Source organism: Telmatherina bonti (genome assembly GCF_933228915.1).
Source record: "Telmatherina bonti genome assembly, chromosome: 10".
Taxonomy (NCBI): domain Eukaryota; kingdom Metazoa; phylum Chordata; class Actinopteri; order Atheriniformes; family Telmatherinidae; genus Telmatherina; species Telmatherina bonti.
This window is the reverse complement of record NC_136628.1, coordinates 25,370,692-25,442,780: the sequence shown is the minus strand read 5'-3', so window position 1 is coordinate 25,442,780 and position 72,089 is coordinate 25,370,692. Positions and strand designations below refer to the sequence as shown.

General features: G+C 38.0%; 3 protein-coding genes across 6 annotated transcripts; 2 read left to right on the top strand and 1 right to left on the bottom strand.

Annotated features, from left to right (window-relative positions):
• Window positions 1-25,481: 25,481 nt before the first annotated feature.
• cchcr1 (coiled-coil alpha-helical rod protein 1) lies at window positions 25,482-35,346 on the bottom strand (the record flags this gene model as incomplete). Its single annotated transcript, XM_079247428.1, has 19 exons — window positions 35,184-35,346; window positions 34,646-34,895; window positions 34,384-34,551; window positions 34,137-34,254; window positions 33,701-33,895; window positions 33,286-33,449; window positions 33,062-33,176; window positions 32,766-32,876; window positions 30,801-30,944; window positions 30,597-30,707; window positions 30,261-30,367; window positions 30,075-30,187; window positions 29,900-29,972; window positions 28,838-28,956; window positions 28,567-28,755; window positions 26,178-26,279; window positions 25,928-26,052; window positions 25,707-25,836; window positions 25,482-25,609 (listed from the first exon to the last, which is right to left on the bottom strand). The coding sequence occupies exons 1-19, from the start codon at window positions 35,251-35,253 to the stop codon at window positions 25,482-25,484; spliced, it is 2,532 nt and encodes an 843-aa protein (XP_079103554.1). The 5' UTR covers window positions 35,254-35,346.
• A 9,455-nt stretch (window positions 35,347-44,801) lies between these two features.
• Window positions 44,802-54,090, top strand: LOC306761916 (neuroligin-3-like; the record flags this gene model as incomplete). Of its 4 annotated transcripts, XM_079248245.1 has the most annotated exons (6): window positions 44,802-45,282; window positions 46,874-46,933; window positions 47,786-47,935; window positions 48,774-48,959; window positions 50,741-51,530; window positions 53,298-54,090. In XM_079248245.1, 6 exons carry the CDS (start codon window positions 44,802-44,804, stop codon window positions 54,088-54,090), a joined length of 2,460 nt encoding a protein of 819 aa, XP_079104371.1. The 4 variants fall into 4 exon arrangements, with proteins under 4 accessions (XP_079104371.1, XP_079104374.1, XP_079104373.1 ...); XM_079248248.1 differs by lacking the exon at window positions 46,874-46,933; XM_079248247.1 differs by lacking the exon at window positions 46,874-46,933 and having other exon boundaries at window positions 44,802-45,295; window positions 47,760-47,935.
• A 6,116-nt stretch (window positions 54,091-60,206) lies between these two features.
• On the top strand, window positions 60,207-62,800 carry plp1b (proteolipid protein 1b; the record flags this gene model as incomplete). The annotated part of the gene is made up of 7 exons (XM_079248076.1): window positions 60,207-60,282; window positions 60,668-60,854; window positions 60,963-61,119; window positions 61,383-61,560; window positions 61,834-61,907; window positions 62,100-62,165; window positions 62,729-62,800. The coding sequence occupies exons 1-7, from the start codon at window positions 60,243-60,245 to the stop codon at window positions 62,798-62,800; spliced, it is 774 nt and encodes a 257-aa protein (XP_079104202.1). The 5' UTR covers window positions 60,207-60,242.
• Window positions 62,801-72,089: the final 9,289 nt, after the last annotated feature.

Genomic DNA, 72,089 nt, shown 5'->3' with positions numbered 1-72,089 from the left:
AGAAGTTTAAACCATATTGGGAATGTTTAATCACAAGTGAATAAAGTGAATGAGCCTAGATTGTTGACGAGGACACATAAGGTATATTGGGAATGCAGAATTATGTGCCACTGAGGCGTGGTAGCAGGAACACAGTCTGGACTTTATACAGAGCAGCAAGAGGAGGACCCGCAGTGCGTAGTAACAACAGATGGTGTAATCCTGGATATTGTTGCTGCACCATGGATATTAATGCTGGAAATATATTTCCACACTTTTTTCATTAAAAATCATTTGCATGACATAGATGTCACCAGATCAGTCGTCAGGGTACAAATACAAAACCTCAATGCATTGATGATAAACTCATAAAACTCAAATCTGCTACAAAATTTTGGACAGTGTCTCAACTCATTTATATTTATGTTTATTTACTTTTGTTATTCATTTACTTGGTTATTTTTACCTTAATATTTTATATTGCAATATTCTGATTTCTCTTCGGGGATTAATAAAATGTTCATTTAATTCATCCAACATTACTTTACTAGTTGTATTTGCAAAGTGGCAGCTGTAACTTTTGTTTATCGGACTGTTCTCTCAGAAGAACTAATGAAATCATTTATTTGGGCTCATGAAGCCATAAACACTCGCGAGCCACAGTAAATTCCCCCAATCGTGGTCAGTAATAAAGACATGCATCATTTACTTTATCACAGAGGGGAAGTGGGATTTTTCTGCTCTGTGCGTTTCTGTTCAGAATACTAACACAGGCTACCTCTGCACAATAAATATCCAGCTGGAAGATTTTTGCCTCTTCTGACCTTTCATGACTTCCATCTTATTCATCACAGTGCAAACACCCACATCTACCTATCATTGTTGTTTGTATCTTGCTTTCTCCTTTGTCCCTCACCCGTTGTTTGACTTCAGCTCTCACCAGCAGCCCCAGAAGCATCAACAGTCATGTGTGAGATGAGTTGCTGTCTTAGCCTGCAAGCCAACACCAGATGCAGTGAAGAAATCGAACTTAATGCAGATCAAAATGTGAGAGCGAGAAACTGGATATGGACACAGGATATAGAGGAACTACAGTTGCCATTGGGTTTGATAGACTGGAAGCTGAATCACATTTTACTTTTTGTACCTATACTGCTGCAAAGTAGGAAGTTATTTTTCCATCATGTAAGAGCTTTGCCTGAGAGAAGCGCAAAGCAGCGAGGTGTTAGTTTGCTCTGCAAAGAGAGAGGGAGAGGGGCCATAGTGGTCTTTGCCTTATGGGGATACCTGTCATGCCTACCCAAGGATCATATGTTAAGTGAGGAGGGCAGAAGTGAAAACATGCAGCTGCAACTTTTTTTTTTATCAGTTCATAGATAGAAGATAAAAGTGGAAATTAAATTATTATCCTTAGTGATCCACTTACAACCATAAATGTACAGAATCACAAAGTCAAAGGATTAACAGAGTCATTAAGTTTAAAAAACTAAAAAACAACAACAAAAACCAAAGGTTTCATATTCAACCTGATCCTGATCCTAATCCCTGATCCTGATTTCAGAGAGGTGCTACATGCAACCAAGGTCATAAAAACATCTATCAATTTTCTACCCTCCTTCGTCCTATTCAGGGTCACAGGGTCAGAGACAAGCTTTCCTTTAATAAGGCAAGAGGCAAGGTTCACCCAGCGTTTGTCACCAGTCCATCACAGAAATATACAGTGATCCAGACTAACACCTATGGTCAATTTGAAATCCCCAGTTTACCCAGCATGGATGTTTTTGAACTGTGGAAGGATGTCAAAGTAAGATGAGTTTAACATTAGACAAACATCACCCTACATAACCAGAACCAACCAGTTCCAGTTGTATTTCTAAGGTTTTAAAGTGCTTTTTGATTAGAGCCATGATTTCAGATTGATGTTGCTGACCTGCAGTTTGAAAAATAGAAAAATACTCCACTGTGGGCTGAACTGCTTACTTTCCCAATAAAGCCTTGTATCTGCTATCATATGACAGTATGAACATGTTAACATGGTTAAAAGATGCCTGCAACTGGTTCATAATATAAAACCTTGAACTTTGTATGAATCTCTAATCTTAATGTATGTGCCCATACATTAAGATTAACTAATAAAGCTGCTGACACAGATAACTCAGACCCCTTGTTTATTTAGCTTATACATCAGTCACCCAACTTATTAACCCTTCAAGCTACATGCATACATGATGACAGAATGAAAACTCTTCCAGCAACCATTAAAGGACCAGAAAGGAGATCATCAAATCAGACAGGATTACTTAGCTGGATGGAGGAAACCAACAAATCTTAAGAATGTGCTGACTGAGACTGAGACAAACTGTGCAAATTCAGTGTTTCCACATGGAAGCAAACTGGACACTAAGCTGGAAAGGAAGCAGGCTACCATTTCTGGACATTCAGGCTGTGTAGTTTATGTCAGTTTGACAGAATATAAAGAGATGCTATAAGAATATATTTATTTAAACATATTTATATCTTTTTAAACAATTATTGCTATAAATGTATACTTCAAATACACAGTTGTATGTATGAGCAAAATGATGCACTTTACTGATACAACTGAAAGATATGGAAAGGCTGTAATCCAGCGTTCCTTAAAACTGGAGGTTTAAATAAAATGTTAGCATAAGAGGACACATGTTGGCAGAACGGCAGAACTAAAGGCTAACAGCATGCCTCACAATCCTAACAATGCCTGTCAACTTTCAAAGCTCATTATAACAGATTACATTTCCAGCACCAGATGTGTACATTTCTAATGAAGTTGCTTTAGAGGCTGACCTTTCAGGATGCTGCAAATTAACTGATTTAGTTCCTTTCAGACTTCAACATCTTATTCATTCAAGCTTTACAGCTAATCAGATGCTACCATCAAGTTCAAAATGTCCTATTTTCCAATAAAAAGGTCAAACTTCTCAGTTTCAACATCTGATATGTTCATAAAATATGGATTTATGACATGTGAAAATTCTTGCATTTTGTTTTTATTTATATTTTACATAGCATCCCAACCTTTTTTTTTAAATTATGACAGTACAAAGCATTAGATGAGGACCACTGTACCTTAACTGCATTTTTGTTCATCTGAAATGTTTCATAAGCAGATTTTCATAACTTTTAGCAAACTTATTGATTTTTGAACTTTAGAAACAAAAAGTACATTGATAATATGTTGGTTACATAACAAAATTAGTATTGGTGAGTCTGAGCAAACAATTTTAATAAGCAGACTGACCCTTTTTTCACAGCAGACTAACTTGTCAATGCTGGAAAATTTGAAGAGGCTGCGTTTGATTTAGGCTACGTCCTGCAACTTATGTGTGTTGGTTCATTTTTCAAACTGTCATGATTTACTGGGGAATTTCATGAAGCTGAGAGTTAGCCGGCTATTTTCCTTTGGGTTCAAGTCATGGGGTATGCTGTAAAAAATATTCTCCAGCTAAGAAATGTTTAGCAAACATTGATGTCCGTCAGGTGAGCTGAATATGAGGCTATACTCTCAAAAGGATATGCGTGTTAGGTAATTGAAAAAGCTGTCTATCATCCTCCACTCCAAGCTAACCCAACCAATCAGCAGAACCAGTCTGCAAATGATACGTTCGGCAAAGTAAGGATGTAAAACAGCTTTTTCTAAGCAAAAGAGCTTCGGGATGTTTCTTCGGTGTTAACCTTTAATTGAACCTGTTCTAATAGAACTGATGTTTTATGCATGTGTGGAGACCTCCTTAGGACCTGTCATTGTGGACAATCACTTCTACAACCTGGTGGCTGTCAGTGCTGAAATGTTATTAACCAAAACAACTGAGGACTAAACATAACCTCACATCCTGAAGTAAAGCTAAATTAGACTTCTTTGTACTTTAGGATCAAATATAAAAGTGGAAAATATTAGCATGTGGACATAATACACTGTAATATGATTATAGGAAATTCTTCACCTGTCTCCAAACAAAATCTTCATTGCCTATCATGCTAGCTTGCAGCTGTTCCGAACCCAAACGCAGATGCACAGTCATTTAATTGGCCTTAAAGATGCATTACATAATTTACTGATCTTAAAGTTTGTTTGATGACACAGTGACATCTATCATTTCTAGAGCCACTGCTACCCAACAGAGGGTCTGACGGGACGTGACGTTTTGTCATGTTGCTGATTCAGCAAAGAAATGCAAGAAGATCAAAAGAGAAAATGGTCAAAACAAGGGTTGTAAGATTGTCTTTTGCTGACTGGAGGGCGCTAACAAGTCAGATATGATGCAAGATGGATGCTGAATTAGCTGTCAATGGGGGGCGCGGAATGGGGAAAATGGCAAGAGTTCTGTCATGTGTCTTTAATAAAGAAAATCAATCAAACCTCAATTTTAATTTCCATTCAGGTCCAGCAGGTCAACTTGACTGCATGCTCATGATAATGAGTACTGATTGAATTCTGATAATGAGTTTTAAAATCACTTCATCTGGTCTCAGCTTAACTGAGGATTCTGTCTTCTAAAGCTTGTGAGGACAGGAGACACTAGTATAATATGGCCATAAAATCATGTTAAATGTTTGTTTTGTGGCAAAGAAGTCCAGCTAAAAGGAAAGGTCACACAGTTTAAATGATTTCTGTGTAATGACATTTAAGCGTTTCATATTTTTATCCACATTATGGTCTGCATTGTTGCACAATTTGTCTCAGTTGGCCAACCACAGAGAAAGCACAGGGCATATAGGATGTGAAGGCTGAGTAGGTGTTTCTCCTCAGGCATTGTTGTTGCACATTGGCTGGAGTTCCCTCTTCCCTCTTCTTGACTGAATACAGCTTTGTAAAAGCAGACATCTTTTTCCCATTGGGTTACTCCTTTAGATTTTCATTATACACACTAAGAGAAGAGCAACACTCGTTAGATTAGCTCTAATCTAAGAAAAACAACGAGATGCGACATGACAGAAAGAAATCTACAGAAACAAAATATATACTGAAGACGTGGCTCCAGGCTACAGGAGTATTATGAAGCAGAAAAAAACTCCAACATTTCACTGCATGAAGATAAAAGTGCTGCAAACATTCCACCTACACATTCTTTACATACTAAGAAACATTATTCAAGAGGAACAACAAGGGAAGCAGAGATACACTTGAGCAGCGAAGGAGACATTAAAGCTTTGTGAGAGCTGGACAATGTAATCACCTTCTAACTATTTAAATCCTACAGTCAAAATATGACCTTCTTTATTTCACAATACTGTTTAGAAGCTTTTTGAAACATTGCACCCTTCTGAAACTTTCCATTCAAGTTTAAAACCTTTTCAGAAACCCATTTTAGAGGTTTATCAGCTTTTATTTGGTCTTCTGCATTGTGAAACATTATTACAAAGAAATCATAGTAGAGACTAAATACACTCAATTAGCCAAATTAATAAAGGATGACCTATTTCTTGTTTAAAAATGCTAAATGAATAGAGCGCCGATGTAAATTTTCTCTTTTACATCCAAGTGCAAAGGCTCCAAACAACATATCTTTGTATTTCTGAAAGCAACCCCTCTAAATTATTCACCTTGCCTGGTGGCGTCTTTGGTTTTCTTCCCCATCTTTCTGCATAGCTCACGGGCTTGCAGTCCTTGAATAATCTCAGGTAGCATTTAGTGAATAACAGCAGAGATTTTAGAGGCGGTCAGGATAGAGGGCGTGTAAGGCTGCAACAAACTGCTGCAGCATCACTGTAGCTTGTCAGTAGTGATCACTGTCGCTCTGTCATAGCGCTGACATGCAAGCACATTCTGATGCACAGGATGAAACACTAACTGCACATCTCCAGTGGTTTGTCCCTAAAGCTATTCAAGACTCTTCTGCCATTTCACAGCATTATGACCAGCCTGGCTTCAACCGCTCAGACACACGAACATAAGAAATAAGATTCTTTATTAAAATACAGTCGCTCTAAGTTTGTTTCGCTAGACATATGTAGCTTTTTGAGCTTAACTGATAGGTATATATCCAGTTTACTGATATTTAAATGCCCCAGCTGAAGTTAATGACATTCATTTAGGATCACTACTCCAATGTTTAAAGAAACTTAATATATTTGTGCTGCGTGATGGTTCGTGAGTCATGTCTTTTCCTACAGCAATAGACCTTCAAAGTTCTTATTAAACTAAGGGTCAAATCATCTATTCATGTCAGTGAAAATACTGCTTGGAAAACAGCAGCGCATGCATGTTTCAGCTTTTTCAAACAGTCATAATAAATCTGAGGATGAGCCCTTGTCGGCTCGGTGCAGGTCATCAAGCTGACAGCACTCTGGATGCAGTTACAGTAATCAGATATTTTCAAAAGTACAAATCGTGACTAAAAAAGAAATTAAAAAAAGCATGCTTTTGCGGAAGTGTCTTTCTTTTTAAGTCTTCCTGATTGAGTTACTAAACTCTTCAAGTGCAAAAACAATGTGTCTGACAAATGATAAAGCAATGGTGGTAATTACCAGTGGTCTCATTCTAATACTGACAAGTAGTCTTAGTTTTTTTTTTCTTACATAAAGCATATTTATTTCTTTCACCAGCATGTGGATTAAGATAGAAACTATCTGGAGGAAAACTCTCCCTCATGCCAAACTATTTGACAACCTTGTCTCTGATGCTCATGCAGTATTCATGACTTGTCGGTTCATATGAGTTCTCCGAGCTATGATGAACTCAAGGTTCTCCCTGCTTGGTTACATTTAACCATGTTTGTTTTGCTATAGTCACACTGGAAAAAGAAATATTGGAAGTATTGATATTTGGCATTTTTCTTTAAAAACTGAAATATGTTTACAAGCTCTAAGAGATCTAACCAGAGAAAAGAACCTTAAATTCCCCCCCCCCCCCCCCCCCCAAAGGAACCTCAAAGCTTCATAGACAGAGCCTGTGTGAGTGTTAATACAATTGTTGCAAATGTTAAGACTGTTTGCTTGTTTGGTTTGTTACAAAGAACTTCAAGTTTTCTACTGTACAAACAGAAACATTTGCACAATAAGTCTGGAGCTGGTGTGTGCAACAACGTAGCTTAACATTAAGAGTACAAAGAATTACCTAACTCAAAGCAGCCAACTGTCATGGTTTGTGAGTTTTTGCTTCACATGCTTTATTTTTATTCTAGTCTGTTCCTTAGCTTCTGTTCTTCGGAGTTTCTTATATTATTTTGTAAATCCAAACCTTGCATATTCTGTTCTTTTTACTTCCTGTTCCATACACACATGAGCTCAATCCCAAACTACCTGTTCTGCACAATGTTTGTACATTTTCATGGAGGCTAAATTAAGGGCCGACCCAACCCAGGTAGTGTGGAGGATGAAAGGGCCGTTCAGCCATCCAATAGCAAGTCTGCAATGATCCACACTCATAACGAATTCTGCAGCTGCTGCAACAACAAAAAGAAGAAGTAAACAGTCTTCAAATCTGAGTTCCACAAGTGCCCTCCCTGTTTGTCACAGAAAATCACAAAAGTTTCAGGAAGATAAAACAAAACTAGAAAATCTAACTATGCTGAGGTTTGATTTGATGTAAGCGCAATTAGCAGCATTTATTATTCTGTGTGATTGGAAATTGTAATGGAAGCATTCGTGGAATCACTTAAAAGTATATTAAGTATAATGTGGCTTTCGTTATTATAATGCTTGAGGAATGTATGATGTTTAGGGGAGGTGCAGATAAAAGAGGCAGCTAGTGTTGCGCCTAAAGTTTTATGATATCATTTCACTAATTCAGTTTCAATTCCATCTTTATTACAGACTCCGGGTCCAAGACAAAACAAAAAGTTAAAACCATAGTTCAGACACCTTAGAAAAAAATTGTGCAAAACAGGACAAGCGTGAGACTGGGCACCTGCAAGTTCATGTGTGGCATTATTAATCCTGTACATAAAAATGAACAAAGTTAGCAGGTCATGTGATCCTTTCACTTTCCACACCTGGCAGCAATCCATGCACCTCACAACCCGAGCTACAACGCTACCACTAAACACATCTGAGTTGCCATGGCGATGAGTGCTTTCCTTTTCTGGTGTAGGGAAGAAGACGTCCCATTCCTGCCCATGTTTTGTTGATACATTCCTTGAGCTCTTCTATCTGGTAACTTTAACTTTTATCTCTTCTCAAACACACCTGAGTATAATGACTGTTCCTTCATCCACATGTCACTCAGGTCTGCAGAGGCCTGCTAACAAGCCATTCATTTAATTCAGGTATGTTTGAAAATGGATGCATGTAAAAGTTGAAGGATAGCAGGTCTCAAGAACTGGACTTCGGCACCGTTGATGTGGGGTTTAAACAGGTTGTTTGTTCACCAATGATCTTTTCTCAACTAAAGCTGTTTTGTTGCCGAAGCCTCATCAAACAGTGGGTGGGAGAAAGAAACGGGAGTACTATTACTTTGCATTGGGTTGCCAAGAGACTGCAACCTTGGTGTTAGAGGAAATTAAAAAGAAAAGATTTTGGGTATAATGTCAATATGTAAACATAAAAAAGGTTTTTCTTTCAAACTGTTTTTTTTCCAAACCTAAGTACACCCCCATCATTTCCCATTGCCAGTAGTCACATATTCATCCTCAGCACTCTGGGGCTGCATAATTTCACAACTTGTCAAAAAACTACCACTAATTCCCAGGGTGAAAGTGGAACAACAATATAAGAAAGTGATGGCATTTCAGCTGTATCCTACAGGCTGTGTTGGACAGCAGTTGATGACAGTATGACTTTCTAAGTCTATTATTTGGCTAATTTATCTTTTTTTTTTTTTACTGAATTATGGACATCAGCCCCATACAACGGGATACAAAATAGTTGTCAGATGTCTGATCTGACTGGTAAAATCAGGAAGTGTAGCCTGTTTTTCTGTGTTTTACACTGTCAGTAAAACTGTTTTTAAAAATAATAGGCTAATGTAAACTGCGCCCGCTCTTGCTTCCCTCACTGCAGCACACGCAGGACATGCACTAGCATGAATAACATGTAATGCCTATTAGATCTACAGCAAAGAAAATCCTAATAACTGAAGGTAGATTTCATGCTAGACTGAATGCTGATTAAATACTTCTAAATACACTCTAAGGCTACATGCCAGCATATGTTAAGAGTTTTTTTTTTTTGTTTGTTTTTTACCACTGTAATAATTAATTTAGTCTGTAAAACACATGCACAAATATGTTATCATTTGCAAATACTTTGTTTCCTGGAAGTGCAGAGTTTTACTGTCCTGTGCTTTGCAAAGAACAAAAAAAAAAACCAAAAACAAATTTTGGATGAATTAATAAGGAGGCAGTTGTGGCCTTTTTGCCAAGAGCAGCAGCTGTAGTACAAGCAGCAGCTGGCTGCAGCTTTATTTTTACTGTGCAGAAATGACAAGAGAATCAATCTTTTGATCTAACTTTAGGGAAGGAACTGAGCAAGCATTTTTCCCACAATGATGACCTACTCCTTTAAATAAATCATATTAAAACATTAAATCCAGACATCCAACTATGAACAGCATGTTTTCATGCATATTCCTTACAATGACTCACTAGCTCTAAAATCTGCTGTTTAGTTATAAAACAAAGAATTAGAAAAGGGACATTGCACTGTTTATGCACATTAGAGGCAAATGAATAAATACATATTATGTTGATAATAAGACAGGTTTGATCACATAAGCATCATGTTAGCTCAAGGCATTAAAGTTGCATGCATAATTTTCCATGTGTTAATTTGCACACAAGCTCTGCAAAGATTAAAATGCCCTAATTTGGATGCTGCTGATGAGTCAAATATTCACCACGGTGTTAACAATGCAGAAGAAGAGCAGAAGGAGGAGGAGGTGGAGGAGATCTGGCTGCATGAACTGGTCTGTGCTGCATTAGTGGGACTGTCCATTGCCTACACACTGAAGTGCTCTAACATTAGCTTCTGTCTGAACAACATCACACTGACTGAGTCACAGCAGGGGGAGGATGGAAAGCTAGAATAAACATTTTAATAAGAAACTGTGCTGCATGATATGCATTTTCTGAAATTAAAGTTTGTTTTTAAATGTTTTTTTCCTTTATCTGTAATTTGCTTTTTCAAGTGTTTGTTTTTATTATATAACAGCACAACTGGTGTATGGCAAAACTGAGATTACATATCTTTCAGGATTTCATCATTTATGCTTGCATGTCACTACTACAGTGCATCCCAAATGTCTCTTCCAAGCCTGACCTCAGTCTTAATGGATATGACCTTCCCATTTCTGCATTTATGCACGCTATCAGTTCTGGCCTGCAGCAAGGTGTTACATCAATACGTCCTACAGCGTCACTCTGGACACAAATTGGTGAGAAGATGAACACAACAACAAAGTTCTGTGTCAGAATCAATTCAATCACATCTGGAAATTGTTTGCTGCACGGCATCATCGGCTGTTTATGAGGTTGTTTGTTGCCTGTCACACGCTGTCTGTGACACAAGTGTCCAAAGTGTGAAAACACAGGGTCACCGGCTAGAGAAAGTTGGATAATAAGCCATAAAAAAGTAGAGAGGGACTGTGATTGAGAAAATGAAAGTTTGGTGAGAATTGATTTTTCCATAGGGAACAAACCGGAGCCACACACAAACACACTGCTGATGGACTACAGCCTTCCACATATTGATCCTCAATGCCGATAACAGTCAGTTCGCCATCAGGGATTTGTAACAATCATTACACACTGACCCAGCTGGAGGACAGGCAGTTGCTGTCCTGCTTTATTCCAGCGAGAATCCAAACAACAAACACACCAAACGAGCTCTGATGCTTTCTTTTCAATTTTGTAACATGTTCATTTCATTGTTAGAGGAATTTATACACCAAGAATCACCAACACCAAGCAAATAAAAAAAAAAAGTCATCTTAACACTTACTAATATTAACAAAAATGGGAGTTGTGGGAAAGCTCAGTGAGTAATCTGTAATTCTTGCCAGAATAGAAATGTGTCAAATTCTAATCATCACACTCATTTGCTTTATCAACACCTGCCAAGCAAGCTGGGCATTACGCAATCCAGACTGCTAAAATAAGAATTGTGTACTTTAGCACATCTTCACACAATTCCTTAGTTAAAGACTGACCTGGCAAGTCCGCTTTAATGAGCTACTCTCTTTTCTTTGAGCTTTAGTTTTCACCAGCTTATCACGCTGAAATTAATCCCCTCCCGATTATCATAGTTTTCCTCTTATCCTGTAAGAAAACCCCGTAAGCTTCTTTCAAAAACAATGGATTTAAGTTCATCCCGTGTCAATTCAAGCCGTGGACAGCTCAGTTAAGCTACACTCCTGATCTGGGTAATTCAAGCACGTAATAATGGAGGTTTTCCTCTCAACCCCAGCTGCTGAAGTGCCCTTGAGCTGAGCACTGACCCAACAGCTGCTTCACTGTAATTACTCAGCTGCCAACAGTGCAAGGTTGTAGTCAAACAGGGCAGTGTCATGGTGTGAGCGTGTGAATCTGTGTAAACCTGCGCCCGCCTGCAACTTCTCCCCGAGGCTGCCGCACGCTGCTACACTCACCAATAATACATTACCACAACACTCTGAGGTATAGCCAAGGGCTATAAACGTATGAGCCACGGTTCCGCTCAAATCCCCTTTCTTTTAGTAGCCTTGTTCCCACTTCATTAGGCCACACAGCCACGTATATGGCAGCTGACAGGGTTCAGAAAGCTGCAGCTGATCCTCAAATGTAAAGTGTGAAGTGCAGTTGGTGAGAAGAAAGAGAACAAATTAATTCCCCAGAGAGAACTTTGTGTCCTACACTGCAAAAGAAAGAATGGCAGGCCAATTACCAAGCTATAGCACGCACACACACCACTGCTCTTCATGTCAAATTTAACAGGTTTGCAGCGATGACTTCATGGATTGAAACTTGTCATGGTTGATGAAGTGGGTGATTCATAATCAAATGTGTAAACAGAAGATGCTGGTAACAATCTACTGGGAAACGTCTTATAAAAGAAACCTGACATCAGAATGCCTGCTTCTGATTCACACGTAGAGCCATGCATGCATACAAGCAGTAAAAAATAACTTCAACTTCTAATACTTTCATCATTGTTCTATCCTTATTTTAAAGCCTTTATGCACTTTCAGTCACAGTCATCTAATTCATCAGCTTCTCTTAATTTCTCTGATTATAAAAAAAAAAAAAAAAAAAAACTATCTGGACAATCACAGGCCTCCAAGCTCAATCATGCAGCCAGATCATTTTGGAAGCCATGACTAAGGAGTTGGAGTATCAGACCAGACACTTGGCACAAATCCATCTTCTTTCTTTTTAGGGCCATCCCTTTTATTCAAAACATTTTACATAATCTCTGAGTTGGTGGGTGTTGGACTGGTCAAAACTTGCATCACTCAAAAAACACTGCTGTTCCCTTTTACAGCTATGAAAATCAGCTCGAAAGAGCAGTTACTCACAGGCATGTGTGACAGAGAAACTGTTGGAGGACTCCAAGTTGTCAACATTGTAATTGAGGTGGAAGGGTTTCTCTGTCACATTCTGGTTGGTGTTGTACAGTTGGACAGCAAACCTGAAGGCGCTGTGCTCCTGCACGGTGGAGCGCATGAACAGCCCACCTACAGGAAGAGAAATGTCACACACAACAGTGCTCTAATTAGTCCAAACCCAGCTGTAGCTTGGACTTCAATTCCTTACTTCCTTACAGTTGAACTGGAATTACATGTGGCACAATTGCGCGTGAAATACAGTCCAAAAAATAATAATAATATTAAAGATTTGGAGAAAGAAAAAAAAAAACTGTGAAACAGTTCCACAAAACAAAGCATTGCAGATTCTGAAACGTCATGACAAGAGGTTCAACTCTTTTTTTTTTTTTTTTTTTTTTTTTTTTTTTATTACCAAATCGCCCTTAAAGACACGTAAACCTTGTGCGTTTATGAGAAGTAACGGGAAGTTTGCGACGATTAGGGCAAAAAACAAACCTTCTCACTGACTGGTTGCTACTTGCAAATATGCGTCCTACTTAAGTGCGTGTGAACAAAGAGGTGTATCATCAAGTCAGAGCATCCTTTGAACTTACCAATGTTGATTTGGTTTGGAAACCCTGCCAGCGACTCCCCCAGAAAATTCAGTAAAATAAAGATTGTCGCAAATGCGCGATTCCACATTTTTCTCCGTGAAGTGAAATCAACTCCTGCTCTGTGTGTGGTTGAGGAAAAGCAAGGAGAACCATGTACACGGACTTGAAAGCAAAGAAATCCACAAGATGCGGCGTCTCTCTCTCTCTCCCTCCCTCCCTCTCTCACTGTGTGCACCCACGTTGAATTTGTGCCAGCGCAACTGCAGCACCAGCTCTCTGCTGCTGCTGGAAACCTAAAGCCAGTGTTTTATCTCAAAGATGGTGGAGGAGGAGGAGGGGGGAGGTAAGCGCGTCTCCTTACTGTGGGTGAGGAGCACTGAAATGGGCCAGAGCGTGGAGGAGAGGAAGGAAGGAGGGAGGGAGAGTGAAATGTGGAGGGAGGGAGGTAGGGAGAGAGGGCGTTTATCAAACTTGCTCTGACGTTGAATTATAATAAGTGCAGTCTCCCGTCTTCCTCGTCACGTCACTGCAGAGTTGGTGTGTGTGAGGGGGTGCAGTCAGTGCTGGGTTTGGTGCTCGCGTGGTGCAGAGGCAGGGCAGTGCACACCAGCATGGAGTCAGGAGGGATAAATAATATTCTGCTGACTTGTGAGAGCGTGTATATAGGCCGTGTAAGTAAGCTCTCTGTCCATCCGTCCATTCCTTCCTGTTGTATTAACATGTGTGGGTGCGCTCATGCAGCAGCGGTCCTAAACGCGGACAGCACAATCCTGCGCTGTCCCCTGCAGGTGTTGAAGTGCACAAACTGGATCTGTGGAAGCAAATTCACTGATTTATCCCTGTTTAATTACTGGCTGTCAAGTGGCCTAACTAAATGCAATCTATTAAGCTCTTAATAGACTTTATTTATATGAGTCATTTTGATTTACCTTAAATCTTGCAGAGAGTAACAACTCGGACTGCAGAAGCATCAAATCAGCAAACAAAGTCAAATATTCTTTTGAGAGAAAAATGCTTGTCTCAAATTTGACATATGCAGTTTTGTTTTGTTTTGTTTTGTTTACTTTAAGATGAACATCTCTTGATTTTCCAGAGGCTGAAATGAGAATTAAAATGTCTTCCAGAAAGTTATCAGGCATAAAGATGGGGTGGAGGTAAATAGTTTAATATATAAGAATAATGTTTCTTAACAAAATTTGCAGACTTTTTGGTTCACGTAAAATAAATAATTAAAAATAAATAAATAAACAATTCGATAAGATTGTGAAAATGCAAAGGTTAAGAGAAGGTTACAGTTGCTGTGATTATCTTGCATTAAACTGGTGCAGATTCGGACCAGATTCACACCAAGAGGAACAGAAGATAGGTGGACTTTCTGGTTCTGCCATGTTGCCTTCCATTAAGCATTTAAGTCTAAGCCTGAGATGACACAGCTCTGAAAACACAGCATGGGCTTGTGTATACTTAGATTGTTGCTGCATTCAGGAGAGCCAGTTCACTTTCAGATGTGCAACGGAAAAAAAACAACAACTTCAAATTCCAGAAATATTACCTTTTTCATAGGGTCTGTGTACATTGAAGATGGACTTGAATGAATCATCTTCAGGGCTAAAGACAAGAGGACCATCTGTCATGTGCATCTATGATAATATAGAGGGTCTGTCAGTACACATGGTGTGGATCCTTTGCATAGCTGTAGTGTTTCCATTAATATAAAACTTACAGGTCATGGAGCAATGCTGCCATCCAGATGATGTTTTTCTCACCCCAAAGCCTTTTTCTTATTTCAACAAGAAGATGCCAAACCACATTTTGCACCTGATGCAACAGCATGATTGTAGGATGAGAGTCCAGGTGCAAAACTGCCCTGGCTTTATTCCACACCTGTCACCCACTGCAAACATATGGCACATTATGGAAACTCGAGGTGTTGAGTAGCTAATATCCCACATCAAGCAAGATTAGGAAAATATTTTACATATAAAACTAGAATTAAAATTATTATCATAAACAATTATGGCATTCCTTAGAATAGAGGATCCAATACAGTAGTAATACATATGATGCTAAAAAAAAAAAAAAAAAAACCTTTATAAAACATTTGGCAACACATTTAAAAAAAAAAAAAAAAAAAGACATTTAAAAAACAATGACTACTATCAGTTCAAACATGTAAAATGTTTTTGCCTTTGCACTTTTGAAATACGCATAGATTTATAATGATTATCGGCTTGTTTTAATCTGTAAATACAATTTACACAATGTGTCAGTTTTTTGAGGGGGATGGAGGTTATACAGTTGGCATTTACTTTTATATGATTAACATGATTTTATATGATACATAAGATTGCTGACTCCCAGATGCATATTATTATAGAAATGCATTAGGTTTATCATCAACAAAAAAAGTTCTCCTTTTCATTCTTCTTTTAGGGTCAGACTGTTGAATGTAGAGGCCCAGCTTGCAACATTGCTGATCCAATAAATTAACTATAAATGTGACAAAACAGCTATTCCCTGCCACAGGTTAAGTCTTGTATGACAAGAACTGAAATAAACAACGAAACATCACAGCATCAACAGCACAATGTGCTGTAATCTCAAACAAGATGTTGACATGCAGATGAGAAGCTGGCCTGGTAACTTCATTATGTTAAAAGAGCTGCTCAATGAAACTTCTCAACTGCTTCGTATTCAGAACTGATTAATGCAATACGTTTACTGAAAATAAGGCTTTAAGACTTAATCTAGATAGCTAGCTACCTTTGAGGTTTAGAAGTGATTTTTCACTGCCGGTGGTTCGCTTGCTTCCTTTCGTGTTTCTGTTTTATTGCCTCTAGATTGTAATATAAAACACATTTTGCGGTACATCTTGCAGGAGCCGGGAAACGGGATTTACATTGAAATCGAGTTACTGAATTCCACTGTCTGAGCTTCATTCTGTGTCATCATTTATCTATTTAATGACATGGAAGTTAAATTGCTTTATTCACTCCAATATTGATGACTCCCTGTGCAAGTCTGTAATAATCCAATCAATGAGTTCCAGAATACAATGTATAATGGGAATGTATGTGTTTGAGGATATTGAGACCCATGCATAATCAGTGCAGCCAAACAGGCAGTGCAATTTGTGCTTATTGATCTGGATATTAGTTGATGCTTTTATCTTTTCATTGGAAGGAGCCAGGACAACTGCACTATAATTACCTTCACAAATAAAAATATTGTCAGGGCAGCATGACCTTTTTCACATACATGCACCACTGTCAGTATGTCATTTACAGAAATGCTTTTCCTGCCACTTGAAAGCTCATGCTGTTTGTCTCAGTGCACTTAAGCTCAAGATCAGAGTGTTCCAAAAATCATTTCAAAGAGCAAAATATAGAAAATCTTTTAGTTTAATATTTATTTAACCGTTTACAGTTATTTATTGGATGGAAAGTATATAAACTCTTCCCTGGTGTGTCCCGTTTCCTCCTCACCAGGACTGTGGTTTCTGGTGTTCATAAGACACACTACACAGAATGATGTTGTCCAATCACAGCTAAAGATCATGTTGGATCTTGCCCTCATCGCCACCACAAGGTTTGGTTCTGTTGGGTTTAGTTGTTGTTTGTGTTCTGTTTGTCGTCTTTTTGTTTAATTGTTTGTTAGTTTCTCTTTTATATTTTTTTTGTTCTTTTGAATTAGTCTTTAGTTTATTCAGTGACTATTTTGTGCTCTGGTTTTGGTTAGTTTTGCTTCCTGTTTATTTAGTAGAGTTTGAATCTTTCAGTGCGTAACAAATTGACAGAAAGTGTTGCTGAACAAAAAAAATCCTAGAATTAAAAACCGTGTCTCCATTCATATCTAGTCATTTTTCTTAAATAACTACTGTTTTTATTCACTTTGAATGAGCCATTTAGAACTACCTGCCTAATACCATTTGTGTTAAAACATTATTTGTGGGGTTTAAATTAATTTATGTAGAAATAGCCACTAATATTTATTTTGTATATCAGCAAATCAGCAAGCCAGAAACAAAAGATGTCCAAAATATACCGTTCTGAAGGATCTTTTTATACTTTATATCTAGTTGCCTACGTGTGTTTTTCCCCAGTAGGAGTAAGTTTAAATAAAACTCCAATTATGTACCAATGTTGTAACCCATGTGCTGCATAGTTAATAAAGTTAAATACTGAGTGTGAACCAGAGATCTACCACTTTGCAGTTTTGATACATTCTGCTTTTCTCCCCTTCGCAGCAACGATGTTCCATGTTTTTTACAAAAAACTTTTTGTATTGCTTGTGTGTTTAAATAAGAACTTATGGCTTTAATTAGGTCAAATAACTGGCAGCTTTTTGTTGGCAGTTGCCATGGTGAAATCAGGTATCGGTGCTCCATTGATGATGGCTTTCTATTGTGGTTGCTAACTGACCTGTCTTTGTTTTCTCTAATTTGTTAGTTGCACAGTAAGTTAGTCACTCCGTTATGAGGTTTGTTGATTACTTTTAAGTTGAATACTCTGTTTTTCCTACTATTGCAGTGTCTTTCGTTGTTTTAAATAATCTTGTTTTTTTTCTGATGATTTTTGCATTTTTATCTCCCTTCAATCATACCATGTGACAAACGAGGGCAAAACACCCCAAGCAGCTTCAACTCCTTGCTTCCATCATTTCTCTACTTGTGTAGATTGCACTGGTTCTTCTTTTCATCGCTTCCTCACAGCAGATAGCTTTACATCCCCACCCAGCAGGGAGCCAGGATTGGTTCCTTCAGTCTTCTGCATGGAGCTTTCGTGCTGTCTGACCTTATTTTTCTAAGACCAGGGGGTACACAGCAGATGTAAAGCAGACATCTCTAGTCACAGTGTTGATATTTGGTTGCAGTCATTCATGCTTCTGTGGTGCACATTTTATAAAGCCTAATGCAAAGGGCCATTTGTGGGTCCTGCTCCAAGTCAAGTGAGCATTTGGATATAACTGCATGCTGTATTAAACAACTGGTATATGATTATAGAAAACTAAAATAGACACTTGTGTTCCTCAAAAATAGTAAGAATACTTCGCAACATTAATAAACTTAATTAAAAGGCACTTTGTATGCTTTTTAACGTCTCTTTTGTGCAGGTTTGATGTAATGATTCATGCCACTGTGACTTTACAGCAGCTACTGCTGCGTACTGAATCTCCAGCTTTAAACAGTAACTGCTAACACTCTCCCTCTGTTCAGCAGGAGTTCCAAGGCAAATATCTGACAGCGTTTCAATAAGGATAAATACTGAGGTGGGCTTTCCAGTTATCACTGTACTGCTTCTACAGCACACCGTGGGTATGCTTCCCACTTTCCACCACAGCAAATTAGATCTGCACAGGGAGTCTCTTACTCTGCCTGATAACACCTCCTCTTCAGCAACGTTCAATGGCATGCAGACGTCAGCAGACTGTTTTACTACTTCCTTTGGAGTTTAAGTAAAAATGACATTTATGAGGTGCTGACCATATGGTGCCAGCAATTATCTGCAGTGTTGCTATAGCTTAAACGGGCTAATAGAGGTTCATGTGATGATAAACTGTTATCTTTCAGTTGGCTGGATACAGTGCAAACAAGCATCAGTGTGATGCTCCATCATTGTAGTTCTATTGTGTTTATATTGACTGATAGTGCAGAACATGCATGCTCACCTGTCAATACCTATCTGTCCATATCTGAAATGGTAACCTTGTTTTATAAATAGTAACGGCTCGTTATAACCCACAGAATTATGCAGACAAGTTGTAAGCCTGGGGGAAGGAAGTGGCCTAAATACAAGCATATCCGGTGCTGGGATAAGCCCTGGTATCAGAGATCACACAGTTGCAATCACACACATCAGTGTTGATTAGGTCTTCAAAAAGGTCAGATGCATAATTGTAACTAGTTGTTTGTTTGTTTGTTTGTTATCAGTCCAAAATTGTAGAGGAATTCACTCCCACCAGACACTCATAACACTGACTCTTTAAATCCAGATTTAAAACTCACTTGTTTAAGATACCACATGCTCTGTGATAACATTGTCCCATGTTTTTATGCCGTTGTCCTTTTTTTTTTTTTTTTTTTTTGCTGCTGTTGGTTAAGAATGAGGACGTGACCTGGTTTAAAAATCTGATTACACTTTTAAAACTTTTAGTTAATCAATTTGTGATCCATCTAATGACAATCATCATCAATTATTTATAGCAAGTGTTTATATTAACTTTAATTATTCTTTAACTCCTTAAAAACTGGTCAGTTTGCTGTGGATTAAAAAGAGAATGTTATTGTATTAACAAAAATCTCATATTCAATATTCAACACTTGAATTTAAATCATCTATTAATTCAGTTGGTCAATAAATGATTGCATAATTTATCAGCTTAAAAGACAATTTTCTATATTTATTCAGAAAGGGATAATTTGTAGTTCTGCTATGTTAACTGCTGATACAGTGAAATAACAATAAAGTTAGTTTTACTGTCACCATAGTGTCATTAAATGTCAGACATATTCAGTAAAACTACTGAAGATATCCTGGATAATATCAGTTAAATGCAGATGCCTCTAGCGGATCAACTGGAAGGCAAAATTATGCCATATATTGGCTGCGTAAATACCAGTTAGGAAAAAATGATCCATTTTAAATTTTAAAGCAGCAGAACCAGACAGTACTGGAGTTTCAAGGCAGTGTTTTGTTTTTTCCCATTTTGTTAATGTTGTTATTCAAATGCCATTGCATGTTTATCATAAACATTTTTCTGCTTTTAACTACAGTACTTTTTACACCTTAATCAGCGTCAGAAATTATCCTTCCATACAGCTTAAAAATGTGAAGACCTCACTGCAGACATTCCTAAAATGTATTCCCATTTTTAACTTAAAAGCTACAGTAGCTGCTTTTGTAGACTGGAAACTTCAAAATAACAAAGACAGTTTTTAAATAATCATCCAGCATAATGTTGTCTGTCAGGTATGTGCCAGTTTGATTGAGTCTAAATTCTTTCCAACATGACTGCACTAAGGCAGCGTCTTTATGTAGAGGACTGAGTCACAGCACTCTGCAATAACAAAGGTGTGGAAAATTGTTTTGGTGAGCCATTTAGTGTTTTTCCTTGACATGGTGAAATTGTTTGATGATGTATAACTGGAAAAATGTTCATTTCACTCAGACAAAAATGTTCACACTTCGATTGCTGCATTAAACGTTTAATTAAACTATCAAATGTTGATTTCTATCAAGCAACAAGTGGCCTTGGAAGACAAAGCAGCAACTGAATTAAAATTGATATTTTATGGAACAGATTGCTCCCAAATTAGAAAAAAATGACAAAACAAGAGTCTGGAAATCTTGTAATTAGTAAGTATTATTTGAAAAGGGTGTTAGGAACCAGAGGGAGCTAAGGTGTGCCAGCACAGATGAATATTAATGTAAATTTGATTAGGCTTTTCCACACCTAAAACTGAATACACGGGAGGCAAAGTACTACAAACAAAACAAATTACAAAGGCAATTTTAATTATGGATGTTCATTTTTTTCCCCTCAGATGTTCTTTGTTCCCTTGTTTCTGCTTGATTATATCTCAACAACAGCTGTTTTAGAGGACAGAACTACCATCAGGTTTAGTGCATTGATTCACATCATCTTTAAACATTGTCATCACTAATATATATCTAAATTTTTAAGATTACATTTTCAGAAAGCACAGGTCAAATATCATTAGGAAGAATATTATTATTCAACCAGAGAGATTCCAATAATATTGAATAATAATACCATAATGGGGGGAAAAAAGTGATGGGGACATGATTGATAAAATCAATCAAATCAAAGATACTTTATTCATCCCCGAGGGGAAATTCAAGGTACAAACCAGCTCGTCCAAGGTTTGGCATACAGACATTTAACATTTATGACAAGTTTACAGAACCGAACTGAAGCTTAGGCCCCGCAGTCAGTTTTACTGGCGCCGATGATATGAGGAAGGATGGGTGGGTGTTGGAAAAAATAAAAGTATCTCGACACTTCCCCTAAAGGGGGAAGGATAAAGATGCAACCAAAAAAAAAAAAAAAAAAAAAAAAAAAAAAAAAAAAAAAAAAACCACCTCAAAATGGGGAAAATTAAGTTGCAGCTACACTGGTAGTACACAAACTAGCATTGTTTATTTTTCAGTCCAGTCCTGCTTATTTAAAAAGCATTAATTGATCAATGGCTATTTGCAGCAAGGTTGTACTAAGAAATGCTTAACATACTAGTACATTTGCTTTATAGTAATATATCTTACAACAAGAGCAAGCTGCAGATTGTGACAGCGTGACACCGCCAACTTCAGTTTAATTCAACTTAATTTCTGCAAATATTTCACAAAGAAAGCCAATTAAAAACAAGTGCATTCATTTATCAAAATGCCTGCAAAGTGACTCAGCCTTTACCATCAACTTTTTGTTTTTCAGCCTCATTTATAAAAAAGAAAAAAAAGTAATTCAGGTTAACTTACTCATTTGTCTCCTGAACAGAAGGGGTAACAAAGGGTGTCACTGTTAATTTATTTGTGCTTCAAAGTAAACATGATCAACATCATACTGCTGTGGACTAAATTACTGAAATGACTTCTCTAAACAAGGTGGCTGATTGGCACAGGTGGAGCCTTAATCCCACATGGATGAAAGCCTGTTTGCAGACATTTGCAAAAAGTATGCTGAACATCCCTGTAATGTGGTCGCTGAAATGTTGTACACTCTTCATTTGTCTGTTCTCAATATGTATTAAAGGACATGACGACAATGGGTGATAAATATGTTGTTGATTGTTTAAGGTTTACAGCTCTGTAATGATAAGTATCGATGCATTCTGTTTTGCGTGTTTATTATATATTCTGACTTAAAGATGCAGAAGACACTGTAGCAAATTGACATCACAGCACAAAATAGATCATATCTGTTGCCACTGGAAACAGCATGCATACATTCATTGTTTCTGTCATTTGAAAACTGCTCAGTTCGGTCCACTGTAACTGCCCTGAACAATGCCCCACATTGCTTGCTGCATCTATAAATAGTTATTTGGCTGCTTTTCCTTACACAGCCACTGAAGCTGCTGTTCTACCCTGCAGCATGGCCCTCCATAGCACTGGACAGCAATTACCAAGGCTCTTATGCAGCATGCAGTTCTGGTGGTCAACACCCCTGACCTACTCGATAACTTCAGCCTTGACATGGACTTTGGTTTGCTCTGACATCCGGCCCGCAGGAACTTTACAAAGATAAGGACAAGCCAAGTAGATTAATCAAAGTGCTGTGTTATTTCTTTCCAATCATCTATCTGTCTTTTACACCCACTCATTCCAACTCAGCGTCCCTGGGGGCTAAAGCTAATCCCAGTTGCTATCAGCTCAGAAGCGGGCTATAACCTGGACAGGCCTCTTATCCAACACCAGGCCTGCGTTATCCTTTTGTTACAACCAAAGATTTGTTCCAAAATGGGCACTTTGTCTGAAAACTTATTTGGTGGCCTGCAGTGCTCTAGTTTGAAAGCAGAGCAGACGATTAAGAGTCCAAATTTTAAGATTAATCGCATGTTAGTCGTAGAAAATGGAAACTAAAAAAAGCAGGACATTCTCTATTAGTTGTTCATAGTAGGATTTCAATGACCCAGAGAGAGACTAGGCAGTGGTAAAAATTCCAGTTTTTTCCAGGAGTTGGCTGTAATAAACTTGATTGAGGACTGTCCCCAAGAGAAGTCTACTTTGGGGACATATGACAAAGTGTGACAGAGTATATTGCAGGCTGTGCAACTGCTAACTTTCACAACACTTAGAAAACTGTATGACATTTGGGAAAGTTAGCCAGCAATGAACAGTGCCCTGTTTTTTGTGCCCTAAATATCACTTCTACAAAAATGTGCACTTGGGCATCTGGTCCTAACATTTGCTTTAATTTCTCAGTGTGAACAGTAACACCAGACTTGTATAGTCCCAAGATAACTATTAGATTCTTTGTATTTCATCATAAATATTTCATCCAACATTTAGCAGTAATAAAGCCATTAATCATTCAGCAAAAGGATAGAAAGCTTTCTCCAATGTACAGGCAGTGGAAAGAACATTTAATGACGAGCTGGGTCAGTGACAGCAGATCTTCTGATCTGACACGGTGAATTGTGACAACACAATATCACCCTCTGAACCAGAAGGCAGAAGTCTGCACAAAAACACACAGTCCGGCACACAACAGTGATTTGCAATCTTTTGATAGCAGCGTATGAGTCAGTGGAGCCAGATCAACGTGCTGGTTTAAGATCGGAGGTGATATTACTGCAAATTTTACTCGTTTGCTCTGGTCTATTGCAATATCTAAAATTTCATTAATCCTAAACCGTTAATATCATTTGTGATGGACTTATTGAACGGTATGTTTTTTATATAACCCAGTCCGTTAGATATTTTTATTCTGGACTGAAATGCTCTACTAAATTATTTATCACTTTCTCACTATGTTGTCTGAATGCTGCACTGTTCCTTCTTGCTTGCTCTCTTAAGACCTATAAACATATTTCATCAGGCTATTCAGTGGAACATTCATTTCAGCCACGCTGAAGGACTGAGCATACAATCATCTACAGGAAAGGACAAGAATTTTGCAGCATTTTCTTGTTATTTCACTTGTTTGTTTTGAAGCAATGTTCTTTAGAAACATAATTGATATTGCAAGTATTAAGTCAAGACTAACAGAGGAAAAATTTGCATCACATTTACAAGTGAACTTAGAAACACATACATGCAACATCAAGCTGCAGGTATGAAAGACTACATTTTACCTGCAGAAATCATATTCTTCCTCAACCTCTTCAGTGGAAGCAACTAAGTCTTGTTCTCAAAAATGCCTGTGAACCCAGCATAGGCTGCCATAGCCCATGACAACAGTGCCCTCTACTGGGCTTTAAGCGCATTAAAGACAATTTAAAGCCAAGAATTTGCTGTACACCACAACTGTCAACAAATGCAGACATATTAATACTGTGATATTCATGACATCTCTGTAGACATAGATATCTGCAGTTGAATATTATGTCACAACTAACATCAACTCAAAACCCACTAAGCAAATATGCAATATAAACAGCAGTAGCTGAATAAAGTAATACATAAAGTTTAACCTATACATCTCCTTTATTATTCACATTCGTAAAATTTTGGTATCATACCAAATTAATTTTGCACCAAATATGAGCAAGACTGCACAAAGCCCGGTATTATTCTTTTATAATAAATAAATTTGATGCATTTATTTATTTATTATGCATCTGCTTGCAGTGATGAATCACCTCTCCAGCTATGAGTGTGTCCCTGCAAATTATCCTTGAGTAGGAAAGTCAAGACTTTATTCGCATTTTCACTCTCCTGAGGTTCTCCATTAGGTGCTTTTACCTGGAGGCTTGAAACTTTGAACTGCTGCAAAATTTATTGGAATTTGTGACAACATGACAAATAGCTTAATTATCTGGTTCATCTCAGTGTTTATCATCATCAGTCCCATGACTGCTCTATAAAGGAGTATCAGATAGAAAATATTGATTAATTGTAACATGAAACCTTAAAGAGATCTTCTACATTTACTAAACTATAAAAAGAAATGTGACAGATGCAGAAGTCAAATTAAAACCTGCTCTAAAATTCAGCGTTCTCAGTGGACTTTTAAAAAATCATAGCATTGTGTGTGTTCTCTTTGCAATCCTGATAACTTTCAAATTATTTTTAAAAAATCTGCCTTAACCTAGATTCAAATATACATGTTAACAACTTGTTTATGAGCTTTAATTTTACAAATATATTTATGCTTACCCAAAACACAACTTCACAGTTTAACACAATAAAATATCCAATATAAAAATACTTTATTATAAGTTAGATTAAAAACACATGAAACCACTCAGAAAATACTGTGATTCTACAGTCCAGATTTGCCAGACAAGTAAGATGTCTACTGTTTTTTTTATCTGATCTGCTTCCCTTTGCCATCTGATAAAAAGCTCATAGAACCTATTAATTTTATCAATTTGTTTGTGCTCATACAAAAAACTGCTTAATTTCCATGAATAAATTGCATATATTTTGCTTGAGTACGATCTTTAGAATGTGCCGGCTGAATGGACAGAGCTGTTTGATTTACAAGTTCTTCTAGTCATACTGACTATAAATATTTAGCGTTTTGATGAAATGTTAAAGCCTTGAGATCAAATATATAGTACCAACATCAGGTAGCAGTTATTCTTGCTAGGAAATTGAATGTGCATTGCATAATTTTCTGTTGCTTGACTCATCTAATAGTTTCCTGTAGCTTCTGAGGCATCAATGCTGCCCATCTTTTGTACAAATTAAATGTGTGTTCACTTGGCTTCAATGACTCATCCTCAGGTATTAGCTGTGCAGGCTGTCTGACGGTCTCACACCGTCACTCCATCCGTCTTCCTCCACCGAGTCCTCAGAACTGTTAACCACTGCAGCACTGAGTGTACTGAGCTCCTCTAAAACACACAGCAGTCTCTCTGAGAAGACACAAACAGGTTGAATCAGTTACATCCATGTAAAAATGTGGCATTTAAAAAAAAAAAAAAAAAAAAAAAAAAAAAATATTTTTTTTACCTGTTGGTAAATGGGCTTCTGTTTCAATAGAGCACTTTCTCTCCGAAGATTTTTGTTGATTTCCAGGAGCAGCAGCTTTTTGCAGCGTTGTGTGAGCCTTTGGATATTTTATCTCTTCTGTTCCAATGGCCTGAGGGAAAAAAAAATTTCCCCCAAAAATTGTAGGACAAAGAAACAGCCATTTCTAAAACTCTGTTTCATACAGAAAGAACATTTTCAACCTTCTTTTTCTCCTTCAGGTGTTTATTTAGTGCATCCTCCTTTGCGCTTTCAGTCTCCAAATGTTGAGTCTCTTTCACTTTGTCCTGTTTTCTTGCCTCTTTCTGAAACTGCCGCAAAGTCATAACTGCAACAGACAGGTCATAGGCCACAGGGACATGCCGTTATATCACTGTCTGCATTAAAGATATGGCTTCATTCCCCACCGTTAAGCTGCTGTGACTTAAAGCAGAGCGGTGCTCATCTCAGTACCTGCTTTGGTGTGCTCTCTCCTCGCTGTAATGACCTGAACCTCCATCTCTCTTAGCTTCTCAGCATACTGGTCTTCAATCTCAGACACTCTTTTCTGCAAAGCTGAAAGAGAAAAGCAAATACCTCTCAGGAATTACACCATATTTTATTTTATCAGCTTATCAGGAAGCAACATAGCAGGGAAGTAAAAGAAAAACACCTGTTTAGTTTTAAACCAGTTTATTCCTTGTGTTTCCAACATTTCCTTTCCCTTGCTTCCCTGTCTATGTGTGTGCATGTGTGTGTGTGTGTGTGTGTGTGTGTGTGTGTGTGTATATTGTAGGTGTGTCACTCACACAGCTCCCTTGCTGTTGCTCAACCTGTACACCTGCCTGCTATCCTCCTACTCATCAGCTCAGCAGCAGATCAGCTGTAAATCTTCATCCACTCATCACCAGGTTGTTGTTTTAGCCGCTATGGCTCACCACATGCCTGCCTGTCAATCTGTCATCCAGACTTGCTCGTACACCTGCCTCTCATCCCCACTGAGAAGCACGCTTGCCTCAAGGTTTTGACGCGATCATCACCTCCAGCAATTTTTACTCTCTGAACTCAGTAAATATATTTAAATTATTTCCATTTTGAATCCATCTTCTGAGATCGGACTATCCTGGCAATAACGTCATGCAGCTACGAGCAATCCGTATCTCAAGAGGTTCATGTGTTTCTATAAAGGCAAAGCACATAGTGGAGAAACTTCAAAATAAGGCACGGAAATTTCCTCATTTTGAAATCAAGCAGTATTAATATGCGTGCATCACTGGCACGTTTCCAGCACCAAAAAGCAAAAGTTTAAGTTGTTTACAAGTCGGGGGCAGGTTCTCCCTGTAAGAAAAACAGAGCTTGGAGGAAAGGGAATATTGGATTCAATGTAATTTAGATATCAGATATAATATTTGATATTTATTCACATTTCTTTTTCTTCAAATGTTCCTTTGTTATTTCATAAAATGCAAAAATAGGAACAGAACGATACAAATAAAAGCTGAAAGGAAAGGAAAAGCAAAAATCAACAACATATAGTGATATGACAAATTCACTCCCTCACTTTCTCACGTCACCAGTTTTCAAAATCATAATCCACTCCTTTATTTCAATCAGACCAGGAGTGATGGGCTGAAGGTAAATTATACAGAGAAATGTAAGAATGCATTTCTTTACTGATTTTTTTGCACTGTTGTTTCCATCTTACAGGAATTCACTTCTTAGTAGCAGTAAGGCCAGTACACGATCCTTTTTTTTTTTTTTTTTTAAAAGATGTGGTGAACAGCTGGCATAGATCATTCAGGAGCGAACCTGATAAAGACATAGACACAGCCAGTGGGATTAGTCGAGATCATATTCTAAAAGCTAACTACAGGTGGACTTTCACAAAGCCTATGGTGGAAGATATGATGAGTACCCAGAGGACACAGAGCGCACTGTGGATCAGTCAAAACTGTGTAGCTTTCTAGGGTTAACATAATTCTATCCACACAGTTTTAGTGCATTTGTTTGGTGATCCAGGTAGTGGGAGAAAAGCAGAACTTTGTTCCAAACTGACCCCCAGTCCAACTTTAGGTTACAGTACTGGAACATCTCTGTCTTCCAGGACCCATCAAAGAGAAAATCCATGTACCAAGATTTAAGGAAAGTGTAAATGCATCTTCCATTTGATGGGTCCTGCTAGAGGGAAGATCCATGTACACATTTAATAAAAGTATAAAATGTAGTGGACACTTTATAGAAGTGTACTAGAAGAGTAAAAAGAGGAAAATGAAAAGTGAATTGCATTTCTGAGTGCTACAGAAGACACACAATAATCAGAATGGATGGTTAATATAAGCATACACTCTTTCGGCATATACTTGATGAAGTGACTTTTATTTTAACTGTTTAATGTATTTTAAAGCACATTTCCAATATGAACAGGTTGAATCCTCTAATCGAGTTGTAAAAACTTGATGGAGGGAAACTTAGTAACTCTCCCTGAACAACTAGCAATGAGATGTTATTGAGGCACAAAACTGTTCCCATAAAGCTACATAACACATAGGAGAAGAAGAATGGTCCAAAAACATCTATGAAATGGACAATTACTCTCTACTATTGCCCAGTGTTGCCCACTGCCCCATGCAAGATCAGGATGAGGGACTGAATCGAAGTCAATATTCGATTTGATCTGTTGGTTTCCTTAGCTAGGCTACTTTTTTAATGAATTGGCTTGTATAAATAATTGATTGGATCTAAATGAATTGGCTCAAATCGATTTGTCAGGAAAGTGCCCTGAGATGACATTTTTGTGAAATGGCATGATACAAATAAAGCTGAATTAAACCGAAATGAATTGGATAGCACAAGGTTTCCTCACCTTGTTCACTGTCCTCTTGCTGGCGGAGCAATTCAGAGCGGAGTTGCTCCAGGCTGACGTAGCTCTCCTCCAGCTGAATGTGGATCTGCTGCAGACTTTGCTCAGCTTTTTCTTTACCAGCTATAGCCAGCTTGACTTCAGTGCAGTACTGTTCCAGCTCCTGCTGCTGCTGCATAACTTTACTTTCATCTTTTGATGACATAGAAAAGTGATTTATATATATTTGCTAAAAATGTATAATGTAGAAGTGGCGACTTGCAAGAAGCCTCACGTTGTTCTTTCAGATCAGCCAAGGCTTTCTCGATGAGTTCTGGAGTTCTTTTGAGCTCTTCAGCGAGTTTGTCTCTCTCTTCACACACCAAACTGAGCTCTGTCTTGAGACTTGTGATGCTGCAGGGCAGCAAATACAAAATGAAAGCGCAAATAAAAGAGCAGACAGTCAAGCAGTCTAGTTGAGAAACAACTGCTTCTGTAAAACAAAGAAAATGTGTCCAAAAAAGGCTTTTCACATGACCAAAAGAATAACATGTAAATGAGAAAAATCTTCAGCCAGCTCTCATTATTTCAGACTTTAAAGGTGTTTTTCATCAGATGATTTTAAGGTAATGTTTCATGTGTATGTATATGTATATATATATATATATATATATATATATATATATATATATATATATATATATATATATATATATATATATATACATATATATATATATAATTATATATATATATATATACACTTGAGCTTCTTAATACTGACCACATTTATTATCATGGATTAAACAAAGGCAGAAACCTTTTAAAGCTTTAAAACGTCTTTTTGAAAGCAGTCTTTCTGCACCAAGAGGAGGGCGTAACTAAGCCATTTTTAAGGAAGGAAAACAGAAAGAAAGGGCTTAAACGTGCCAAAGAGGAACTGGACTGAAAACCAATGGCATCATTATGGAGAAACTGGATTTCAACATTAATGAATCAATGTGGGATTATCTTGACATCTTTGACAGAGAACAAAAGCAATCCAACATCCAAAGAGGAGCTTGGAAATGCCTTTCATAAAACCCAAAGAACTCCCTCTTAGGATTACTTTAGGTCATATATTGTGTTTGCCCTTTATATTGTATTTTCAGTTATGTTTGCACATTAAATAAAAGCTGCACGTCTTTCCTGTTTTTTTTTTTTACAAAAAGGTAAGAAATCAGGGGTGGTTTAAGAGTTTTGCACAGTACTGTATAATCCTATAAATCCTATGCACACCGCTGATGTCTGCAGTTTCAACCTTCCAACACAAATATTGTAAAAATGTTTTGTAAAAATGTCGACACCTAAACGGTACCTGTCATTATGTTGTTCTGCTTGTTTACAGGCCTGCTCAATTTTCTGCAGAGCCACTCTCCTCATGACCAAACCTGTGAAAACAAAAACATTATGTTCATTCTTTACAAACTATACAACATACACTTCAAACTGTAGCATAACTATCCATATTTTGACCTCCAGTGCGTGTGTACCTTGGATTGTCTCCACTCTTCTTTTCGCAAAAGAAAGCCTCTGGGTAAAAGTGTTAAGCCTTGCTTTAGCTGCTTCCACCTCTGCTACTTTGCTTTGAAATTTCTGACTGAACCTGGAAGACAGACTAAATGTATCATCTGTGATGAGTGATTACGGAAAAAAAAGTTTTAATGAAATCATCTTACCTCTGCACAGCCTCTGTCAGGATTTTAATGTCCACTTCTGCTTTCTTGTTCTGTGACTTCAGTTCAGCATTTTCATTGTGAACCTTGGCCAAGTTCTGTTTCAATGTCTGGAAGGAAGACACACACACACTACCTATGACAGCGAATCTTATATACATCTGTTTTTTCCTCTATGAACTGGGAAATCTTGGAATGTCTTTTTAAACCTGCGCTTCCGAAAATCTTGTACAAATCTTCGAACCTTGCAAAGATTTTATGCAGTCTGCATTTTTTGCTGTACTCACCAGCATCGCAATTTCAAACAAAAAATGAAATCCCTTCAGTTATCCTGCTCACCTCCTTCTCCACCTTCTCCAGGTCCAGCTCGGCTACTCTGTCATGCAGACTGTGCTGGAGGACACTTGTCCGCAGCTGCTCCTGCTGAAGTTTCTGCTCCATGGATCTCACCTAAAATCCACAAAGCAGTCTTAGATTTCTAACACCTTCAAACACTTTGGACTTGTTGGTTCTGCAGTGTGATAAGTGTGAGTGTTTTCATACTTCTGACAGCAGCTGATCCTTCTCTCTTTTTATCTCAATGTCCTTTGACCGAAGCTGGACACATAACTTGAACACTTTTTCTCTCCATAACTGAAGCACTTGTAGTCCCTCAGACCCATTCTTCACTAGTGGATCTGTTAAGGCCTGCTGAAACACACATAGGTAAGGCATATGTACACAATAATGTATTATTTCAGTAAAACTCAGTTTACGAGTTAATAATGACTAGACATCTCCAAAGTATTTTGAATGTTTTGTGCTATTTTTCCTCTTTCAAAAGTACATTACTGTGCAAAGTTTTGTAGTATCGAAGTGTAGTTGAAGAGCTTTCAAACATAATGTCATGATTTTCTTCTCATTCAGAATGGTACGACCATCAGTTCTCCTCAGTACATTTGCCCCATCTCTCGGACTATTTAGGAATTTTTCCAAACAACCTTCATCCTGTTTCAATCACAATTTTGTTTTAACTGAACCTTCATAATAAGGATTATCTAGATGGAACTCTGTGCCTTCAGTCATTTAAACAAGTGCTATAGCAGGTATGGTGTTGTACACAGCTATTTTTAATTGTGCAGTTTTAAGGTTGACTTGTCTGTTGATGTTGCTATTGTTATTTTTAATTGTGTTAATAACACTTTATTTAAATAGCATTTTCTAACAACCCACAGATGACCAAAGTGCTTTTAACAAAACATAACTAAAACATAAAATAAAACAACTGCATTGTGGAAATACAGATACATTAATGAGGGAAAAGGAAGAAAACATTTAAGAGTAAAGAAAATCCCTAATATTTTTAAACTCATTCATTTTATTCAACAGCTTTACTTTCATTCTGCCTGTATGGATTTGGGCTTTTAGATAGCTCACATTCTTTTGCTTTAAAGTAATTTATAGCAACAACCACTCAGACAAGCCATTGTATATATATATATATTTTTTTTTTTGCTAATGATTGTGTGTATTGCCTTGTGATGGACTGGCGAGCTGTCCAGGGTGTACCCTACCTTTCGCCCTAAGACTGCTGGGATAGGCTCCAGCTTCCCCGCGACCCTGAATTGGATTAAGCGGTTAGGAAAATTAATGAATGAATGATTGTGTGTATTCACTTTGAGTTGGAAGCTCTAATGGCTTCACTGTCCATATCTCCCTTGTAGATAAGACGCCTTAAAAATTCCTGGATCCAGAAAACTTTCACTACTGAAGACCTTTTGCCATTTTGCAGTCATTTATTGTGGGCAAGTCCTAGGATAATAGTCCAAGACTAGCAAGTCCACAATTTGAATGCAAATCGTCTTTTTTTTTTTTTGGCTCAGAACTTCAAGTCTCGAACTACAAGCATGCTTTGGCTTGATGGTAGTTCAAGCCAGCAGAGCCTTATGGTATTAATGTGGCAATTTTAAATTAAGGACTCTCAAACAATGTGTTGCAGGAGTTGTCCAGGCCACTGAAATGAACTCTTTGTGCTTCTCTTTCTATACTTAGGGCAACTATCTGACATTACTCTGTACTCAAACTATCATTTAAAAGCTGTAAATAGCTGTTTACAATGATTATTATTCATCTTAAGAAATTGTCAAGATTTTTCCAAGACAAGGAAACACAAATAAAAGACACTTGTAAAGTAATTCTATAAACACAGAGACAGTTTTAGCAGAGCACCCCAGATTAAGTGTTCAGGCAAATGACTTAATTAAGACTTAGCCATCTCTTCTGACCCTTTTCCCTTCCCAGAGCTAAACCCTGTGCAGACTTCAATTAAAATGAGTGTGTTGTGGACCAATTAAGAGGTTTCTTCCTCAGACATCTTTCTCATATTTTCAAGGTAATACTGCTCTTGAAAATATTACAATTGGTTGGTCCAAGTCATTCAACCAATGCAAGCCAGTTTTAATTGCTCATCATATGTTATGAACAAAGGCTTCCAGCCACCTTTTGCAATGCAAAGAAAGAAACTTTTACCCTCTTTACTACTTTCTCTTCCTGGAGGGCGACTATCTCATTCAAAGAGTTAAGCCTCACTGTCAAAAGCTCCGTGGTCATCTGAAGAGTTTCTTTCTCTTTGTTCAGCTTCTGCAAAATGTAAAAAGCATGGAGCAGAACAAATATCATACAATGTGGCAGATTATGCATGTTAACTTATACATTGTTTTCTCATTTGTTCTTCCATTAGCCTAGTGGGGGGGGGGGGGGGGAAGCCCCACTGCAATAATTCCACAGTAGGTTAATTTAATCAGCATAGTTTTTCTTGTCTCTACCTCAACAGTTTCATTTAATCGCTCCTTCTCTCCTTTCTCTGGGGCAAGCCGGCCGATGTAATTTCTGAGACTGTGCAGTGTTGCAGATTGTGTCTCAAAGGCTTGTCCCATTTGGCTAAAAGATAAACCACATTATCAAAGATCTTTATATACATAATATATATCAGGGAATTTAACTACAAAGTGCTGGTTAGGTCTCTCTAGTGTTAGACTGAAAACGGTACCTTAAATTTTCTTTGAGGCCATCTCTCTCAGTTGATACCTCTATTAGAGTGCCTTTTAGCCGCAGCACTTCTGAGGCTATTGATTTAAGTCTGTCCTGCAGCTCACTGTTAGTTTTTGTTGCTTCATCCAGCTCTGCACAGTGGGTGGCATTTACCTGTTGTAGCTTAAAGTAAGGAGAAACAATGAAAAGTTTTAAGATTTATGCAAAAACATAGCCCCTTACTTATCCCTAAGGGGAGGATATCTCTTTACTTGCTTACTGCAGAAAAAAGTCCAATTTTAGCAAAGCTAATACTGACAAGGTGGCTTGTCAGTATTAAGTAAGAAAAAATGCCTTTGTCAGAGATATGTCACCAATATGTAACTTAAAGTTCATGGTTGTTTACATTTCCTCTTAGAAATTGTGAGACATACCTGCATTTCCTGTTTCATCTTTATTTCATCCAGTTGTTCACACAATCTGAGAGCTTGGTGTTTAGCCTCCTCTTCAGCCTGCAACCTGCTCATTTCCACCTTAAGAGCAAGCTCCTTGGATTCCTCTTTACTTTTTTCTGAAACTATCCTAAGCTTTGTTATTTCTTCAACAGACTCTGCTTTCAGTTTTTCAAACTGCAGGACACAGAATCAAACAAGGAAGAATCATTATTTCTTTGACCAATTATAATGAAACTTTGTATTTAAAAAGGTTAACGGAAGCTATTGGGAAGTCTTGAAAACAACAGAACAAAAACCATGAAAAAAGAAGTCACAAGAATACAAATGGCAAAAGCTACAAGATGCCTGCAACTCTCAGGTTATCCTTGCCTACGAAAGCCTCAAAATGAAATGTTTTGTCAGTAAACATCATTACCTGTGTGGTTATTTTCTCCTTCTGTGCAATGCTAAGATTGAGCTCCTCTCTGACTTGGCTAAGCTCAGTCTTAGCTGTTGATAGTTCATCACGAACCAGTTCCAACTCATGGATGTGTCTGTTACACAAAAGTTATGTCAAGTTAAGATTACTCAAAAACATTTACTGCTACACTCTGACATGATTATTCATAAAAAAAAGTTTAAGACAAAACTTTGACAACACAAAATGAGAGCAAATTTGGTACCTGCATAAGGTGAAGTCTTTTTCTCTCATTTCTTCCCTGTATCTTCCTGCAGTCTCCTTCAAGGCCTCCACTTGCCCCTTTAACCTCTCAGCTTCAGTCTTGTTCTTCTCTGCCATAAGCCGCCACTCTGATTCCTGTCGGGACCACTGCTCACTTCTTTCTGTAGATCTGCATTTGGGTAAGATAAGTGGTTAACATACAAATGAACTGACAATTACTGCTTCTGATATTTTAAGATCTGTCATGGAAATACTGGATATACCGGCTGTCAACGTGTAACATCATGATCCTTTGATTTTCCTTCCTCAGTTCCAAGATTTCCTGTTGAGCTTGAGTGATGGCGAGCCATGGATCAGTGGGAATGGCACTGCCCGATGGTGCTGATGTTAAGACTGGGTTTACCCATGAGATAGTTGGTGGTGATGTTGGGTTTTGAACAACTGTGTGTGTTCCAGTAGATTTACCACTCGATGCAAAATGTGATGGAGGTACAAGGTCCTCCTGGATATTTTCTAAATGACATAAAACAATTATTATACTTGGACACGAGTAAACAAGGCCCTTTTCTTTTCTTAAATAAAAGCTTATATAATTTCCTTTTCATTGAAATTATAGAGATAAAAAATTGCTTCTCCTGCATAGAAATTCTAAATAAATACAAGAACAACCTTAAACCCTTTTGTCTTTGGAAATGTTTATAATAAGCTTTTACTGTAAGCTAATGTTAGCTTGGCTGTTGTATGAAGTCAACACTAAAAATAAGAGCTAACGTCAAACAAAATACAATTTCGGCAACTTACTGGAAAGCGCCGGTGAAGTGAAATCAGTGGGCACTCTGAGTCTTTCCTTTCCGTAGTTATGCCTCTCCATATTCTACAGAAAATACTGAAAATACTGAAGTAGAATCTAAGAAACTAAAACTTAGTTTATACCGGAGATCTCCCGCGGTTCACGTTTACGTTGCCGTAGTTACGGCTTCGAGCAGCTACTCAGTCTCTCAGTTTGTACAGTATTGCAACTGTTATTCAACTTCATCAGTATTCAAACCATGCGTGAGATAAATTCAAATTCCGACATCAAACCTGTCCATTTATGTTGGGCACTTATAAAGAGAGATTAACTATTAGCTATACCACACAACAGTGCGGTGCATCACGGGAAAGTGAAAGGAAGTCCCAAAAAAAGAATGGATTATTTTTCCCTAAACATTGTCTCGCAGGATGTTTTCTCAATCTGCCTCGCTTCAAATCACCGCATTACGTTTTTTTGTAATTAATGAATTGCAGCAATGCATTTACTGGGATTAATCCCATTATACAACCTGGGTTTTCATAGATTAAATCTTTAATATTAAAACTAATAATGTAGTGTTTGTAATGTGTGGGAGAATGTGGGTTTACTAACTCAAGGCAGTGAATGAGAAGAGGTCTGTAGTGAAGTAGTCCTCTCAAACTCAGCAAGAAATATGGCAGGTGCCGTGCCTTGTAAAGCCATTATAGGCAACAAACAACACAACTAGTCTGGAAATTCAGTTACTGTGACACAACAGAGGCTATATGAATTTATGTCTCTGTGTCCTCTAGATTGTAAAATATACATATAGACTATTTGTTACCTTTTGGAGGTAATTATGGAAACGTGTCTTGTAATTTCTCTAAAAGTACAATGCTCCAAGGGGCATTATTTTTCAGGTATTACTGAGTAATTTTGAAACTGCTGAGACATTACTTTGTACATGTGGAAAGGGTTCTCTCTTAGGAATCTAAGTGATTATGTTATAACTTAAAACAATATCAGTTCCTAAATTGGCTGCTTCACCTTAGGAGCAAGTTTGACAGCCAAATGTTAATATGATAATAATGTTATAATGTATATTTTTGCAATACATCATCAGTCTTGCAGAAATATGTATACCGACCAGGCTCATGAATGCAAGTTTGAATGCCAGTATTAATAAGTTTATCTTTTTAAATGCAGATCAGCTCTGGAATTATGATTTTATTAGCAGTTCACATAAAATATTCAGGGAAATTTTTTTTCCAGTATTTTCCCGGTTAAAGAATTTTACTCAGCTAGTTTGCACGTTATCTCTATGAACTGTAAACATAACATACTCTGTAAGATACAAAGGGCTTCACGCAGTACTATCTTACTGATTAGGATGCATTTCCAACTGTTTTATTTTCCTCTGGCATGCTCAACAGCCATTCTAGTTGGATTCACCTACAATATATTTTGTTCTCTTTTGCTGCCATGACCCACTTTTCCCTGGGGGTTCATTAAAGTTTAATATAATCTAATCTATTTATGGTGTATTGAGGGAACAAAGAGACATTCTAGATTGAGTCATTTACATAACAGATTGCATGGTGACAATAATATTATATCAATTATTTTGAAAATTTACTTTACTAAATGACAAAAGGACAAAATACATTAGGGCTGTCATACAGAATGACAGGGTGTTGGTTATATATTTTATAAGTACATTTACACAGTTTCTTAATGAACATAGCTGAGTGCTGTGCATTATTTGGACAAGATGAGATTGTATGCTTATAATGATTATTCTAGTTCATGGTACACTGCAGTATGTCTTTAAAAGCAAAGCAGTGGAACAAAAGAATGAAAAGGGGCTGTTAATCCAGTATGAATTAGAAAGGAGATAGCTCACCCTCATCGTAAGAGGTTAGAATTAAAATGCACCTCTCTTTTTATTTATTTATTTTATTTATTTATCTTTTTTTGGACAGTATGCAAGCACATTGGACTGATGATTCACTGCCTCACTGCTTAGTGCTGAAAACAAATGAAAAGGTGCCTTAAAAAAGGCATTCATCAGGTTTCAAACTGTCAACAGAGATGTGTAATTTGGCAAAGTGATATGCATTGAGTTTCATTGTCTATCTATCATAAATCAGTGAAAAATATTTTTAAATTGTTGCAAAACAATCCCTTTTGATATATTTTCACACATTAAATGATCTATTAATTGTGTGGTCAGTTTAAAAGAAGTGTTAAATACTGATGAAGTGACAATGTCTTTTTAAAAGGTCATGATAAATATCTGTTTGACAAAATGGCTTCAAAGATAGGAATAAGAAAATTGCATTTGTTACTTTTCCAAATTATTGTTCATTATTACTTGTAAATGGTTTTCCCAAAAAACCTCTCCAGTTCATTTCTATATTTCATTTATCTTTTAATTCTTTTGTTGTTTGTTTGTTTCTTTCTTTCTTTCTTACTTTTCATTTAATGTTTGAGGAAACTTGTATTGTATCCTTCCATTATTAAAAAAAAGTAAGTATTCAAGCACGGACTGGCAAATGCATGGAATAAAAACTTTTTTCTTTTGGTATCACCTTTTCTGTGCTAGAAGTTTCCTCAGGGTGTCTTCTGAGTTGGGTTTTCCTGCAAGGCATCCTTAACAGATGTCCAAACAACCTCAGCTGATTCTTTGCTTTCTGATGGTGAGATCTACTACTATTGCCTTTGTCTCACCTTCCAGCTCTATATGGAGTAAGAAGTCCAGTGTAGAAACCCATCTGTGGCAAAGGCATGCTAACTTGTAAAATAGGAAAAAGAAAATAATGTTTCTGCCTATATGAAATTGGATTTAGTTTGAATTTCAGTATTATGGCAACAGTCATGAAATGGTTCATATGAATCAGTTCAATCCCACACAACACCAGTCAAAAAGAATGACAATTTTGTTCCTAATTAAATTCCTTCCAGTACCAGTAAAAAAAAAGTTTTGGCTCATTTATTCATTTAAAGTGAATAGATTGGTTTGTCTAAACTTATAACTAGTACTGTAGGCACAAGTATTTTCATTAGGAAGTAAGCTGCCATTTTCTCTTAGTCTCACTAAGGAAACTAGACATCTAATAACACCCTTGGCTATGGAAGCTGCTTTTACTTTATCCCCAATCAAGCTGATTCAGCCTACACTTAAGGTTTGTATAGAGAAAGTGCCCATGACTGCAAATAACTGAGCCGGAAAGTATGTCTTTAATTAAAAAGTCTCCAAATGCAAATTAACTTTTCATATGTCAGAAGAGCACCAATAAAACCAGTAGAAACATAAACATTTAACAAAAAGTATGAATAAAAATTGATAACAGTAGGTTGCATCCATAACCACTGGTTATATAAAGCTAACCTTCTTGCAGTAATCTTCAGGACTTTCCGAACACAAACTGAAAATAGCCTGTGTTAATTGTACAGATGCTTTATAATCCACTATCTGTCAAACAAAGTATCAACTCACATGTGCAACAACAGAAAAACACTCCAGCCCACCGCAGTCTGGGCAAAAAGTTTTTCCTTGCTAGCTGAGCTTGAAAGAAACATCATTGGGCAACATTTCTCCCAAGAACTGTAAAAATCCCCCCTCTGTTGTGTTTCACAGCTATGGCCACTGGGCATTATTAAAAAAGAATGTGTGGTGGAAATGTCTGCTCTCTTAGCAACTGTGTCTGGTCCAGTATTGCACAGACTGCTGCGCGATAGTGTATTGGTGCACAGTTCACTATAATGTAGACATTATAATTTAGTTCAAGTTGTTCTTGAAAATATAGCAGTGGAATATACAAATATACAAATACAGCTACTATTAGAAAAAACTGTAGTTATATATATATATATATATATATATATATATATATATATATATATATATATATATATATATATATATATATATATATATATATATATATATATATACAACTACAGTTATTTCTATATACACATACCTTTTTTTCAGTTTGTGTGCGATTTGATGTAACTTTCACATCATCGTTCTTGAGTTTCCTGACTGGTCATTTTGTGTGTCTCAGTAAGAGACTTTTCTTGTGTACACTGTACAACTGCTGCACTTGTCAGCCTTTGTGTGATCATGACTAATCTGAGATAGAACTAGTACATTTTGGTTAGGCAGTTGCAAGAAAATGATTCAGATTTACAAAAGGAAAAAGACGACTCACTTTAGGACTGCTTGTTTTTGGCTTTTTGTTTTCTAATGTTCTTTCTTTTTTCTTTCTGTTTTTTTATTTTTTTAATTAGGTTTATTATTTTGTAATGTTTCTGTAAAGCACTTTGAATCACTCTGTTGTTGAATAATGCTATACAAATAAAGTTACCTCGCTTTGCTTTATCGTTTTCAAGGCGTTTTATATGCTTATCATAGTTTACTCTTTTTTGCCGTGTAACTTGTGTGTTCAAAATGAACATCATTTGTCCTTGCGGGCCTGCACACCTCTTGAATAGCCTCACTTTTTTCATGTGGTCAGTGGCAGGTGGGTTGTGCCCCTCAAGAAAGCCTGCGCGCACAGGAGTGCGGTCCGATTATAAGGTGTTCAGTTAATGGTTTCTAAATTGGGAATCTGTCGGGTTTTGGACGGTGGATTTAATGCATCGGCGTAACCCGGTGGTTGCCTAGTAACGCGCTGGCAGTGGGCGCCGTAGAGAGATCTCTATGGTGGGCGCTCCATTAAAACCGTTGGCGCTCCTGACCTTGGCGTCGTGAATGCGCAAAGCACACAGACTGTGCAAAGCAGCAGATAAGAGCGAAGATCGGTGTGTATGATACCGAAAGCTGGGAAATATTCCACATACATCCCTTTGTCTTATAGCGCGACTGGCGGGCATGGTATGGAGGAAATCTCGAGATGGGGCGCGTTTCAGCTTCTGTAAAAGCAGGTGAGTTAACCTAATGATTCTGGTTTTCTCTCTCTTCTTTTTTTTCCGCGGGACAAATCTCTATCCAGATTGATCACTGACATCTGGTTTAATTATTTCACCTAGAGAGGTTGCTCAGGGATATATCACGGTGGAGCATCTCTTTGCTCGACATTTTTTCCATGTTATCCACCGTTAGACCCAGATTAAACAAGCTTCCCAGTCACAACGTGAGGCAGTGCACACACTACAGCAGTTTGTCTATGCTGCTACGTGGGCTGTGGCTTGTTTTTTTCTGTGGGTCTGGATCCTTGCATTAATTTATGAAGCTGTGATCATTATGTTGATTGCTTTCCAACATGTTCTCGAGGAGATATTATTATACTCTGCCTTTCTTTACTCTTTACTACCTGCAAGATTGGGAGGGAGGTTTGGAGAATCCACTTAAACGTGGATGATCTATAACAGTCGAATTACAAGGACATTGGGAGCCCGGTGCTGTTGTCTGAAATACCAGGCTCCTTTTCACTTGCTTTCATGTCAAGGGCCCCCCAGGCTTCCAGAACCCAATCAATAAGATGTTGTCCCCCATATTTTTATTAGCACTAAATTGGTGCTGAATTGTGTTGTAGGTGTATAGATAGTATTGGTCGGAGTGAAACATGATTATAGCAATCATCCTAATAGGTCGGGATTTAGTCAGCTAAATGGGAATTAAAGTATTTTGGTCTGAAGTGCCAGGTATTGTCACCAGAACCACCACTATGTTGCATAAAACATCTGACTTCTGCAAAATTATTCTAGTAAAGTCAAATCTGTGGTTGTAAAGCATTTGGCTTTTTGGACATATCAGTTGCTGAGTTCTGGGCATGTCACCAGTCTAAATTGCCCAATAACCTACAGTGTTTCAGACCTGACTGAGTGATGGTTTGCTTTTATGTCATGGACCATTTGGTGTAAGCTGTAAAGCTTTTATCCTCATCTGTCTCCTCGTAGAACAGAAGAGGCTGGAAAAGGGAGTATCCATCTGCTTCAGCCGTCTGTAGCGATGTTAGTAAAACAGTTTTTATATACATATATAAAAATACATATATACACACACACATATATATATATATATATATATATATATATATATATATATATATATATATATATATATATATATATATATATATATGTATATATATATATATATATATATATATGTATGTATGTATGTAAGGTTCCTCTTTTGCTATGTGGATTGAATTAGAAGTTTAATTTAGTATCAGACTGCAAAAAAAAAACAAAAAACACATTGACTTAGTACAGTGCATGTGCAATTTTAAAGCAAATGCAATTCATTTTAAAAGTTAATATTATCCCTAGCTGGGTTTCTTTTTCTTCTTTTTTTTCCCGCTTACAAATACCAGAGCTCTCTTTTTAAACTGAAGACAACTAAAGAGTCTGATTGGTGGCTGACTCAATATACATTCTGCTAATTTTACAAGTAATTGTTTTGCAGGTTTTGTTAGGAATGACACTTTTCCTCCTGCAAATAACATATTACCTGTGTAATTTTCAAATCAGTAGATATTCCCCTATCTATTGAGAAGGAAATTCAGAGACCTTATCATTGTTTTATTAATATCTTGAAAGCTGAACATTATTGCCTTATCATAGATTGGTGATACAACGATTCTTGTCCTCTTTTTGGCCATAGGCAACATTCATAACTGTTAATTATTACAGAACGCTGCCCTGGAGCAGACAAGTCCAATATTTTTTACATGAACCTCCATGATAGTGTGAGATTGAAATTTATCTGAATTGTTTCATAGCCTGGAAACAGGCAAACCGTAATGACATTCATATTAGCTGATACACTGCACCTGTGAAGGCGAAACAGAGCAAGCTTTTTGTTTACAATCCCACCAGTGCAAATAAAATGTTGTAGCGACAGTGGAAAGCCACAAGCATCACGTCAGTGGTTAATTAGTTCATAACATTAGTCAGAGACAATCGCCCCGTCTTAATAGACAGGGTCATCGGATTAAAAATGGAGCCATGTAGCTGCAGTCTGTGACAGAGCTGAGAGCTGTAAACATCAATACTTCTGATTTGGTTAACAAGCTTGTTTTTGTTTTGTACACTGACGAGCAAGTGAGAAGACAAGATGTAATCTGGTTCACAAAGTTTTTAGAGGAAAAAAACAGTATAGTTCTCCTTGTTCTCAAGGGTTCTTCCATTTTCCACTTTTTTGTCTCCTTCTATGAAACATGCATGCTACAGCTTTGCATATGTGATGCAGTCACCAAGTATTCCCTTCCAGCAGTGAAACAGTAGCTATCTCTTATCATTGCACACATGTTAATCCGGGGACTGCATTTGGATTGTGAGACATATCAACAAATGACACCTAACATATATACACACCTGTATTATTTTTAAAAGAAAAAAAGTATAGATTTGCTTCTTTGAAATGTTAAAAATATCAGTGGAAGCTTTGTTTGAGGACCATTTTGCACATATTTAAAGACAGAAAATGAATGTTCACAGTGGAGTGAAATCTGTCATCTTCGACTTCATGTTGCATCAGTTTGTGTTAATTGAAATAAGGCATAATAACAGCAAAGCTAGACTAAAATGAAGGACAATGTCAACGTTAAGGAGCCTGTTTCCTCATATTTAACTCAGACTGGCTCTTGCTACCTTTAAGGGTCCCTCAACTCTTTCAACTAGCCTGGAATAACTCTGCTGTATGTGGAGGGGTTTTGGTGCTTGTATGGTCCCATCAGGCATGTTTATTCTGGGAATGTGCAACACTTCCATTATGCATCTTCATGTCAGTAACTGACAACACTGCTTAGATGCACTGGAAGACTAAAAGATGCAAATAATCTATTCATGATGCAGTGTTTTTGAAATGAAAAACTAAAACATAAACAGGTCAGAGACTTTTATTCCCACAGAGTGTATCATTTGAATCTTTAACCTTGCCTATTAAAGATTTCTCTTTCTTAATTTGCTGTTCACTTTGTTGCTTTTACAGAGGAAAAAACATCAAAATAAGCGATTAACACCATTTATCTTGAGATATTTTTGCTTCCTTACAGCAGATAGGCTATCTCAATACTCAGCCATTGCATAAAAAAAGAGTATTGAGTCATTTATACCACTATTTGCATAAATGTATCCATTTAAGCTTATAAGCAAGCTAACTTAATATGTGTATCAAGTTTTAGAGACTGACCCAACTGACTGAACCAATTATAGCCAGTTTTTGCTGTTTTATAAGAAGAGTCATGATTCTAAAATATATTACCAAAGCGTAACGCAACTATTTGTGAATAATTTAAATGCTGTGTTTAATTTAAAAAAAAAAAAAAAAGCACAAAGAAATAATATCAAATTTTGAAAGTGCATTCATGTGTTTTTAAATAGATACATTCATTGTAATTACTTATAGCACGCTTGACAGATAAATGTTTATCACCCATTCTTTTACCAACACAGTAACTGCTTTGTGACGGAGGAGTTTATTTAATGTGGATGTAAATTATCCTTTCATTACTGTTTGATATAGGATTTCAGCTTCCCAGGAGCTCAGAGGTTCCTTTTCCAATATTTTATTTGTATAATGCATGAAATGTTTCCAGATGGTAAAAGGGCTCGAGTCTAGACCACAGGTAGGCAAACTGGCATATTTCACTTTTGAGTCATGTTTTTGTCATTTTTGCGCATCAAGTGTTGGCATTGTCTTTTTTAAATAAATGAGGCTTTTCCTCAGAAAGATCTCATCTAGATGGTCATAACCTTTACATATTGCTCAGCTTTAATGGTGCCTTATGAGATGTGCAGCCATCCCATGAGCACTGGTACAGCCCATTACTACCACAGTAGCTGGCTTTTATACAAGGCTCTTATAAAATGCTGATAGTTTCTTTCTTGTTCAGCTCAGAGGACACAAATACTTGATTTACAGAAAAGTTTTTCAAATCTTATTTGACCATAGGTTAGTGTTTCTTTTTTATTTGGCCAACCATTTTGAAGGAAGTTTGTACCTAGACCAGGCAACATGTTTTCAGGATCTTGTTTAATTTAGTTTTCTTTCATATGATAAAATTTTAACCTGCATTTGTGTGAAAAAGGGTTTGATGATGGCTTTCAGAAATGTTCCAGAGCCCACTGCAGAGCTAAGTTTGTCTGTCATCACCAGTACACTACGGTTAGAGGAGAATTAAGTCTTAGTTGTGTTTTTTCCCATGCTTACAGAGATTTCTTTCAATTGTATGAATCCTTTAATAGTATGATGAAATCCCCAAATCCTTTCAGTTTTACAACGTTAGATTTTTTATTTTATTTTTTTTTTTTACATTACTCATCTGTTGTTAAGAGTACATTATTGGTATTGAATTTTCAATATTTCATATCTATGATATTTTTCACCTATTTTAATTTTTAATTTAATATTTGATCAGAATTTTCTGACAATCAAATGTTCTCTGTTTTCATTTTATTAATGGTCTTGTGTTTTGTTTGTTTGTTTTCTGCTTTTTTACAGAGTTACATACACTGCAAGGAAAAGAGGAAGTGGAAGTGATCTGTACCTGGCTTATGTGTACCTGGGTTTAATAGTTGCTGGCTCTAAAAGTGCATTGAGTGATGTTTGTTTGACAGGGTTAGCGCAAAGGGACTAAACAGACACTAAATTGTGCATTCGTGTTGTGCAAGGGCACTATCTTCCCCAGACCATGTGGCTGGCAACATTTAGAGGCCATCTGTTGCCTGCACACCTGCTCCATCAGCAAGGGACTGCAACCATCACCCACTGTGCTCTTCTTTGGTGGATATTATGTTCCTGCTGGTCCTTGACCAAAGCAACAAGCCAGAAATTTTACCCAACTGTGACCACCCAGTTTGGAAAACTGCGAGGCCTCAGAGTTCCAGTGCCCAGTGAAGTCCTCAGGCCCGTTGATCAGTATCTTGGAGTCCCTTACGCTGCCCCGCCAGTGGGGGAGAAGCGCTTCATGCCCCCAGACCAGCCTTCCTCTTGGTCAGGTGTCAAGAATGCTACCCACTTCATGCCTGTGTGCCCTCAGAATATCCACAGTACGGTGCCGGAAATCATGATGCCCATATGGTTCACCTATAACCTGGACACAGTAGCCACATACATCCAGAATCAGAGTGAGGACTGTTTGTATTTAAACATCTATGCCCCGACGGAAGAAGGTGAGTCGGTATGGTAAATTAAACAGGACTGATTTTCCATGCTCATTGCTTACTCTTGCTGCAGCCCTCATTGTTCTGTCATCCTCATGAACTCTATGTGACCATTGTTCATGCTAGAGCTGCCACAAAAGGCTGATTTACCATCCAAAATAACCAATATATCACCATTTTCTCACATCTTTCTTACATACTGATAAAAAAGAAACATATATGGTTGCTGATGTGTTTTTGAATGTTAATCAGCATAAATAATCTTAGACACAACTGGAGCTACGTAGACAAACATGAGTGAGGTACGTGCTTGTTTAACAACTAACAAACATCAAGTGATTTATTGAAAAGATCAGGTATTATTGCAGCATATGTCCATCAAAATAAATCAGTCATTTTTAGCTTTTGAAGCAATATGTGCAGCCTTTTTCCTGTCAAAGTCATTTTAAAGATATCTTTAGAGAAAGCAATGTCAGATTTCCATATTTTGACTTAAAATTTCTTTATATTACTGAATCACTGCTTTGTTCAGATAGTGGGTCTGTTGGGGTCCAATTAGCGAGGCACCGGAGTCAACTGTCTATCAAATACTGAATCCTCTCCTATTTTTGAGCTATGAAATGAACCAACAAGGGAGCATTCTGTGTGTCTGCTATGAATCTGTAGATTAACAAAATGCTGTATTGTATCTTAATCTAGTGATGACTAACAGATTTCCCTAATTGAGGTTACTTCAAGACTTCTAATTAAACATGCGATAGTGTATCGCTTACCTAACAATCGTTCCATATAATACAACACATTCAGCATTCAGAGTATAACAGTGTCCTGCTTGTGAATGTAACACGCCATTCTTTGAGACTTTGGTAGCATAGCAACAACAGATAAACAGCCTGCCTGAGAGGTAGCTGTCCAAAATGGTTCACATTTTATAAAGCCCCTCGCTTGACTACTGCCGTTAGACATCATACGTAGAGAAGTGAATGAAATTTCACATTTACATTTTTATTTAAAAGGCATTAACATGACCCTTTTATTCTGTACTTTTTTTCAAAATTTCAAAAATGCACCGCAGCCGTTTTGTGTTATAGTTATCTGTTTGCTGATGTTGTTTTCATTTCCACTTATTTTCAGCAGTCCTTTACCAAATTATAAAACATGGGGTTTTTTTTATTTCCACTATTTACTCTTATCTTTATGTGAAGCCTTCAAAGTTAATTATTTATTAATAAACAATCTTTTTTTTTTTCAGTAAACTGCAGTGTTTTGCCAAAACAAAAATTGACAGGAGAGAAGACAAATATTATAAACCGTGAAAATGTATTTCTCCAATCACAGTTAGGGGATATGTTCAGTTGTGGATATTTAGATGTGTGTCAATTTCAAATTCTAATTTAATGGTATATTAACATTATATATCAAGTCAAAGTTGTGCTGTATATCTACATATGTTCATTTACCTTTCAGAAGAGAGAGATCTGGATCTCTCTTTCTCTAACTCTCCCAGGTTAATTAGGCAGTATATTCAGAGGAGGCACAATCAAATCTACCATGCCTTTTTGAATTCTGTACTTCTTTTTTTTCCATATGTGAACCCCAGGGAGCCAACACAAGAAAAAGGGGGCGGCTTTCTCACATGCTGAGACTCATATATCTGAAGGTATTTTTTAAAGAGCTCAAAGTCTTGATGCATGGATTCTTTCGGTCTAATGAAGTGTTTCAGTTCAGTTTTTTTTCTTAATCAAGCTCCTGTGGGGCTATTTTTATTTCAGTGAAACAAAAAAAAATGCTATTATCTGATTATTAATTGCATAAGTGCTACATCTCTGCCATAGAAATGCACATTGATCCAGGGATTGCATTATGCAGTTGCCTGCCTTTAAGTTACTTCTTATGGACAACTTTTAACAAAGGCATTAAATCAGCCCAAAAACAAGTTATTAATAGTTGCTGTTTCAGTTTTTCCTCAAATTACCAGATCGCTAGAGCTCAGTTTAGTATGAGAGCTTTAACATTTACCATAGCTTTAACATTCCTTTTGACTCAATTCTATACTGAACAGTTCCAAAAATGCTTATGCTTGTGCATGCATAATATCCACTGAAATGTAAAGTTTCACATCTCTTCTCAGCTGAGATCAAAGTCAAATCCACAGAATCTGTTTTGGTTTTTTTTCCTCGCTCTGTCTATTCCAGGGAACTTTAGACATGATGCAGAGCGCAGCTATGCTTGGCCCAGCACTTCTACACACCATAATAACTGTTGATTATTTTCATAACCCCTGTCAGAGAGTATTTACCATGCATTTTCTGATTGTCACTACAGCTTTCAAACCACGGGCCAACCATCCCGGCTTGCTTCTAAACACATTTTCTAAGCAGTTCTCTCTCATACTTCATACTGAGCAGCTGAGATATAAAGTTTATACAAGCGTACTCTATTAAGTCTTTATCGCATTTCTGTTTTAACTCCAGTTGTTTGTTTAGCATGTGCATGTGTGTTAATGTTGCAGATATAAGGGACTCAGAAGCAAGACCTGTGATGGTTTATATCCATGGAGGCTCATACATGGAGGGCACTGGCAACATGATGGATGGCAGCATTTTGGCCAGCTACGGGAATGTCGTTGTCGTCACACTCAACTACAGAATTGGAATATTAGGTGATGGCACAGTCTGTGTGGTAACTTTTATTGGTATTTATTAGAGGGTATCTGGCTGCATTTAATTTGAGAGAATAAAGCACTTTCACTTCTGTGCTGTAGAAACTGGAAAAGGAAATAAATAAAAGGGGGAAATGAAAAGGTTGAGAGACAAAAAGCACAGCATGATCAAATCCAGCTAAGTGAGATCTGGGTAAGGTGAACATGTCTTTGTACATGGCATCGCTTTCTATGGTGCCTTATGAAGAAAATGCTATGCAAATTCTTATCAAGCCTTGTCCTTGTTGCACAACATCTTCTTTAATGTCCACTTCATCTTCTTTTAGATGTATTTATCTAGTCTGTAGAAGTTTATCAGCATTTGCCATTCATGAAAGTAAAGTGATTTAAATACAGCACAGAAGGCTGCCACATTCATACAGATTCGCAAGGTCAAGGGTTTTTTGTTTACACTGCTTAACATTCAAAACAGTATGGCATTTAGATGAGAGTAGAATGGGGAATAAGTAATACGATGAATTGTAAGAACCCAAATGACCTCTGCATCGGGTTAAGATATTCATTTGAAGAAATTTCTTTGTGCCTTTTAAATGGTTCGGGTTTAATGAGTGGAGCCCTGATTGGTTCCTATGGGGAACCACAGCTCAGGGACCTTTACAAGGCGTTGGTTAAAGAAGTAAAGCACTGTGTGAGAGAGTAAAGGAATATTTACACCTAAGGGGGAATGGTGTTAGTTCCCTCAGAATCCTTGCTGGGCTACAGCGAAACATCAAAGCTGTGACATATACCGTAGTGCTTCACTGTACCTCTAGTTCTGGTGTCTCTTTGTATATATTAGGCTTCCTCAGTACTGGTGACCAAGCAGCAAAAGGGAACTATGGCCTCCTGGATCAGATTCAAGCTCTCCGCTGGATAAGTAAAAACATAGGTTACTTTGGAGGAGACCCAGGTCGCATCACGGTCTTTGGATCTGGGATCGGTGCTTCCTGCGTCAGTCTACTAACACTGTCGCACCACTCAGAGGGTAAGAATATACAAAGGGCTTTTTTTTTCTTATTTAAGTTAGCTTTGTGTAAGTGTGAACGTAAGATGCAATATTTTGTTTTCTCAAACTTATTTTTATTAATTGTATTTCTCATGGTAGGATTTTATTCATTGCTTGGTGTAGCTTCACCTGGTCTGGCAGGAAGATGAAGTGTTATGATATGGGGGCAGAGTAAAGGGGGTACTTGTTAAGGCAGTGATTGTTTTTGCTCCCCTCTTCTCAGTCTAATCAGACAAAAAGCTCTGCCTCTTAAAATGTGAAGTTCTTAAAGAAGCCTGCTGGCATTATAAAGTTCTCAGCATGTCATCAGGTGAACCTGTGAACCTGTGACCATCATGTTTTTTTAAACATGCTAAATGAATCTCTGACTCAGAGTTGTTTACCCATATTTAAGGATCTGCTAAATTTAAAATAAATAAAAAACCTTGAATAAAAATGCTTTTGAAAGGAAGATGGGGAAAATTTGGAAAAAATGTCTGCTTTCTTGAAATATTTTTTGTTTAAAAAAAAAAAAAAAACAAGGATAGAAAGAAAAACTGATGCTTCATTTTTTTTTAAATAAAAAGTTATGCGTTTCAGACCAGAATTTTCCACTTTCATGCCTTGTATATATTTAGAACAAGTATTTAGATCAGCTTTAATCCTACTGAAATACCTCTATAATATATTTTAATCCAGCGATCGGGGGTTTTAAATTCCCCAAATAGTTGTTAACATTTGAACAAGCTCCTTTCAAAAAACCTGACCCAACGGGGACTTAAGATGTGTGTTCGACTCTGGGTGCCCCACTGGGAATTGAACCTCCTATCTTTGCTTTGCTGTTCCTCTGGTTCTCACATTGATGCTGGACAAAATCACAAGAAGGGCAGAAATTTTGCTTTCACTCATGCCTGGGAGGCTGCAGCAGCTGTCCTTTGTAAGCTTTGTATTGAATGCCCTCACTCGGCTACAGCGAACGCACAAAGACCTCCAGCTGTCTTTGAAGTAGACTAGTTAGCTGCTGCACTGAAAAATTTTAATAAAAGGCAGCAAAAAAAGGGTGAAAGTGGCAATGCCGCTGCACTATTTTTTTCCCCTGACCATCGTGCTTTCACCTCAAGATAATATTTCTCTATTAATTTGTCATTTTTGTTTCTAAAACATATGTCATGTCATATTCAGGTGGTCGATAGAGAAACCCCTCGAGACGTAGAGGAGATGCATTGCATGTAAACAAAGAGCAGCTTGTTTACGGTAGCAACATTGAAGGATCAGGGTTACTGCATATTCAGCTCTCTGCTCACACCCTTCACTGTATCGTTGACATCAGCAATCTGTGTAAACTACACAGCTTGTTAGACACACCGTATTAACGACTCCTCAATTACAGGGGGCTTTGTGAATGAATGGCAACAGAAAATGTAGACTTCTCCTCACTGAAACAGTGTTGCAAATTGACCATTAGTTTGACATGCCCTCATGGTGATCTGCATACAAGAGACACCACATTAAATAAATAAGAAGATCAGCAGAGACATTTTTTTATTATTATTTATTTATTTATTTTTTTATCATTGTATTCACAACAGAAAGAGGCGAAGTTAATTTCCTCTACTTGTGCTACTTTATTCTCCTGACCAGTAATTGCAAGCATCACACCTGGCTTTGTTTGCTTTTATATGCTTTACTTACTTATAAGACTTGGATTCAGTTGTTAGAGGCATTATATAAACGGTACAAATTATTAATAGTTATATTTGTTTAAATGTTTCCTTTCCCAGGTCTGTTCCACCGAGCCATCATCCAAAGTGGCTCTGCGCTATCAAGCTGGGCCGTCAACTACCAGCCAGTCAAATACACCCGCATGCTTGCTGAGAGGGTCGGCTGTAACGTGTTGGACACAGTGGACATGGTCTTGTGCCTGCAGAAGAAAAGTGCTAAGGAACTTGTAGAGCAAGACATTCAGGCCGCCCGCTACCGTGTGGCTTTCGGCCCTGTCATCGATGGAGACGTCATCCCGGATGACCCGGAGATCCTGATGGAACAGGGCGAGTTCCTTAACTATGACATAATGCTGGGTGTAAATCAGGGTGAAGGACTTCGCTTTGTGGAGAATGTGATGGACCTGGAGGACGGTGTGTCAGGCAGCGACTTTGACTTTGCCGTGTCAGACTTTGTGGACAGTTTGTACGGCTATCCAGAAGGGAAGGACACCCTGAGGGAGACTATTAAGTTTATGTACACAGACTGGGCTGACAAGGATAACTCAGAGACCAGAAGGAAGACCCTGGTTGCCCTCTTCACTGACCACCAATGGGTGGAGCCATCAGTGGTAACAGCTGACCTGCATGCCCGCTACGGTTCACCTACGTATTTCTACGCCTTCTATCACCACTGCCAGAGCCTTATGAAGCCTGTGTGGTCAGACTCAGCGCATGGAGACGAGGTACCGTACGTATTTGGCATCCCCATGGTGGGCCCGACAGATCTGTTCCCCTGTAACTTCTCCAGGAATGACATCATGCTCAGCGCTGTGGTTATGACATACTGGACCAACTTTGCAAAGAGTGGGTGAGTAACAGGAACTTCAGCAACCAACAATGTACACAAATGTGATTTATTCACTGTAACATTGTGAACAATCCACATTCAATATCTAATTTCATATTCTCGTCTCGGCTGGGAAATGGCTGCAGTCTTGGATTCAGCCTTAAGTAGGGCTTCCTAATTAAGTGTAGCCTGAACTCCCAGTACCACGTCCGTCAGATTCCTCTAATTTTTCCCTTTGTTAGTTCACAGAAACTCCCACGTGAAAAACTGAGCCACAGTCTTCATTGATTTATGTGAATTAATTTAAATCTGCAAACTGTAACATTGTTCTTTAAGTTAGGCTGCTTCCCATGTTTTTATGTTTCTGGACTTATCGATGTAAAAAAAAACCTTTATGTTAGGCTTATTATGAACTTACACACTGCATGCATTATGCCAAATGCGAAAAAACAGACAGTATGGAGTTAATGAGTAACAACTCTGAGTATATAATGTACCTTTCAACCAGTGAGGACTGTGTAGTTTTAAATGTCAGCCTGTAGCAGGTTTATGTCTTTGTAAAATCTTTTCTAATGCACATAACAAAGTTTCATCACTTTGGACGTATTCCCTGAAGGCGATGGGTCCTAAAACTTACAGCTTAGTTCACATATATTTTTAAAGCAGTCCCTCTGTGTCAAACTGAAATTTTACATAGACAGAAAAAAGGCAGGTTATAAACCAAATCCAACTTTACTGAAATCTGTGACTTTGAGTAATAGACACTCAGGACTGTTAGCAAAGAAAAAAAGCAGTGATGAATTCAAGAAAAAATTACTCAATAAGTTAACCTTTCAAAGCACTTTAGCTTTAAATCTGCTGTCTTTGGATGTCAACTAGGAAGGGGGGGGGGTGTTGCATCATTCTTCCGAAAGATATTCCCTCATCTGGTCTGGTGATCATGTTAGTTGATGTCACAATTATCATTTTATTAACTATGAATTGGCAAATCCCCCTAGAAGAGGCAAACCCAATCAAGTCAGTAATGTTTATGATATAAAAACGGAGATTCCTGATGTTTGTATTGATTTGCTGTGACCCTGCCCTCTAACAGGACCCAAACCACCATAACAAAACCACCACGTACCCTATGTGGTGGACATAAAGATGTTCTGTTTATTTGTCACCTGGGTGGACACTGTATATGAACTATATGCTTTTTTTTTACTGTAATGCACATCATATTATATATTTAGTGTGTAAATTTAGCTGAGAGTGAAATATACTGAAGATCTGATGCTCTTCTTTGGAAAGATCCCTCTGTCTTTTTGTAGCTAAGAGACACAGAAGCAAGTTCCACTGTGTTGGAGGACTGCTGATCTATTCCTGGAGTCCCCCCGCACAGTGAACACACAAATGCAATGAATATTTTTACAGAGGATGACCCCAGCAGAAGGCAAAAGCACAACGCAGGTCACTGTTGGCTGCTGTTTCAGTGTAGGGAATGAAGAAATGCTGAGCTCTTGAGGAGAGAATGGGATATTACATTGTGTTGACCCATATTTTTTTTCTTGCACTCAAGTTCTTCTGCTACCTCTTCATTGCTATTTAATGGAGAGCATTTTGGTCTTATTGTCTTTGTTCTTTAAGAATAATTTACATTATGATACAATAAAAATTTCAAGATGATTAACTTATAACTCAAAATTCATTTTCTGTTTTTATTTACAATATTTATGTATTCTTTACTAAACGTTTTCCTCACAAATTTGCCTTTTATGACTCAAGACTTTTATGATGTCTTTATAGGGATCCAAACAAGCCAGTGCCACAGGACACAAAGTTCATCCACACCAAGGCCAACCGCTTTGAAGAGGTAGCTTGGTCTAAGTATGACCCCTATGACCAACTCTACTTGCACATTGGCCTGAAGCCTCGCATCCGTGACCACTACCGTGCCACCAAAGTGGCCTTCTGGAAGCACTTGGTACCTCATCTCTACAACCTCAATGATATGTTCCATTACTCCTCCACAACCACCAAAGTCACCCCTATGGATCCTACCCAGGCCAATGGTAAGAGGTCCGGCAGCACTGGGCGCCCTCCTGTATCGACTGCCCACAGTGAAGGTGAGGGCAAAAAAGAGATGGGTCCACTGATCATGCCAAACCCCAGAGATTACTCCACCGAGCTGAGCGTCACCATTGCCGTAGGAGCTTCGCTGCTCTTCCTCAACGTCTTGGCCTTCGCGGCCCTGTACTACCGCAAGGACAAGCGCAGTCGCCAGGAAACCTGCCAGCAGCCCAGTCCCCAGCGTGAAAGCAAAGGCAACAATGCAGGCCACACCAACACAGTGGATGAGACCCTGTCATCCCAGCAAAGGAGTCCATGTGAGACCCTTCATAATCCTCTCCACGTCTCCCCAAGCTTCTCTCTCAGTCAGCGCCGCTCTCCTGATGACATCCCTCTGATGACCCCCAACAACATAACCATGATCCCCAACTCCTTAATGGGCCTCTCCAACATGAGTCCATACAGCACCTTCCCTGCCGGCTACAGCTCTGCAGGCCTGCCCAGCACCCACTCAACCACTCGAGTATAGCCTCATAGGAGGTGGAGATGGAAAAAGTGACTTATGTGAAATACAAAATGTAAAGCTGTATTTACAATGTGTAGGTAAAATAGGATTGAATATGTTTGTTCTGTCTAATCCAAGGTGTCCAACCACCAACATCCTGCCTTTGCGCTCTCATAATAGGAAGTTTAACTGCAGAGTCATTTTATAATAATCATTTTCAAAGGCAGAAAAAAAGAAAAAGAAAAAGTGCATTTCATTTTCCAGTTTGGCTTTTTTGGAACTTAATCTTGGAAGAACTTAGTATAATGTTTATACAGCTGGATTTGTATGGGAAGCTTTTTATTACTCTGTGATATCTATTTTGCTCTCATGGAACAAAGTGACAATACAAGTGATGGTGGACAAAGATGAGTTCTGGAAAAAGCAGAAAAGCATTATTATTATTGATTATCGAGCTATTTTATACACATTTCTCATACTACATTGCTTATTATGAAGAAGTATTTTTACTGTAATTACTTTAAAATGCTTTGTACATCGCTAACATAAGGAATTACTGTGGAGTCTCTACAGGAGTGGATGGAAATTTTACTTCAACACAGGTCACACAATATAAACGTGTCCAACTTATCCAAAATCTTTCTATCTGGTAGTGCAAATATAGCACTTGTATGTGGGTGAGTGTGGGATTGTGTGGGTGTGTGACTGCGTGGATGTGCCAAAAGCTGATACAAAATGTAAATTAGGCATTCTTTTAAAAAAAATAACCTTTCAGTTTTACGTATGTAGTGTTGTGTAATTTATTGTAGTCTACTTAAGTATCCTTGCTATATTTTAGCATTATGTGCTTCTAATTTTTTGCTAAATACACTGTAGAACTATGACTTCTGCTTCACTATAAAAAATGCTTAAAATGTGTTTTCCTAATCTAACTAACTCATAGTTCTTTTGGCTTGGCTTGTTTGTACAGATTACACTGATGTTTTATTTGGTGTTTGTTTATGAACACTGTAAGGTCTTCGGAGAGGTGACTATAATTACATTGTAACTCTATGTATATCAATTCATTTACTCACACTTAAAAGGGAGTTTCACGAACCTTACAGAACGTTGCTCCTTCTTGCAATAGTTTGGATGCTTACAAGTTATAGCCAGGGGTCAACTTTTACTGAATGGACATGGCGGACATCAAACTTTGGGATTTTATTCCTTTGAATCTATCATAATATTGTTTAATCTAAATGAAATGGCTATTAAAAGATTTTTGGAACTAAAGATGAGGCTTGTTAGACCTCAATAATTTGATCTCACATTATATGTTCATTGCATGTAACAACTAAGTCACAAATGTGTAAAATATACAACTAAAATGTGTTGCTTCAGATGAAACTTAAAGGAAACCTGCTGATTTAGCACTTCCTGTGGTGATGAAGCTGATGGTAAGAAAAAAAAGGGATAAGAGATTGTTTATTTAAAATAAAACTAAAGAAAAGTGCCAGATTGAAAATATGGAAGGGTGGCATTAGAAAGAAGTGTCATTAGTGCACTTCTGTTACCTGCTTGTTCCTCATCTGCTTGAGGCTGGTACTTAAATGCTACATGAATCACCAGAACTTTAATACACCTGCGTTTCCAACTAAACTTTTTTTTTTGCTGAGTTTCCTAAATGAGATAGCATTTCTGTGTCTGTTGTATAAATTCTTGATCAGAGGTACATTGCCCATGGCAAGTCTAACAATGCTGTAGCAGTATCAGCAGAATACTGTAGATAAAATAAAGTCATAAGATGGAGTTAGTTGAGATCAATGCAATCTTGACTGGGGGCTGTTCGAACCTTTCCCCACCTTTACTCATTCAATCTGGAACTTGATGCATCAGTTTTGTGTGCAAAGGGTGACCCCAAAGCATTGTATTTCATATCTAGAGTTTTGTAACAGAGTTTATAGAAAAAGCTGTCATGGCTAAGTGCAAACTCTTGTCAAAGCTTGTTATAGAAATGCCTCTAAATGCATTAACCATGATGTTTCCTTAAAGCTCAACCAAGTACTTTTAATGCCCAGTTATCAGTGTATCAATAACTGACAGTAGATGTTCTTGACCAAGTGGAGGACGTGACAAGTTGGGAGGGTTTCATCACTGCACCCTCCGTTGTTCAGTAGCTTATCCTGGCTTATGTTAGCTACTGTAAGCTACCTTTCCAAAATTTAATATGATGTAAATGCAATGTGCTGCTTCTGTGGCAGTCTGCACAAGTCAGGCTATCAGACTAGACGTACATCAGCTTCATGATGCCTAGTCTGACAGCCTGGACATACATAAACTACGGTAATCATGAACGTTTCTCTTTGAAAGTGTGTGAATGTTTGCTTTTCCCACAGGCTGCAAACAATCTTGCTTATTCTCACCTCATCATGCATTAAAACAAATATGTTCAACCCTCAGCACAGGAGGTTATTGCCGCCAAGTCCACAGGCACTTATTTGTATGTCTGTCAGCTGTTTGGCTGTTTAGTCACAGGATAACATAACACTCGCTGCAATAACAGGGAAAAGAGAGGGTGCGGATATTTTAGGCTGACCTCTTTCTCTTCTTCCACTGCATAAACACGTGCAAATTGCAATGTTCAGTAAGCAAATATTGACAAATGTATCTGCCACACATCAAACTGCTGCAAAAGTGACTCACACAGTATTGTTTGTCATATGCGTCCTGCGTACACAGTCAAATACTGCATTGCATTGATTTCCTTAACGGTATAATCACAGTCCTGTACATAGGGCTGATCCTGATGTACTGAAGGAATTTTCTCAGTTCAATTATGCGAAATATGTATTGATATAAGCAACTTCACAGAATTGGCAACTTAGATGAAAGTTTAGAGTGTACTGGAATTTTGTTCATCATCAGTTTGAGGATTAACTAGACTGTAATGCAGTCCTGTTAATTGCTATCTAACAATATATCATCTGAGCTACTCATATCACTGACCAACATCTAGATCTGTTTCTGCAGTGTGAGACCTATTCACAAATTCTCTTTTCATGTCACCCAAGCTAGCAAACCTCTGAAACTTTTCCTCCCACCTAATCCTTTGATTGTCAACATTATTACTTATTTACATCTTGCAAGTAAAGCCGACAACCATCCCACGCGCTTATATATTGCACGGAGGTTAATTAATGCTTCCGGTCCGTCTGTTTTTCTTTTGCAGGGTTTTCTCAGAGATTTCAAAGGCGTCATTCCTCTGCACTTCACTTCCAGTGTGTTTCATTAATCCTTTCTACATACTAATTACTTGATCTTTCATCGCTCTTGGTTTTTTAAAGAGATAAAAGGCTACAGAATGGAAACCAGAATGTATTGTTTTTTAGCACACCATCAAAAGAGGAGTTAATTTATGTTCAACAACAGATCGGTCCCCATGAGAGTCTAATTTCTGAAGGAACTGATGAGGTGATCAAACGGTAAAGCATTTGTAGCAGTCTTAGTAAATGATGGTGCCTCATGAAGAGTAGGTTTGTAAAAAAAAAAAAAAAGTATTTTATTACAACTGAATTCCATTAAATGCATTGCAATGGAAATGTTTCTGGGGGTTCTTTAAATCTCTATTGCGTATTTTCAGATTAAAATTGTGAATTAAAAAGATGATCAAGGCTTTTTCTCAAGAAAAAAAAATAGAAAGATAGCACGGTGTTTTCTCTTGCTCCACACTGGCTTCTTTGTCATGAACCCAGTTTTGACATCAACTGGGTCAAACATGAGGGAGGGGGGGGAGGAGGACAGCAGCTGGATCCAACCATCAATGTCACCGTTGTTAGTCAACTTCATCAATGTCAGTCTCAGGCATTTCGATTTATTTCACTCTTTTGTCTCAACATACTTTTTATCCCTGTGTTTCTGAAGATGCTGCTTTAGAGAGCATCAGACTGTCTATGTGGCGCCGACATCTGGCATGGCATGGAACATTTAGCAAACACAAGTTCACTGACAATAAACACACAAACCTTTGAAATATAAATAATGCCGCCTGCACAACAGTGTGAACAAAAACTGAATATGGATCTGTTTAAAGTGGGTCAAAATCAAACATTTTCAAGTCATTTTTAACTAGGTAAGTTGTTCATTTATCTTTTTTATTTTATTTATTTACTTATTCATTTTTACAGTTGTAGAAGAATGTTCTAAATTTGAGCTATTACTTCATTTAGATTGGGTGAAATATATAAAACTGTTAAAGCTTTGAGATTTACAGACTGTGTGTGTGTGTGTAGTGTGCATGGAAATACTGACATTTTTATTTAAATACATACATACTGAAGTGTAAAAAAACATCTTGAGAGAGGAGGTGTTGGTCAGAACAAATAAAATGCTGTATATTCCATCAGAAATCAGTGAACAGTTAAGGTTGGGATTTTGGCCTTCTCCTTGCCCCCCAGTGCAGAACCCAGTGGCTACATAAATAATGACTGGCAGCTGAAATGGGACTTTGTGACTTTAAGATGTGACTCGGGGAGATGTGGTCTATCTATTGTTGATGAGACAAAAGCACGAGTCAGATTCATATAGGAGTGGAGGGGAATAACTTCTCATATCCTCATATCAGAGTCACAAAGCCACCCAGCTAAACCTCAATATCCCCACACTTTTTTCTGGACATGGGTGAGTGCACAGAATATTTAATAACGCTTATCATTTCTTATTAATGTGATATGTAAAAATGTGGATTTCAATAACTCACTACAACTGCTTTTTAATATATCATTTCCTTTCTGAGACATCATGTTGCCCTCTTGCACTGTGGGTAGAGTTTGATGCAAATTGATTCTGTGTTTTGATATATGAATGGCTTTTTTTTTAGGTGAGCCTAACTCACTAATTTACAACGTATTCACCTTTTGCTCTTACCTCTGACATATAACAATATTTAATACAAAGATGGTTTCTGAAAATTTCTTTGGTAACATCACATATGATGAGGAATGAAGTCCTCATTGCCTACTCTAACCTCTTTTGGCCATGATCTGAACTAGAACCAGAGTGGCTGAAAGGGAATGGGCAGCAACTCCCATCATGCCAAGGCCATGCCAGGTCACTCATGTGAAAGAGGTCAGATGCTCCCACATGTGTCATGGGCAGAAATTAGCAAATTTCCATGAGAACTGTGGAGCTAATCAAAATCTGCAAACCCCTTTTATTCTGACAAAAAAAACCTGTGTGCTTACTGGTACACGATTTTTTAAAAAACATTTTTGAACTATTTATTAATTATCTTGAAACTACTGCAGAAGCATTTGTGCTTTTGCAGAGAACTCAAACAAGCAACGGTGGGATTTTTCTCTCTTTCACTACAACCACAGCTGCAACAGGGCACAGTTGAAGAGTGGGTGTCTGCAAGCACTATTATTTTTGGGACTATCAGTCTTCCTGCCTTTTCTATTTATACTTAGCAGGCAGTTTGCTTAACTTGGCGTCTCTCTTCACAAGCAGACACTGACTGAAACATTGAAATTAATAACAAGGTACTTTAAGACATCTGAGAATTTCAGAGTCTGCAAAAGTGTCATTTTAAAGGTGGTTGTTGTTGTTATGGTAATACTCAAGTTTGCCTCCCTCCATTCATAATGCTTCCACTCGCTCTTTGAACTCTTGAACATAGCCCCCACCAGCGTTGACAACCAGTGCCCTGGTACCAGTCCCAGCCAGCTGTGGATGCAGGATGGTCTGAGTAGAGACATTGCCAGTGGTGAGACGGTCCCGGTGACCCCCTCCACCACCACATAGTACATTATATGTATGTGCATTTGTGCATTCTGGCACGATGGTCTTTGTTTGTTTTACATCACTGCCCTTTGTTCCTCCCGATCGCTGCAAACACAATAGATATTGTATCTGCAGCCACAAAGAGAAGCTCTTTCTTCAGGGCCCCTGAAGCCAGTTTTTCACCACCATCCCTAACTGGCCTGGTGACGCCTGTGACTGCTGGAGAAAGAGGGCTGGACCAGATTTAGTAAGAGCTAAGCTGTGAGGAGTTGGCACAAGCAGAAGAGCTTTCACATACGAATGAAATCAGCATAGAGACTTACTGTACAGTAGCGATACCCTGTAGGCAGCACTGTACAGCCACTGCTTGGCACTGGGATCTTTCTCGTTGTGGAGTACACCATCTGAGGCAGCAAATGTTTCCGGTCAGGCAGCCTTGGCTTTGCAAAGCCTTAGGTGCTTTCTTCTATCCCATTTCTGGCAATGCATTTATTAACACTTTGGATACTTGCTACCTGCTTCAACACCGCCACTTACCCTGGAAGAGTTGCATGAGATTGTTGTGAAGTCAGTGAAGTGGTGGCTGCTTTTATTTGGACGCATTATTGGGAATCGCTGCTTGAACTCTTGTTTGTCACTGCTATCTTCTTTTTGTTGTTGTTGTTGCTTTCTTGCCTTTTGGTGGGGTTTTGGGTGTATGCTCATGGATCTGCAGACAGACCGAGGCCTTTTTCATAGCTCCCCCACAGGGTGAAAGAACCCCCTCCGGTGGCATAAATGTGCTGTGTGGTTATTTGTGCGGTGTGTGCCGCCTGTGTGCTGATATATTATGCCCCCTCAGGTTGTTATGATTGCTGTATCCGGTGCATTGGGGCAGTGCCCTATCCATCCCTGGTGGCCACCTTGCTGTGCTATGCTGGCATGGCGTTATTTTGTGGCTGTGGGCACGAAGCGCTGGCCCAGACCGAAGTTCTCGTCGAGACTTACTTTGCCCGCAATGTGCAGGACTATGTGGTCATGGCCTCTTTGTGAGTGATTTTTTTTCCATACATTCAGCAGCTTTTTAAAAAATCTATTTTCTTTGAGGAATTACTTCAATTCACTGTTTGACTGACTTCTTCCTGTGACTATCCCAGTATCAAATACTTCCAGTACGTGATCTATGGTCTGGCATCATTTTTCTTCCTCTATGGTATCCTGCTGCTGGCCGAGGGCTTCTACACAACGAGCGCGGTCAAGCAGACCTTCGGTGAATTCAGGAGCACCCAGTGTGGCCGCTGCCTCAGCTTGACGGTAAAGAGCATGGGTGGGAGAGGTGGGGGGGGGGAGGAGGGGAGGAGATAAAGAAGGAGGGGAAACATGACGTAAAGTCACTCCTCAGATGCTACGTGCTGGCCTGCATTTTGCTCCGAAGCTCAATGAATTGTTCTTTGTTTCTAAGATTTTTATCCAGAAACATCATTAATGGCTGATATCTCATTGAATGACACCACATTCATCACACTGACACCTGAGCACCTAGGCTACAAGTCTGTAACCTCTCTGCTTTTTTTCAGTTCATCATAGTGACATATATCTTGGCCTTCATCTGGCTGGCAGTGTTTGCCTTCACTGCCATTCCAGTCTTCTTCTTGTTCAACATGGAGCAGACCTGCCACAACATCAACATCCTGGCTGAAACTACTCCCAGCATTAATCAGCACGGCTGGATTTGCATGGACGCCAGGCAGTATGGTGGGTTGTTCTTATGATGATTGACCGAATGTCCCCCCTGATGAAAATGTTAATGTGTCCTTGTGAGAGCAATGAATTAATCAGTGGGGAGTGGCTGCAAAATTGACGGCTGAATTTAACGTGAAATGACAGGAATATCTACAACTTAATTGTAATTTCTCCACTACTATTTCACTGGTATTTTGCACATAAAAAGGAACTTGTTTGATTCATAAGGACTCACGATTCGACTTTACCAAGAGTTCACTCACATATGTTGTGTGTTGATTTAAGGGCTTCTTCCTTGGAATGCAATGCCAGGCAAGGTCTGTGGAATGTCATTGGCATCTATTTGCAAAGCCAGTGAAGTGAGTATATAAATTTGTGTGTTTTCAAAACATTACAAAATCGCAATAAAATAAATGTTTATCAAATGATGTTAAAATTTACTTTGTATAGTTTATATGTGCGCTGTATGAGAGTGAGTCTTTTTCACCAATGAATGACTTTAATTCTTTAATTATAGATTAAAACTGACTTGGATTTGTTATGTTTTACAGTTCTATGTCACCTATGACTTGTACATAGCTGCATTTGCTGGAGCAGGGATCACTCTCTTGGCACTGGTGAGTGATTGTTCACTTTGTACAAGTTCTATTTGTTTAAGCCTGTTTGTGTGAATGAAAGAAATGATTCAAAGATGAATATCTGAATGTCTGTGTTATTAAAATAAGGAGGAATAAAAGATAGAAATTCAGTTTGAGCATGTCAGAACATCTTGAAATGTAAAAAGGGCCGCTTTTAGCCTGAACACCATGTTTTCAGGGGACCTATTTTAGACTTAAAAATTATTCCTACTGCTGCTGTCTACATATATTATGTATGTGATTTAGCTGACAAACTATCAGCATGTTTCAGCACTGTGGATGTAAAAGGCAAATCACTTGTTAGCTTATTTGTCTTGAACAAATAAATTGCCAAATTTCACATTTGGATGATTTTAAATCCAAACCATATTTGCATAACTGTGTTCTTTGAACTGTTTTGTTTGGTTGTTTCTTTGTTCTCAATTATTGTTGAGCAGAATGATTATACATGGTCTTTTTGGCAGATGCTGTATAATGTCAGTGGAGATTCATATTATTTTTATCTCATTTCATCCCTCCTCCATTTATTTCTGCCTTTGCAGTTCCTGTATCTGGTTGCCACCACCTACAACTATGCAGTGTTGCGGTTCCTGGGCAGAAAAGGAATTCGCTAAGTGTCCCATTCATCACCATCGTCTGGCTATGAGATGGACAGTCAACATATGCAACACTTGATTTAAATTCTGCTCTTCCATAAAGCAGCACCTTTTTGAACTGGGATTATCTGTTTGTTTGGTTTTTTTTTTTGTTCCTTTCTGTGTCAATTGTTTCCCATTACTATTATGTATGAACAACAGACAGAGGGATGAAGATAATTCACACCTGGTAATGAGCTTTGGCCTGCTCCACAAGTCATCCTCTCAGATGATTCTCTTAGCTTTGTTGTTCATTTCCCTTTTGCAGGGTGTATCTCTTATTTTATCCTTTTTGTGAGGCTTCACTGGTGCTCGTTGTGATGTATGACGTTTCATGAATAATTAAGAGCAATGACAGCTTGCTTTGCAAATCATAACTGTGCACACTATTCAGTGTTTACTGATGCACATATTGGTTCTGAATATGGTTTTGCTGCTGCTTCGTTGTCACCATTTCTGCAGATCAACATTGTGAAACTAAAGCACATGAATTTGAATGTACCACAGTTTCCCTTGCAGCTTTTAATTTCACAACACATTTACTATATGTTCTTTCACAACCCATAAGAAAGTGGTTACTACTTAGAATATTTTACTGGAGACTTGGTACTTCAACGACTGATCTCAAACTGATTAGACTTGTGTGTGCTTGCTTGTAATTAAGGCTTATTAAAATATGTAAATCTTTGTCATTTTTATTGAAGTCATTCACAGTATTGTACTAAAATAACTGATGCTGATTGTGAAGTGTTATAATTAAGCATATGTGATCATCTCTGTTGCCAACTATTATAATTACACAATTCTTAAACATGATTATGCTGTATGTCATCCCTTTCTGAGAGGAAACAATTTCAGAAAAACAACACAGAGTTTAAGCAATAGTGGTGAAGTTCTCAGTCCACATAGCTCATCATTCATAGTATGCGTTAAATGCCCTCTAAATACATATTTGTCCCAGATAGGTTTCAAATGTTGAGAGTCTTGGAAAAGCAGACATCACAGTGGATCACTTTGTCATGCAGGAACATAAAGGTCTGCAAATCTCCCAGGGTCTTAGCACAAACACCACACTGCAAAAACATGCGTAGCATTAAAATATGCAATGACAGCCAGGATTATACATAAAGTCTCATATCGAATATGATGTAACAAACCTTAAGGCACTCTGGATGGCAGGTCACTGGAGGTTCACTCACTGTTATCTTGGCATTTCCATCAATGCTTTTCTCACAGTAAGTACAAGCTCCTTTGCCATCGCTGCGGAACAGAGTTGAAGGTATGTGACCCTTTGGTGAATAATTTTTCTGTCTGTATTAGTAGACTAAATCAACATATTATTAATGATAGAAATATTACATGAGATATTAGAAACCTACTCAGAGGTATAAGTAGTTTCAGTAGAACTTGGCTCTTGTGCAGGCTTTTGAAACATTTCAAAACTATAAAAAATAGAAATTGACCAATAATATGATGTATTTTCCCTCTGATTAAAACAAGGTACAATGCAAACATCACCGAATGACAAGTTATACTTTTTTTTGTAAAGGCTTACTTGTTGGTGTCCTCACACTGTTGCTTCAGCCCAGACTCCTCTGAGAGGGACCTTTCTGATTGTGCCACTGGTTCAGGAACATCTTCAGCTGTGGGTGTTTCAACATCTAATGCATCTGTCAGATTAATGGTTCTTTCAACTAAGTTGACCTTAACAGGCGCAGCATCTGAACCCAGTTTCACAACATCTTCAAAGTTTAGCTGCAGTGTGTGGTATGTGTCATGCTCAGATGTTGGCTTGACACTGTGCTGAACAATTGCATTATCAACACACTGAGCTTCACACTGAACTACCTGCATTGCACTGCTCTTTAAAACTGGCTCTGCAAACTCCACTTCACACTCCACAGACTGGGTGGCACATTCAGCAACAGGTGACTCAGATATAATATCAGGGTCTGGATGCACAATGTGAAGTGGATCAGCCTCTCCTCCTGGTGCTGCTTTATGAATAGCAGAAGTCAGGGACAGTGACTTCACCTCAATGTCATTAACGGCTTTAGGTTTTTGTTTTGCATCGTCTTCTGGATAAAATCTTTCACAACCGCCCTTTGTTGGAGTTTCAGCAGCACACTGAGTGGGGGACTTACACATTGACTTGACAAGTAATTCAGGGACTGAATCCACAAAGACTTGGAGAGAAGCATCGTCTCCTGTTTCCACACCTTCTCCCAGGGCAACATCTCCTGTTGCAACATCTCCTCCTGATGCCACATCATTTTCTGGTGTAGCCTCTCCTGTTGCATCATCTCCTACTGGCGAAGCCTCTCCTGGTACAACATCTTCTCTTGGTGCAACTTCTCCTGTTGCAACATCTCCTCCTGGTGCAACATCCTTTTCTGGTGCAACTTCTTCTGTTGCTAAATGTTTTCCTGGTGCCACATTGTGTCCTGGTGCAACTTCTCCTGTTGAAACCTCTCCTACTGGCGAAGCTTCTCCTGGTACAACATCATCTCCTGCTGCAACTTCTCCTGTTGCAGCATCTCTTCCTGGTGCCATATCATTTTCCAGTGCAACTTCTCCCGTTGCTGAATGTCGTCCTTTTGCCACATCATTTCCTGTTGCAACTTCTCCTGGTACAACATCTCCTCCTGGTGTAGCTACTCTTGGTGCAACTTCTTCTCTTGGTGCAACTTCTCCTGTTGCTGCATCTTCCCCTGGGTCTACCTCTCGTGGTGCCACTACTCCTAGTGGCACCACTGTTACTACATCACCGCCTGGTGCTGCATCTCCAACTAATGCTGTTTTTCTTGGTGACACATCTTCTTGCGTTGCCACATCTTTTCCTTGTACTGTATCTACTGTTGCTAAATTTCCCCCTGTTGCAACATCTTCTCTAGGTGCCACATATTCTCCAGTCACTGTTTTTCTTGGTGCCAACTCTCCCGTAGCCACATCTTCTGCTGGTGCCACATCCTTTCTAAGTACTACTTCTCCTGGTATCAGATCCTTCGCAGTTGCCACATTTTCACCTGGTACCAAATCTTTTCCTGGTTCAGCTTCTGCTGCCGATAAATCTTTCCTTGTTTCCACATATTCTTCAGGTACTGCTTCGCCTGGTGTCAAATTTTCTCCTGTTTCCACATCTTTCTTAAGTGCTGTTTCTCCTGGTTCCAAATCTGCTCCTGGTTTCCTGTTATTTTCTCCTGGTGCTGTAAATTGTTCAGGTGTTGTATCTACTGGTACTGTCTCGTCATTTTTCTCACACTCCACTGTTACTTTAGTGGCAATGACCACAACGTACTCTTCTTCTTGTGGTGGGCATTTTTTTAAACTCTCTGCATTCTCCACATCCTCCAGGTTTATAGCATTTGTTGGTTCTGTTAGGAGTAAGGATTCCTGTTCAGGTTTCAGCTCAACTACAGGTACAACAGGGACTTCCACCGCATCATGACTCTCAGCTATGCTACCCACATCAGAGACCACTGTATCACTATTTTCCACATTAGTATCAGTGGATACCTTCTTACTGTGATCTAGGTCTGACATGTAACTTGGTATTACTACATGTTCCCTCTTATCTTCAGCACTTTCATTGGTTTTTGGTTGCTCAGCTGGTTCCACATGAGAAACTGCCTCCAAACATTCAGTTGCTGAAGAAACTGGTTGGATGTTTTCTTCAACATGAACATCTGCTGAGATCTCAACTCTCTGCTTACTGTGTTCCACATTTAACTCATCCACTAAAGCGCTAATTTCTTCCTTCTTGTTTTCTGGATTTGTGTCAGGAATTGATATTTCATGTTGCATCTCAGGATTTTGATCTGCAGATGTCTGGAGCCTGTAAAAAAGGGTTCTGTTTATCAGCATCTTTCAACAGGTTTCCACTGTTGATTTCTCAGGCTGAGGCTCTTCCTGGACACTATGAACTGTACCACTTGCCTGATTTGCTGAGTCACTATAAAAAAAACCAGACCCAAGAAAACTTGCTTGATATATTCATCTGGCATAAACACTGTTTAAATTTTGGTTTAAATATGAAGACTTCTTTGTGATAAATAATGCAGAGTTTGAGACATATAATCTTGCATAGAAGCAAATACGGGCTCACACTTTGCACACTTAATTCTGAATTAAAATTCAACACATACGTACCCTTTGGATAGAAGAGACTCTGTCCGATGAGGAGGTGACGTTGGTAAAGAACCTATTGATCTTAAGAAGTAAGAATAAATAACACAACTGAATGAAAATATTTACATTTATAACCTTGTAATTTCCTGATGACTTATTCAAATGGTACAGTATTTGATCAGCTTTAAGATAATTTATTTCAAACCTTCAAACAAAGTCAAATTATCTAATTCTGTATAATTATTCATCTAAAAGAGATGATATAAACATGTAAGTTAGTATATTCACTGAATAATTACTTTTTATTGAATATATTTTCAACAGAAAAAAACTTTCTCCATCCCTTGTGATTGTTTTAGCATTTGGTTTATTTTCTTCTTGTCTACAGTAAAGAGTTAATCTGTACAAGGAATATGCACTGACCCCTGCATTAGAAGAGGAGCATCATGAGCATATGCATGTGGTGATTGATGAAATAGAGCTAATAATTTGATGCTTAAATGTCAACACAGGGTTTATTAACAATGTAAATATCACCAGTCACACTGCTGTGCAAAGGAGTAGAGGCTGGTAAATGAGAGGCACATAAACCAGAACAACAGCTCATGTTGCTTGTGAGAGCATAACATCTTGTTATTGATGTAATCCTTGATTTTTACAGTTGTGATGACTGCACTTACAACCTCGTAACTATGAAGTCAGAAACTTACGCCATAGGACCGACACCTTCATTTCATCAGTTGTCTTAGTGTCATGTACTCTACATATAAATTTCACACATTTGTTAAGAAATTCATATTTAGTTGACATTGCTGAAACACATTAGTTGTATATGTAGGTGCAAGCTTTTGCATTTTTAACTCTGTTTATATCATGTGTGGATATCTGTGTGGTTGCTGAAAAACATGCTGGCATCAGAAAAAGACTAACTCTAAACTGCAGCACTGACATATCTATGTAATGCTGCTCCATCAAAGTGTTTGAGGATGTGAGAAGTATTAATTTCCCTTCCCCTCCTCTTTTTTTTTTGTGTGATCAATTTCGTTCTGTATATCAGTTAGTTTAGTCATTTCATATTATTGTACTTCATTTGAGTGACTATTTTATGCCCTTTTTTTTATCTCTTTTTTTTCCACAAAGGGAAATCTTCAGAATACAATTTAGTACAAAATTTTACAGTTTAGTTAAGTTTAGTTAAACCCCATCCCATCCCCTACGTAAATAAATACATATACTCACAGGACAAGCCGCACAAAAACAATAATGTAGTCTTACATTTAATCTCTTTTAAGGGTCCTATGTGGTATAAAAAATGCACCCCAAACTGCTTGGTCTCTAACAGCAATAAAAAAAAGGGATATGAGCATTTCATACAGCTATTGCTCAGCTCACTGAAAATGAAAAGTGGAAAATATGTCACTCATTATGAGGCGAGCAGAGAAGTACCCCACATACCATAAGATATCTCTAGAAAGTGAAAATGCATTTTTGTATCAAATGTTAATTTACAATTAATGAATGGATAAAAAGGATGAAGTGCAATAGAATATAAACTGGATTTATTTTTTTATTTTTTTTTTAACTTTATAATCACCTGTGGTTTTTTTAGCGACATGTTATCTATCTGCAACTTTGGGGTCTTACTTTTGCAACAGGAAGTGAAAAGCTTTTCTTTTGAAAAATAATCCTTCCTTGACATCCGGTTTCATCCTTAACTTATAATAGCTTCATGCTAGGACAGGTAGTATACGGCAAACTTTCAATTCATAGTAGGATTCTTTATAGTGAGTACTATAGTTCAAGAACTGCATATAAATATATTTTTTTGTTTTTATTTAAAGCATTGTCTCAAGACTTGTTAATAACAACATGTTTTTCGTTCACAAACAGTAAGTACGGAATAAAACAACCAACAACACGGTTGGAATCGTCTTAGGAGGAAATAGGACCCCTTAAAAACCAAACCAGTAAGTATTTCTGTTTGTGTTGGTCCGTGAAGAACAAGCTTCGACTATGACACAAAATTAAAGCAGCGTATAATCTAAAGGTTATAAATGAGTAAATGACTCCATTAAGAATTAGGTTGGTATCAGATCTGTTCGTGGTGGGTTTAAGGACCTAGACGGTTCAATGTTCTGAAAACTATAAACCTTAACTTGATCTAAGTCATAATATCAAGACTCACTGTGTTACAGAATATGAAAATATATATATATCTACAGTACTATGCATATATATATATATATATATATATATATATATATATATATATATATATATAATTATCTTATATTGTTCTGGACAATTCGGGTTATTTGTAAACGTGAGTACAGTTTAACATATCTGTTGTTTTAATTTTCTTATAATCCCAAATGACACAGTGTTTAATTTTTGTTTGTTTGTTTTTTAGTACTATTTATATTTCTGAATTTTTGTGTCATCCTAGAAAATAAAAACATGCCATCAAGAAACCATCTTGACAAAATCGGTCGTAAGAAAAAGAAGAAATGGACAGAGGAAACAATGGAAAGAGCGCTGATGGAGGTGAAATCAGGAAGATCCACGGTGAGACAGGCTGCCAAGGAGTTTGGAGTCCCAAAGTCCTCACTTGGGGACCGAGTAAGTGGACGGGTGACACCAGGAAGTCGAAGTGGGCCAGCTCAGCTTATAACGTCTGCTGATGAGGAGTTGTTGGTAGAGTTCTCCTTGTACATGTCCAAGCATGGATTTCCACTTACCAAGCAGCAGGTGGTGTCCTTTGCATCATCGATTTATAAGCGGCAGCACCGGAGGGTGGCATTTTCCAAGCTGGGTCAGACATGGTGGCTCAATTTTAGAAAACGACAAGAAAAGAACATTACTATTCAGCCAGCAGACAATGTTATCCGTGGGAGGACGGTATGTGTGAGGAAGGAAGCCGTGGATCAGTTTTTTTGTCTGCTGAGCACTGTCATAAATGCGCATGGACTTGGAGACAAGCCTCTCCAAATCTACAACTGCAATGAGATTGGCTTTCAGCTGGGAAGGAAAAGAGGGATTCTTCAAAAATCGGCCAGTCTTGGCTACAAACCGATGACAACTTCAAGGGACCACATCTCTGTCCTGGCGTCCTTTAATGCCACTGGAAAAGACATTCCTCCATTTATTATTTACTCAAAGACTTATCCAGGAGGCGTGTGTTACAAAACACAAGGGCCACAAAATGCCCTCTATGGTTGGTCAGACTCAGGTTATGTCAATTCAGAGCTCTTTAAGAAATGGTTTCTCAAACACTTCCTCGTTCATGCACCAAAGGAGCGTCCTCTGCTGCTGATTTTTGATGGTCACAAGTCGCCTGTGAGCCTGGAAGTGGTGGAGTCGGCTCGCAAGGAGAAAATTGTTCTTCTCTGCCTTCCACCTCAATGCTCACATATCCTCCAGCCACTTGATGCTGGTCTCTTTGTGGTTCTGAAGCAGCGTTTTGCCGCACTCACAGGTGATGGCTGTGCCACTGATACATACTTTGCAGTCAGCAAGAAGGAGTTTTCATGTGTATTTAAAGGAGCATATCAAATAGCAAAAGAAGAGGAAGGAGTAAGAATTGTGAAGGAAGGGTTTAGGAAATGTGGCATCTACCCAGTGAACCAATGCCTGAGTAATGGGGGTCATTCATTGCCATTACATAACATTGGTCCGGCCGCTGGACCCTCCCTATCATTGTTGACTCAAGATGTGCACTCTGTGGAGGAGCTTGTAGCGGATGAACACGCCGCCTAGCTCATCACTAACCTGTCAAACTGTCATGGGGTCAGTGTCTTGGGGGAAACTGAATGACTCCTTTATTCAACAAAACTCAATCAACTCTGACTTGTTTTCATTTTAAGTGCTGAATGACTTTACATTGCTGTTGTAGTATTATGCACAGTGTCATGTACGGTCCCCACCAAAAGTAAGGGATGCTTTCATTTGTTAACTATCTGCTCAGATTTAGTTGCTCGGCAGCAGCACTCTGTGGAACCAGATTTTACCAATGATGGTTTATATTTAGTATTAGGAGTAGTATATTTTACAACTACAGTACCATTAAAATGTTTTCTCATTAAATCCAATGAGAAAGTTTGTCTCTGTGGCAGGCTCAGTAGAAAAGCATGTGGTTGTAAAGGAGCAGCAAGGTAGCCTACTGAAAATTGCGTGAAAATGGGTCAAGAAATACCTAAATCTAGGGTTGGACAGCAGAGAAGATACAATTGTTCTGCGTGTCCAACAGTTCAATCTGCACAGGAGATGAGATGCAAGATAAGGGAATAAAACACTGAGCTTATTCTGAATAGGCAAAGCAATCCTCCATTTCTCTCGATTTAGAGATTAATGATACTTTGACTTAGTTTAGCTTGGGTTATTATTTTCCTAATTTCTCATTAAGCCCTGGTAAAGGGAAAAGTTCCATAACAACTTCTCAATCAATCAACTGAGGTAAATCAGTTGATTGATTTACCTCAATCAACTGAGGTAAATCAGAAACACCTAAAGTGTTCTTACTCTTTCTTTTCAAAAGGAAAAACAATTTTAGTGTTCAGTTTGAACTGTCTCAGCAGGCAAGTAGTTATTGCTCTGATATTAGCCACCAAACTGACAGTCAGCCATTGTCTGTTTTTCATGTAATTGGTGTGTAAAAAAACCTACAGCTATGTTAAACTCTAATTGTATTTTTTAGCTTATTCAGTGTAGAATGACTTTGTTTATGTAGGACTACTTTTTTTTTCCTGCGTCTTCCCCTTCTCTACTTTTTTTTTTTTTTTTAATCATTGCATTCTTCCAGCTTCCCTTGCTGTAAAAAAAAAAAATTACTGCCTCGCTCTGCACTGAAGAGTTATGTTACCAAAACTACTGAGAACTAATATGTCCATGTAAATACATGTCAGAAGGTAATGTGCAACCAGTTTTTTGTACTAATTAGCCATGCTTTTGCTAGTGTTAAGGGATGCTAGCATGGTGACAGCTGTGATTTTGAAAATAAAGATTGTAAATTAGATTTTTTTTTTTTCATTAACCACAAAGGGATTGTGCCGGCAGTTAAATAAATAAATAAAAATTTAAAAAAATGACCGGTCAGGGTCATTGAACTGAGAGGTGAATTTGGAGGGCTGATACTACCACATAT